Below are 72,089 nucleotides of genomic sequence, written 5' to 3' on the forward strand. Positions count from 1 at the left end.
TTGAAAATTACCCAAATAGCTCTGGGAAAATTAATAAGCAGAAACCTCAATTAAATAGAGTCTAGAGACCAGAGGAGAAGCTCTTCTGCCCCGCAGCAATAGCAGAATCCAACAGGAAGAAGACTCTTCTTCCTGGCAAGGACCCAGCCAGTGAAAAGCCATGGTCTCTTTGTTTACTATAACCCTCCCAACTTCCTCTTCCGCTCTATAAAAGCTTTCTCCTTCCTTGGCTGTGTGGGGACATGCATGTGGCTGGCAAGCTTACAGAACCCTAATTGCAGTTCTCTTCTGATCCTGCATAAACCTATCTTTGCTGGAGAAAACCTGGCAGTCTATTTGTTTCAGGTCAACATTTTCAAGCATGTTACAGAGGGAAGGAAAAGTGTCACTTAGGTGACATGGGTAAGTGAAATTTTTAAGGGCAGATTCCATTTCATTTAATTAGGAGAATGTCTGTCTTCACCTATATCTGCATGATTCCATTTTTATTTAAGCCTTCTTTTTGATTCTTACTAGAAATTAGTAGTAATCCTCAAGCAAGTTTTGTACATTTTGGATTAAGTTTCTTCCCAGTGTTTTTAGTTTATTTGTAAAAGTAAGTGGTATCTATGTTTCTATGACTCTTAATTATCTAGGCAAAATATATTTTTATTAAAGTTGATGTATCTTTTTTGAGATTCTCTTTTCCAATCTACCTTTTATACTTTTGTCAATTTAGTCCTTTAAAATACGATTCAGTCATTCCATTTTTAAAAAGTATTGAAGGTATGATAGAATAAAATAACCTGAACTCATGGAAAAACATCTCTACTGATAGTTAACTTCCCTTATTTTTAAATTATGGATTATTATTAAGTATTTCATAAAATAAATACTCTGCTACATTTCTATAGATTAAGAAGTTCATCAAAGCAAAGCTTTAATTTCTAATTATATCAGTTTGTTTTATTTCTTCTAAAATATGTATCGTAATAAAACCTTGACCTGATAGAGGAGCTGATGTATGTTAGATAAGAAAGTTAATGGTGATCTGATCCATCAGGTTGAAAATGAACAGGTGATGATGTTACAGTGACTAAATCCACTTGATTTGTAGAGTGTAATGTGGATAATTACAAAAATTTTAATGTAACTTTTTCCAAATAATGAAATTTATACATTTCTAATTTTTCATTGCTATTGTTGTAAATTCCTTTTTTTTTTCCTTCTTACCTGTTATATCTTTGGTTAGATAACTCCTTTTAATCTTTGATTACGGCCATATTGAGAGAGAGGTAAATTAATTAAATAAGTGGATAGGAAGATCATAATATTTTATTTGAAATTACAGTTTCTAAATTCCAAAATATTATCAATACAAAACAGTTTCATTCCCAGATAGTTGCTTTTTCCTAAACACTTAACCAAATAGTGAAGCAGTCTGATGAAAGACTAGGATGAGACTGGCTCCACATTTTTTTGTGATCCTTGAATCAGTTTTTCCTGCCTCAGATTTATATTTCAAATATAGAGATCCTCTTATTTGTCTCCTTCTTTACATTATGGTGCCAGTATTGTCCAAGTGTGCCCAAATGAGTGACTCTTTTCTTTTTCTCTCTCTCTCTCTCTCTCTCTCTTTTTTTTTTTTTTTTCTGAGAAATACTCTGTTATTTTTTGAGGATAAGCTACTCTTCTGGGCATTGGCAATCAGTGTAAAAGTAGTAAAGTTCTATCAAATCTCTGTACTCAATTAACAATGAAGTTTCAGCAAACTCTATTCGCATCCACATTCTACTTTATATACAGGAATAAGATTGTGATTCATTTTTTAATGCCACAATTGAAAACTAGTAAAAGCCAAGAATAGTAGGCAGAAAGATCATTTTGAATGTAAAAATAAATATTTTTATCTATAGGAAGCCATCCTATTTCTTGCTTGAGGGAATTGCATACACTGTACCATAATGTAATCTTTAAAAGCATAATGGCATAGACACAAATGTGAATATAGAGCACAAATTCTGACATTGACAAATTGTCCAAGAGTCAATGGAATATAAATGGGACTGACAAACTTTCCAATTTCATTGATTGTTAGGTGCTTTAGAAATCAAACTGCTCAAATCATTCTAATGCTTGTACTTGTGCAACACTTTTAAAACCTGTTTTTTGTTTTTTTTTTTTAAAGTCTGGAAACACAATATTGCATTGTGTATATATATATAAAATTACCAAGGTAGAGTCTAATATAAATACAATGTTATAAAAATCACTATTCCAAAAGAGAACAGAAATACTGATTCAGTAAGGAACATGACAGCTACATCTCCTCCTGCACTAAGAAAAATGTAGCCATCAGTCAAGAGCTTCCTCACATTTCTGCAACACCTACAAATTTATCTATAAAACATCTTTTGATTTTGTCTGTTCCTCTTTGTCCCTTCCAGAGAACTGTACCCTCTCCCTTTGCCCCATCTGTCTGCATTTTCTAGTGCCTTGTGTTATCTTAATTTATTAGTATATGTTGTTCTTCCTACCTCTCTACTGGCTCCTTTTCATGAACAATTAAACTTTTTAATTATTCTCTCCAACACTTCCCCCCACCCAAAAACCAACATCTTCCTCACTCCAGTACAGAAAGCGTCAGGACTTTATTTGCAAAATGCTTTTAGAATATGAAAATATGTAAGGATTCTACTAAAGGCTTTAAGTATCACAGGAATATGGAGTGCCTAGAATATTTACAAATATTAGTAGTTATATATCACAGCTTAATAAGATATAATGTATAGCTTTTAGATCTCTCCCAAGTAGAAAAATGTTGAGTGTGTGTGTGTGTGTGTGTGTGTGTGTGTGTGTGTAGAGCAATAAAAGTAATAGCACCTGCCACATACAAATTCATTTTTAGTAAGAGAGACAATTTCAGGTTTGGATAAATAGAAAAAATATATTTCTGAAAGGGAAAGCTTAAAGTTATGAAGATATCAATTATCCATAATTAAATTTACGGCTTTATTATATACAAAATCAGAATTCCTACAAATCTGTTATTGAACTTGTCAAAAACTTTCAAAAGTTTAGGGCCACACGTGTGACATACGGAAGTTCCTAAGATAGGGGTTGAACCAGAGCTGCAGCTGCCAGCCTGCGCCACAGCCACAACAATGCAGGATCTAAGTCACATCTGTGACGTACACCACAGCTTATGGCAGTGCCACATCCTATCCTTAACCCACCGAGCAAGGCCAGGGGTCAAACCCACGTACGTCCTCATGGATACTAGTCAGGTTGGTTACTACTGAGCCGTGAGGGGAATTTCCCAAAAGTTTATCTTTAATAAGATAATAACTAAGAATATTAAAGGAAGCTCAGGATGTAATTGGAGGAAAAGATCCCCACCTCATATTATTAATTTTAAATTATACTTTAGAGTTTAAAGAATACAAGCAATGGGATAATCATACAAGGATAAATTAATAGATTAAAATTGCAAAACAAAAATGTTTTATTTAACAAAAAAAGTCTTTATTAAATAAATTACACATCCTGAAAAACTGATGAATCAGTTAATTCCTGAAGATTCAATTACCTTTTTGGGTAGTGAGAGACTAACACTCAAATATGTATACCAAGAGGAAAGTTCTCAGTAACTTCTAGATATCTATCTTGATGACCATAAGGCAACTTAGTATTCACTTGTCAAAATCCCTCTTCTTTCTACACAAAGTATCTTTTTTATTATGTCCCTTATCAGAGGTAATATCACCATAATCTTTCAAGTTGCTAAAACCAAAATATATATTTTTTTGTGATTGACCAGTATAGTTTTTCTATGTAGATGTATTTTACTATAAAAGTTATTCTTTATATGTCTGCTGGTAAACATCTGCATATATAATACAGTTCAGAGAATAAGATGATCAAAATATTTTGTTGATTGACAGATGAAGTGATCTTTTGTGATTATACTTAAAGATGTCACTCACTTTCAGCTGTACACTTCTGGTAGATTCAAAACTGTTCACAGAAATTCATGAAGATGCTTACATGTTTTCTAGGGTAATTTCACTAGATAATATTAGAGTTGATGGTATGATACTACTTTATTACATAGTAAAGGATTTCATCAAATAAATCTGCTTGCATTCAACCTGTTTTATGACTTTTTCAAACATATTAGTCCATAGAAAAATGAACATTAACATCATTTGTGAACAGTTTTGTATATGTGTATCTTATTTCTTTCAATAATGTTAAGGAGTTCCCCTTCATGGCTCAGTGGTTAGCAAACTTGGCCAGCATCCATGAGGACATGGGTTCAATCCCAGGCCTCGCTCAGTGAGTTAAGGATGTGGCATTGTGGTGAGCTGTGGTGTAGGTTACAGGTGCAGCTCAGATGCCACATTGCTGTGGCTGTGGCATAGGCCTGCGGCTACAGTTCCGATTGAACCCCTAGCCTGGGAACTTCCATATGCCGCAGGTGTAGCTCTAAAAAGACAAAAAAAAACCCAAATAAATAAATAAATAATGTTAAAACATAAGATATTTCAATATTACCACTTAATCTCTCACATAGGTCAATGACTCAGAAATTCTTTGTTTTGAGAAAAAATTAAGAATATTGAATGCCTAATATATTTTAGGCTGACATAATTCATGTCATTTCAATTTCTTAACAGCTAAAAAGGTTTTTTTCATATCTATATAAAAGAATTTATTCAATGGAGTTAGGCTAAAATTTTAATTAGACTTCAAATATAAAGGTTGTTTCCCTTTTATAAAATAGTTAAAAAGAATAAGAGATTACTTTGCTATGCCATTTGTAATGATATTAAAAATATAACAGATTAAATATGTCATTCTTCAAATATACATGTTGAAAATGAAATGGAAGTTGCTACTAAAACTTTAATCCAAGAAATAAGAATATATAGTACATGTAAAGAACACAAGTTAGATGACAGCAACTTTGGCAAATGTTTATATCTGAAAATGACAATTCAGTGTTTTAAATAAAGCCATGCTAGAAGTTTCAGCAGTCACTATCCTAGGTGATGAATGTCTATGAATATAATTAAACAGTATTGTGAATTAATTATGAATGCAATTAAACAGTATTATGGAGTTTTTACCATTTTTGCGTAGAAACATTTTATAATTTTGATTTTGCTCCGAGATATATCTTGATGAAAGTAATGCTAAAATTTTATTATTGGGTAGTAACCTACCATGAGTAAAATTTTAAGAAGACGGTTCATAAGTTTTATCAGTAATTTTTTTGAGGTTGTTTTACAGAAAAAATTGGAAAGAGAAAAAATATAGAATTAAATAATAAATAGCGAAGAAGAATTGGAATACAGAAGGGAAATTAAGTACTTTGTTTTAGTCAGGACTAGTATTTTTATTATCTGTTCTTGATTTTGATACAAAGAACCATGTTAGATTAGTACTTATAAACATAAAATGTAAAGAATATCCAAGTCATAAACTCCACTGGGCTTTACTTTTCTGTGGATCTGTCCATCTTCTTTCCCTTAAAGTCAGTGTCTTTGTAGTTATGCCCACAGCCTTTGCAAGTGGAGGCCATTCTTTCTTCTACAAACCTGCTATCTCTAGTACATGTACATGGGTAGGAATCTTCCTGGTTCCCTACTGCCTTTTCCATCCACTGTTTCCTTTCCCGTCTTTTAAAATCTCAAGCAGTTGATTTTGAAGTGTATGTTGTCAGATTTCACAAACTTTTACCTTCCCCTTGAAGTCATCTAAAAATCTCCCAATTGAACTCCTTCACTCTGATAATTTTAAAACTCAGGTCACTGTCTTCTCCCTTTTTGCTCTTAACATTCTTGTCAGATTCAAGAAATAGTTGATAATTCTTCCAACACTAATCTTCTCACATACTTGACCATGCCACTTTTGAAGACAATGTCTTCTCCACTCCATCCATTTATACACAGAGGTATAGTCTATATGCTGTCATCACCAATGCAGACAGTCTATATTATAGTCTATATTCTGTCATCACCCAAATTCATATATAGTGCTTCTTTTTTTCTGATCTTGACCCCCTATAAATCAAGCTTATTTAATATCATATTCTGCTGCACTCATTACTACATTGTGTTGAGTAGAAGTAGGGAGAATGGGCAAGTTTGTCTTGTTACTAATCTGAGGGGTTAAACATTCCTTCTTTGAAAATTTAACAATTAAAATGTAATTTAGCAAAACTGATAGTTCTCTGAGAGATCTTTTTTTTTCTCTCAGAGATTTTGGATTTTAGCAAATGCTTTTTTTGTGTTTACTGGAATTTCATATATTTTTCCTGTTTTTTTGGTTGCTATAAATTCATTATACTATTATATCCAAATGTTGAAACAGCCTAGAAAGTATTTGGCTACTGTTTCTTCAAGTAATTTTTCTTTCTCTGTCTCTTTCTCCTATCTTTGGCAACTCTAATTATACAGATTAAGCTGTTTGAAGTTGCCACAGGTCACTGATACTCTATTTTTTTTTTAAACAATTCTCTTTTTCTCTGATTTTCACTGTGATTTTGTTTAGGATAGTTTCTACTATTACATCTTCAAGTCATGTCATGTTTAATCTGCTATTAATCCTATCTAATGGGGTTTTCATCTCTAGAAGTTTCATTCTTTTTTTTGTCTTATATATTACAACTTAATTTTTTAAATACATGAAATATTATTTTAAGCATTTGCTTTTGTTTTTATGTCTTAAATGCTAATTCTAACATCTATGTAAGTTCCAGGTTTATTTTGATTGACTTATCTTTTCATTATGGGTCCTATTTTCTTGGTTCTTTGCATGCTTGGTGATTTGTTATTGGGTGCCAGTCATAGTAAATTTTACTTTGTCGAGTGATGAATAATTTATATTCCTATAGACAGTTTTGAACTTTTTTTTAGTATACTAAGTGACTTGGAAGTAGTTTGAACCATCAAAGTCTTTAAAATTTTTTATTTGGAACCAAAGATATTTTCAGTCTAGTCTTGCCCCACTACTGATGTAAGGTCTTCATTAGTATTCTACCCACTGCCTTATGAATAATGAAGTTTTCCAGTCTGGCTAGTGGGAAAAGCCGCAGTTTTCACTTTTGTGTACACTGAGGAGGTTACCTCTATTCCCTTTGATGCTTTTTTCCTCTGTTTTGTGTAGATCCCTCGCATGTATTCACTGGTCATTATTCACCTAAATACTTGAGAGAGACTCAGTAAAGATCTCCAGAATTTACTCTTTGTTCCGCTCTTTTCTCTGCAGTACTCTGTCCTGCAAACGATTGGTCTTCTCAGACTCTTAGATTCAATCCTCCAGTAATAGAGTTCTCTGGGCTCCACCAGGATTTCCCCTTCAGGATCCATGGCCTGCGATCTCTTTTGGAGAAGAAAGTTGTAGTAATTATAACGCTTACCTAATTTGTTTATCATCTCACAAGGATCACTCTTCTTTGTTGTCTGCTATTTATGTTTTAAAACTTTTTCTTGTTGTTTGCCTGTGTTTTGTTTTTTTCAGACAGAAGAGTCAATCTAATACTTGTGATTACATTTTGGCCAGAAGTGAAGAACCTCAGGTTGACTTGTTTGAGTTTTATACAAAAAAGAAAGGTATGTCATACTTTATAAATCTATATCCACACACTGGCTTTCCTTTACACTGCAGTAAAAAAAAAAAAAAAATCCTGCTTCAACATGAAATCAACTCTTCCACTTACATGCTAAATCCAATTCTTTTCAACCCGTCTCCTGCAACTGTCCTCTTTCTCTTTTATGTTATTAATTTTGTCCTCTACTAAGGGGTAAGCAATTTGTTGTTGTTGTTGTTGTTGTCAAGAGACAGATAGTAAATACTTTTGCTTTCTAGTTCAAAAGGTTCTGTTGCAACTATTTAACTGTTACTGTAGCACAAAAGCAGCCATATGCAGTAAGTAAATGAATGGACAGGACTGTGCTCCAACACCTTTTATTTAGTAAATGCAAGTGGTGATCTTAATTTGGTCTTTGTGTCATAGTTTTCTAACCCTGGTTTTGTTGGATCATTCATATGATATAGTTATACTCAACTTAAACACAGCAGCAGCATGCATTCATTCTACTAGTCTTCTTTTTATCTGTTAGTTTTCCTATAGTGCACTCCAATTGATTTTTGACTTTCAAAACTCGATAGAGGTAGTTTTAATCAAAATCACCCATGATATTCAATTATCTTCATTTTATACTATCTGCATACCATGGCCTTGTTCTCGAACCATTTTTTAATGTTCCTGGTTTCAGCCATATCATTTGGCTTTCTTATTATCTGGTTAGCTTTTTTGTTACCAATTTCATTTCCTAACCCCTTTCTTTCTCACAAACCTGTAAATGTTGAGACATTCCTTAAATCATCTTTTCTTTTATATTATCTTTCCCTTTTCAGACTTTGTCTAGTTCTGTAACTTTAAAAATTATCTATGTTATAATTCCTCCTAAGTTTTAAAGCTCTACTGGAAATCTTAGAACTCAGGGCTATTCTAGTCAATCTTCTATTTGACCTCCCCACATTTGTGTTTAATAGGCATTTCGTAGCTAAACTTATAACCAAAACCTAACCTTGATATATCCTCTAATGAACTTATATATCCTATCTATGTTTTCACATCTGTAAATGGTTCATGTAGCACAATTGCTCAATGTAAATAATGACTATTTCAGATTATATTTTCCTTCACATCTAGCAGCCAATCCATTTATAAATCCTACTGATACTTCCCTCAACATACATTCTTTATCTGACCAACATTTACCCCTTTTACTGCCAAAGCTCTTGTTCAAGCAACTAACATTTCTCTTATGGAGTACAGCAACACAGTTCTTTCAACCTCCCCATTGCCCATCGCCATAGCAGCCAGGCAGATGTCTTAAAAGCATAAATCATATCATATGGCTCCTACATTCTAAACACACACGTGTCTTTCATTCGCAATTAATAGACAGCTCATCTCCGTCCTAAAACCAGAGAGATTATATGATCTCTTTCCTAGCACTCTCTTTGACCTCATTTATTACCAGTATCCATTTCATCACTGTTGTCCACAAATTTGTCCTCCTTACTAGTCTTTAAATGTGCCAAGCACATTCTAGCTTCAGGAAAATAATTCTTTCTGGTTTCAGTGCTTGTCACTTCTATCAGGTTCAAGGCTTAACTTCATTCAGGCGATTTGATATCCTTCTTGATAAAGGTAAAATATATTGAAAATTTCCCATAAATTTAGCTTGCCATTATGCATGGGAATTTTTAAATTCCCAATTAACCTCAAAACTCAACTAACTTTATGTAATATGCCTCATTTTTCCTGGCCCTGATTCTCTGAGAGGCCATAGTTTCTTCCAAAGATATTCTCTGTGCTAGTGTTCAGCTCTAATTTCTTCATAAAATATTTCAGAAGTATCTTTTTATGAATTTGATTTAATGCTTATCATTTCCACTATTGATGCTTCTGTACCCCTGGAATATAAGCTCCTTAAAGGTAAGAATTTAAGCTTTGTTCATTTCTCTATCACAAGAATCCATAAATTGCTTGGAATATATTAGACATTCAGTAAATATTTGTTGTGTAATCAGTGACAATCAAGTTTTTGTCAGTATCAGCATTTTAATGAGGTATCAAAAATAAAGTCATATATAATGTCCTCAAAAGGCAAAAGTTATAATCATATGTATCATAAATATATAAAGGAACTTAGAAGATGAAGGAGGTATGATTTTTTTAAAGATATGGATTAATTGTCAAGACAATAAATGTTTTTTACATGTGGGTTGAAAGAAAATTTAGGAAAAGTGAAATTCAAAAATTGATGGTCTCTAATAAAACATATTTTTATATGTGCTAGCTAATAATCACTAGTTGTATTATATATACGAATGATGAGGCAGATTCTTAAAGGATAAGTAAAGTTAATGAGGTAAAGAAAAATGCAAAGGCATATTATAGCTATCAAAAAAACAGCGTACTAGGGAAATATATGCCAAATTAGTTGAATCAGAAGAGCACACTTTAAAAAATAAAGCAACAAACATAAATAAATAAATAAAGCAGCAAAAAATCACTTAAAAATAGTTTATACACATTCTTAAAGAATTAATGCATGTTAGTGTTTGTACAGATATGACAATTTCTATGGGATTTTGTTTTTGGCTGCACCACAGCATGTAGAATTTCCTGGGCCAGGGATCAAACCTATGCCATAGCAATAACCCAAGCTGCTTCAGTGACAGTGTGCAATCCTTAACCTACTGTAGCACAAGGAACTCCTCTATGGGATTTTTCATGTTCATGTTTGTTCTTCCAAAATATAGTTCCTATGGTGGAAATTAATATTAATCTAAATTTTCTTCTTCCTTATGTCAATTAATGAAGAATAACTACTGTCACACAATCATCAAAAAATATTATGCTGGAGTTCCCGTCGTGGCTCAGTGGTTAACTAATCTGACTAGGAACCATGAGGTTGCGGGTTAGATCCCTGCCCTTGCTCAGTGGGTTAGGGATCCGGCGTTGCCATGAGCTGTGGTGTAGGTTGCAGATGCGGCTCGGATCTCGTGTTGCTGTGGCTCCTGGCATAGACCGGCAGCTACAGCTCCGATTGGACCCCTAGCCTGGGAACCTCCATATGCATCAGGAGCATCCTAAGAAATGGCAAAAAAAAAAAAAAAAAAAAAAAAAAAGACAAAAGAAAAAGAAAAAAAAATTATGTAACCAAAATAGGGATAAACTATAGACATCATAAATCTCTGTAAGACTTTATTGATAATTCATTTTCCACACACCTCTGAGTGCTACTGTACTTTTAAATAGACCCTCTAGTACATTCTCCGTAGTGTGTTTTGGACTAAAACACTGACACTGAGGAATAATTCTGTGGGGGAAAATAGGACAACTCAGCCTTTAGTGAATGATTCAAAGACTGATTGAATCATTTTTCTTTCTAGGATGGAAACAAGTTTTGTTTGTACTGTTCCACATTTTTATTATCTTAAATAAGGCTTAAATTTTCTGTGAAAGAGTTTGTCTTATCCTGACAAATACCCATTGAAAGTATATAGGAAGGCAGAGGACATGTAGTAATTTTATAGAGAAAAAATACGGTGAAAATGACATATATTCCCTTAGTAGATATTTGATCCCTGAGAGTATCATTCAAACCATTTGGTCCTGCAGAAAAACCATAATCTTCATACATCTTTCCTGTATAAAGGATTATTCAATTTCTTTTACCATGCTTAACAGAGTTGTTAAATTACTTCTCATCACTTCTTAGACCTTAGAGATAAAAATTATGTGAAGTTAGTGGATTTTATACAATTGCTTTTATTTTTTTCCAATTCAAGTCAAGAGAATATTTGTTTCTAGTCTCTGGTTCAGTGCCTCTGCATTTCCTTCTTGTCCTTTATCTGGGTTTCACATTGTCCTACTTTGAAATATTGATATTTGACTCTTTATAATCTAATATGCTGAATGACTGCAAAATACTTTAAAATATCAGGAAATATTAAAGTTTTATAAGCCAGTTTTGGATTTGGAAAAATAACAATGTGATACTTCAAAAGGGAAATAAATATATAAAAAAAAAAGAAGTAAAGAAATCCTTGCAGGATTGCCTGATAGAATGTGATATAAGCATAGTGAGGAATAGAACACTCAGTAATATTAGGGGAAGAGGAGGCAAAAAAATAAAATAAAAAACTTTACAGGGAGAGGGCAGGACTAGGAAAAATAAGTCATTTGAAAAATAAAGTAATTTGATTTTTGAGGTGACATTGATATTTTAAGAACTTTCAAGTAATCAGTATAAAGTGATGAAAAAAAATAAAGTGATGAAAATTTTGTGAGAAATTAGTTTTCCCTTCACAAAAAGGATGAAAATTTTGTTCTTTGGTTTATTTGAGGGAATAAACAATGCCAAGAAGAAAAAAATGGCAAAAAATAGTTGTCATTTTTTTTTGGAGAAAGTTAAATACATCAGGTTCAAGAAATCTCAGAGAACTTTTATGTCAAACAATAAAATGTTATGAGTTTTTACAGTCAAGTGGATCAAAAATAACTGCACACTCACTCTTTTATTCATCTGTTCACTCAGTGAACATGTACTAATTATTAGGCATTGATGATTACAAAGCATGATGATAGAAAGATGAATATAATCCCTGGACAAGTGAGTTATGATGGATCTGAGAGGAAATCATGTTGGTTATGAAAAGAGGGATGAATGTGGATATATATTGAAGATGGAGCAGATATGCTTTCCTGATGAATTTGGACATGGGAATTAAATGAATGGAGTCATGGATGACACCAATGATTTTGGACTACATAGCAAGAAAGATATAGTTGTCTTCAACTGAAGTCAGGAAGTTAGTTTCTGACATGTTAAGATGTATTTAGATGTATCTCCATATTGTAGGTGTATGTCCATATTGAGATATATTTGAGATATTTCATAAAATATGTTGAGTAGGCAGTGGGACCTAAAAGATTAGATTTAGGAAGAAAAACTCATATGGAGAGAGAAATTTGCAAGTCTTTAACATAGAGAGTATTTAAATATTTGGAAATAGATCTGATCAACAAGAGAAAATATAGGGAGATCCAAGGACTAATTCCTATGGCATTCCAAACTAAAAATTTGAAGAGGAGAAGAGATGAAAGTAAAGTAGATGGAGGAGGAGAAACTAGAGAGGTGGAAGGGAAAAAATAAAAGGAAATAACAGAAGGGTGTGTTACCTTGGAAACCTAGTGAAAGAATTTTATAAAGCAGGAGTGAGTGATCCATCGGCAATGTCAAATGCTGACTAGTTAGATGAAGTAAAGACTTGTAATTAATGTATTAAAAAGATGCATGTTGAGGGATAAAGAAGAGAAAGTAGGATAGATGAACCTGACATTTAAAATGGTTAAATTGTGCTATTCAAGCTATAATTTGCAAGTAGTAGCCAATTGTTTAATTTTCAGAAATTTTTAGAGGTTGTTGCAGAACCATTAGTACTTTAAAATCAGCCATGGTTGGACAATTTACATGATGGAAATAAGCAATTTCTACAAATCTGGCCTTTTTTCCCCCCAGAACAGGCCAACATGTAATGTAAATTTTCAAAGATTAATCATTGTACATCTATGATATAATTATTAGAATGAGTACCAAAATAAGTTTGAGAAATAAGCTAACAAGAAGAAATGAAATCAAATAATTGAGAATCCAATGTATTAGAAGTATTATCTGTATATTGTTCTTCATGTATGTATATCAACCTAATAAAAAGTCAAGACATAGTACTGGAGAGAGTAGCCATGAGTCAGAAGCTACAAATAAATAGAAATAATGGAGTATGATTACTCAGTTGTCAGATAATACCATTAGGAAATGGTGTGATATACCTACAAGATATTTGATACAAAGTTGGGAGTGTTGGGAGTGAGAAAAGGAGAATGGCCTAAAAGTAGCAATAGGAGAAAGGCATCTATGTGCCCCTCTCCAGCTCCATGGTATGAGAACTATGTGAGAAAAAAAAATAGCTCTGTGAGAAGCAAAGTTTGAGGAGGTAAGCCACATTTTTATTGGAGCATGAATGTGAAGGGAAAGTTCAGAGAAGATCAGGACATAGGAGGTCATCCTGGTAATGTTTATTTTAAAAAATATCATGAAAAGTTTTGACAAAATAGTGATGGCATTTAATCTGGGAATTTGAGGGTTCTAGTGCCAGCCAATATAAGAGGAATAAAAGACATAATAAGACTTTTTATAGTGAATTCAAGGCCGGCAGGAGTGGCAGCCTTCTGATTCATCCTGTTCATCTTTGATGATGACATTACAGGGTTTGGAAGGCATGGTCTTGGGCCAAGCGTGCTGGTCCACTCTGACTTCTGGGAGTTAAGATTTCTGTGTTATACTGTGAGCCTCCCACCCCTTCACCATTGGTCATGTGGGAAGAAGCCCAAAGGAAGTGTGACCATTAGTTACAGAGCCTAAGCCCATATTTGACCTCTGAGGCTGAGACTCTTGCAAACTAAATATTTTCTAAGTGTGGAAACTGGAATTCGTTTTTAAACTTGTAAAATTTTATTTTATTCTTCATAATTGCAGTAATGTAGACTTATTAATGTACACTGTCCAGATAGAGATCAAAGATAGCTATTGATGTGGAGGTAGCAGTGGTTCAAAATTTAAATTGCCCACATATCCTCATCCTGTGGATGAATTACATGAATTTGGGACAGTCAATTCAGTGCCTTTTTTTTTTTTTTTTGCTTGAGTGATATAAAGGTAAAATAAGAGATCATATATTGATCTGGGATCTGGGATTAAGATTTCAACATCCATGAAGTTACAAATCCGTAGGCAGTAAGAATTTTTCATAAGGAGCCTAAGATTCTTCTAGAAAGAGATGAACCTAATACCCTAGGTACTTCCTGATTTTCAAGTCAAGGAGAGAGGGTGGCATGGAGATTTCCCTATCCTAGATCTCATGACTGGGAAGAAAAAAATCAAATGACTTGGTGGGAAGAAAATTCTGGGTTAATGACAATGGCTTCAGGTAAATAAGGCATGAAGGTTCTTGGTAGGGGCTGACACCATCAGTTTATTGCTTATAGGTGGAAGTTCCTTGAGACTTAGACATCACGTTACAGTGTGATGTGCTGTGCTCTAGCAGAGCTGTAACTTAAGAGCCTGGGTATGTCACACCACTCAGGTGTGTCAGTACGTAGAACTGGATTTGGCATGGCTGCTGAATGGATGAGTACCCCTGGGATTATACAAGTCCATAATAGATGCATAGCACACAGAAGAGGGCTCATGTCTCTCTTGCTGGGAAATATTTCTCCTCTAGCTGACAGACCTTCCCTGTTCCCATACACTTTGGTGTAAATGAATCTAGATTTCCTGAACAATTCAAGAATGGTTTTTCAAATAATGACAAGATATTTTTCTGGACTATTGTGATAAAAATAAAAACATATTGAAAGAGATGTGACTATGCCATGTGTTGATTTCATAGAGCAGTTCGTATTTGAGTAAAGTTCTTATATATTCATCAATTTACTATTTTAAAATTTGTTTTCAATTACTAGTGTGTTTTATTCTTCTACTTGTGTGATATCCAAGATTTATTCAGCTTTGAGCCCTTACTGTTTAACAGAGTGGCAAATACCTATAAGGCCACTAGTTGAAATTTTTTTAATCGGTTCAAAGGTTACACCTCTCTTTATTCTCACTTACATTCAGCCACTGGTGTTTAGAATATAGCACTGTTAACAGAGAACTAAGGTATTTAAAGAAGCAACCACATGCTGAGTTAGAATTAGCCTCTTCAAGAAATTAATTCATAATTGAATTCATAAATTAATTAATAAATGGATTTTTAGTTTATAGAAACAAAAATAAACATTTTAATGTTGTTATAACTTATAACTTAGCACTCTGGCTTGAAAATAATTAATAGGAAGATTTATGCCCAACAGGTAGTAATATATATTTTACTAGAAATTTTATTAATATATTGCTTTTGAAGTTCTTCTAGTATTATGTCAATTGTTAAATGGATGATTTAAGTTTATAATAAAGTGGTGGGATTTATGGCTGTCCAAAGTGAATGAAGTGACTCTTAAAACTCAACAAGAAAACCAAAACCCAATTAAACATGAACAGACACCTCACCAAAGAAGATACACAGATGGCAAATAAGAATATAAAGAGATGCTTCCCATAAAATGTCATTAGGGAATTGCAGATTAAAACATTGAGATACCATTACATACCTATTAAAGTAGCTAAAATCTAAAACATGCCACATCTCTAAGTCCTAGTGAGGATGTGGAGCTATAGAAACTCTTATTCAATGCTAGTGTCCATACAAAACATGCATACAGATGTTTATTACAGCTTTATTCATAATTGCCAAAAGTTGGAAGCAAAAGCTGTCATTCAATAGAGTAGGTGAATGCTCAAACTATGGGTGTATATGTATACACAAGGGACTTTTTTCAGCATAAAAGAGAATTGAACTATTAAGCAACAAAAAAAGATCTTAAATTCATATAGCTATTTGACAGAAACTAATCTGAAAATACTATGTACTGTATAATACCAGCTATGTAATATTTGGGAGAATGAAGAACTATGGAGATAGTAAAAATAGCAGTGTTCCCAAGGACTCAGAAGTAGGATGAGAGGAAATTATAGGTGAATCACGAGGAATCTGTGGGGCAGTGAAACTATTCTGTATAATACTGTAATTGTAGATACATGCCATTATACATTTGTAAAAACCCACCGAATGAACAGCACAGAGTGAGCTCTAAGGTAAACTATGGACTTTAATTAGTAATAATGTGTCATGAACTGTTGCAGATGTGCACAGTAAATGCAAGATGTTAACACTAGGAGAAACTGTGTATATGTGAATGCTCATAGAATTAAAAAAAACTGAAGTCACTTTCTGCTCTTTAGAAATTAGTGCTAGTTGCAGTGAGTGGAAAATTACTGTTCTTATTCCAAAACTACAACCATGCACACATCAGAGGTCCATGTTGGCTTCATTGTGCTCCCATATAAGCTCTAAAACTGATGAGTTGAAAAATAACAACAACAACAACAAAAGTGGAGGATGGACATGCTCTGGATAATAGTCAACATTCCGTTGGCAATATGCACACTTTAGAAAGCACATTTTGGAGTTTCTGTTGTGGCTCAACGGGTTAAGAACCCAGGATAGTGTCCCTGAGGATGCAGGTTTGATTCCTGCCCTAGCTCAGAGGGTTAAGGATCCGGTGTTGCCTCAAGCTGTGGTGTACGTTGCAGATGCATTGCTGTGGTTGTGCTGTAGGCCAGCCGCTGCAGCTCTGATTTGACCCCTAGCCCAGAACTTCCATATGCCAAAGGTGAGGCCATAAAAAGAAAAGAAAAAAAAAAGCACATTTTTCTGTCCAGAGGTTTACTGTACCCCATATTGCCCAAGAATTGCTCTCTCCCTTAGTCTGATTTAAACAGTTTACCAAGTTGATGGCTGTTGAGTTTGTTTTTCTGGAACTAAAAGGTAGAACTGAATTAATTATCTCTTTACCAAAAGGAGAGACTATTTTTATGCAAAGAGTTTTGTAATTGTAAAGTGCAAAATGATTCTTTGGTTAAATTACCCAAGTGAGATTAGTATTTAAGTTCAGGCTCATTTTGCATGTTTAGTATTGTGTGTGTGGGTGCATATTTATGTGCTAGAGACCAAGGAGTTATACCCAAATCCAGGAGATCTTCCATAAATAATATTGATAATGGAATTGAACAGAATTTTAGAAATATAATCTTATAAATAGATAATTGAGCAAAAACAAAGATACAGAGGTCATCTGCAATTTGTGTAAGATATATTAATATGTAATATATAACATGTAGTGTGATATGTAGGATACAATATTCTATACAAATATAAAATATTATAAATTATTGTTTATAATAGCATATTCCTATTTTATATCATATCGATATATAAATGTTTGTATTAATATGTCATATGCTTCGTGTCCATTATATCTTTCTATCACTATAGGGATATATACTAGGAGAAAATCTAGATTTAGAATAATTGCTATTGGCCTCGACCATCCTATAGTCAAAGCTACAAACAGTTAATGTGCAAACATCATAGAGTTTGCAATTATTAGGCTCTCTTTTTAACATTCTATAATTTAATCCTTTATTGAATGATTCTTCCTGTCTTAATAGTTATAAACTTCGCTATTCATTTGGTTTAGAAGAATTCATTCCCTATCGCCATAGAATGACTTCTTATAAGTATCCCAAAAATTCTGAGTCACTGTTGAATATCAGTAAATTTCCCAGACCTTTTTGCATGAACTGTAATCTAGCTTTTTCCATGTTTCACTTTTGCAATTAACTACCTGTATCTATATTATAAATTCATGAAGCTATAAGTAAATTTTAATGCAGTATTTTATTAATCTTATCACTAGAATATAAAAATTTCTGATCATTATTTTTCTGTTACAAAAATTCCCTCAACTTCTTCTCTTATTGTGAACTTTTAATAAACTAAACTAAAACACTCTTAGTTTGATGATAACACAATCTTAGCTTTATGTACTATTCTGTCTGAATCTCATTCTCTTTTGCACACTATAGACTTCCAAGATGATTTTGTTAAATTATTAAAATATTAGTAAAATTAAAATATATTCATTTTTCTTTAAAAATAATTTGAATTTCAAGCAGTGAGGAAAAGTGTAGATATGGCTGTATGTAAGTTCATATATGTAATTATACATGCAAATAGAACAATCTATTTACCTAGTCAGAACCCTGCTGTGAAATACCATTAATGTTTAACAAATATTTTTTCTCTTCTTTTCTCTTTTTTTCTTTTCTTTTCTTTTCTTTTCTTTTCTTTTCTTTTCTTTTCTTTTCTTTTCTTTTCTTTTCTTTTCTTTTTCTGCTATACAGAGCCTAACTACTGGAGAAATGCTATTAATCATATTAACACTATTTATGATAAAACACTACTCATCTTTGATGAATGTTTAGAGTTTTTGACAGTCCCCAGGGTGTCATCTGATTACAGTCATCATCGCTCAAATCCAAAAGATATTGACATCTCTGTTTCAAGAATATACAGCTTCTACTCACTGACATATTCTTTATAACTTTAACAGAAACATGAGAGGAGACAATATCTTTTTTGTCATAGATGCCTCTGACAAAAAAAGTGATCAATTTAGAGATAGATCAGCAACATTTTTTTGTAAGACAGTGCTTTCTTATCTAAGTTAAGAAAAAGTCATTTGGTCTTCTTCTTTATAAATTGTTTCCATATGGAGAAACAAAAGCAAAAATTTTCTCTGAATTCATTAGAGCAGAAATCATGGAGAAATTCAAACAAGCACATGAATTCCTTTCTAAATGTTACCCAAAGAAATAATAATGTTAATTTAAGGGAAAATTTAGAGATTTTAGAAATTAGTTTATAGAATACAATCTATAATTGTGCTTCTGTTGGCAAGCTAGAATAAAAAGCCTAATTTTTTATAAAATACTTCAATGTAGAGAAAGGATTTTTTTTCAGCTTTATTGAAGTGTAACTGACAAATAAATTGTAAGAAATTTAAAGAATACATTGTGATGGGCATTCCCATTGTGGCTCAGTGGTTAACGAACCTGACTAGGAACCATGAGGTTGTGGGTTCGATCCCTGGCCTTGATCAGTGGGTTAAGGATCCGGCATTGCCGTGAACTGTGGTGTAGGTTGCAGATGCGGCTTGGATCCTGTGTTGCTGTGACCCTGGCATAGGCCTGCAGCTATAGATCCAATTGGATCCCTAGCCTGGGACCCTCCATATGCCGCAGGAGTGGCCCAAGAAAAGGCAAAAAGACAAAAAAAAAAAAAAAGAATACATTGTGATGATTTGATATATGTTACATATATTGTGGAAGAATTTCTCTCATTAGGTAATTAAAATATCCATCACTTTACCACTTCACATATTTATCCCTTTTTTTGGTGAAAAAAATGTAAGTTCTATTCTCTTGGCAAATGCGAATTATGTAATACAGCATTATCAACTATACTCACTATGTTCTACATTAGATCCTTAAACTTTATTCATCTTAAAGCAGAAAATTTATATTTAATATATGTGGTTTCTCCAGCGTTGAAGCAGAGAGTTACTAGTCCCAGAATAACTTCCATAGGTTACTCTTTAAAATGCAACTTTAAAGATTGCCCTGATTCACTTTAATTTGGTGCATACTTGGTAATAACCAATGTATCCATGACAATGTTTTATGTATTATGTGTTTGAATATAAAAAATGGAAGTCTTCATGACTTCCCCACTACAGGATGGATACACAAGTAATTGGTTACTAATGCTATGGATCAATGGTTGGCAAACACTTTTTTTTTGAAAAGTCCAGATAAAAAATGTTTGGCTTTTGTGAGCCATATTTTCTTTGTTACAACTATCCATTTCCACTGTTATAGTTTAAAAACAGTCTTAGAGTATACATAAAGGAATGTGTGTGGTTACATTCTAGTTTGAATTTCATAGATTTTTTTTTCTTTTGTCTTTTTAGGGCCGCTCCTGTGGCATGTGGAGGTTCCCAGGTCTAATCAGAGCTATAGCTGCTGGTCTATGCCAGAGCCACAGCAATGCCAAATCCGAGCTGCGTCTGTGACCTACACCACAGCTCATAGCAACTCCAGAACCTTAACCCACTGAGCGAGGTCAGGGATCTAACCCACAACCTCATGCTTCCTAGTCAGATTCATTTCAGCTGCACTACGACGGGAACTCCGAATTTCACAGAATTTTTTTTTTTATTACTCAATAGAATTTATCACATCTGTAGTTGTATAATGATCATCGCAATCTGATTTCACAGGATTTCCATCCTACAACCCAAGCACATCCACCATCCCCCAAACTGTCTCCTCCGAAGACCGTAAGTTTTTCAATGTCTATGAGTCAGCATCTGTTCTGCAAAGAAGTTCCGTCTGTCCTTTTTTCAGATTCCACATGTCAGTGAAAGCATTTGATGTTGGTGTCTCATTGTATGGCTGACATCACTTAGCGTGATAGTTTCTAGGTCCATCCATGTTGCTAAAAATGCTGGTGTTTCGTTCATTTTAATGGCTGAGTAATATGCCATTGTGTATATACCACATCTTCTTGATCCACTCCTCTGTCGATGGACGTTGAGGTTGTTTCCATGTTTTGGCTATTGCAAATAGTGCTGCAATGAACATCAGAGTACATGCGTCTTTGTGAGTCGTGGTTTTCTCTGGGTAGATGCCCAGGAGTGGGATTGCTGGATCAAATGGTAGTTCTATTTTTAGTTTTCTGAGGAATCTCCATCCTGCTTTCCACAGTGGTTGCACCAATTTACAATCCCACCAACAGTGTACTAGAGTTCCTTTTTCTCCACACCCTCTCCAGCACTTATTGTTTGTAGACTTTTGGATGATGGCCATTCTGGCTGGTGTAAGGTGGTACCTCATAGTGGTTTTGATTTGCATCTCTCTAATAATGAGTGATGTTGAACATCTTTTCATGTGTTTCTCGGCCACCTGTATGTCTTCTTTGGAGAAATGTCTGTTTAGATTTTCTGCCCATTTTTTGATAGGCTTGTTTGTTGTTTTGGTGTGGAGCTGCAGAAGGTGTTTATAGATTTTGGAGATGAATCCCTTGTCTGTTGATTCACTTGCAAAGATTTTCTCCCATTCTGTGGGTTGTCTTTTTGTTTTGTTGAGGGTTTCCTTTACTGTGCAGAAACTTTGAAGTTTGATTAGGTCCCATTTGTTTATCTTTGTTTTTGTTTTCAGTACTCTGAGAGGTGGATCTGAGAAGATGTTGCTGTCATTTATGTCAGAGAGTGTTTGGCCTATGTTTTTCTCTAAGAGTTTTATAGTGTCTGGTGTTATATCTAGGTCTTTAATCCATTTGGAGTTTATTTTTGTGTATGGTGTTAGGGAGTGTTCTAATTTCATTCTTTTCCATGTGGCTGTCCAATTTTCCCAGCACCACTTATTGAACAAGCTGTCCTTTCTCCATTGTATGTTCTTGCCTCCTTTGGAATAGATGAGTTGGCTGTAGGTGCATGGGTTTAATTCTGGGTTTTCTATCCTGTTCCACTGATCTACATTTCTGTCTTTATGCCACTACCATGCGGTTTTGATGACTGCTGCTTTGTGGTATAGTCTGAAGTCCAGGCTCCTGATTCCTCCAGCTCCATTTTTCTTTTTCAGGATTTCTTTGGCTATTCTAGGTCTTTTGTGCTTCCAAACAAACTTTAAAATATTTTGTTCGAGTTCTGTGAAAAAGTCCTTGGTAATTTGATAGGGATTGCATTGAATCTGTAGATTGCCTTGGGTAGTATAGTCATTTTGATGACATTGACTCTTCCAATCCATGAGCATGCTATATCTTTCCATCTATTTGTGTCATCTTTGATTTCTTTCATCAGTGGCTTATAGTTTTCAGAGTACAGGTCTTTTGTTTTTTTAGGTAGGTTTACTCCTAGGTATTTCATTCTTTTGAATGTGATGGTAAATGGAATTGCTTCCCTAATTTCTCTTTCTGATCTTTTGTTGTTAGTGTATAGAAATGCTATCGATTTCTGTGTATTAATTTTGTATCCTCTGACTTTGCCAAATTCATGGATGAGCTCTAACAGTTTTCTGGTAGAGTCTTTAGGATTCTCTAGGTATAGTATCATGTCATCTGCAAATAGTGATAGTTTTACTTCTTCTTTCCAATTTGGATTCCTTTTATTTCTTTTTCTTCTTTGATTGCTGTGGCTAGGACTTCCAGAACTATGTTGAAGACTAGTGGCGAGAGCGGACATCCTTGTCTTGTTCCTGATCTCAGTGGAAATTCAGCTTTTCACCATTGAGAATGATGTTAGCTGTGGGTTTGTCATATATGGCCTTTATCATGTTGAGGTAGGTTCCCTCTAGGCCCACTTTCTGAAGGGTGTTTATCAGAAATGGGTGTTGGATTTTGTCAAAGGTTTTTTCTGCGTCTATTGAGAGGATCATGTGGTTTTTATGCTTCAGTTTGTTAATGTGGTGTGTGAGAGTGATTGATTTGCAGATATGGAAGAACTCTTGCATCCCTGCTATAAATCCCACTTGATCATGACGTACAGTCCTTTTAATGTATTGTTGGATGTGGTTTGCTAGTATTTTGTTGAGGATTTTTGCGTCTATGTTCATCAGTGAAATTGACCTGTAGTTTTCCTTTTTAGGGGTATATTTGTCTTGTTTGGTACCAGGGTGATGGTGGCCTCTTACAATGAATTTGGGAGTATGCCTTCCTCTGCAATTTTTTGGAATAGTTTCAGAAGGATAGGTATTAGCTCTTCTCTAAATGTTTGATAGAATTCACCTGTGAAGCCATCTGGTCTTGGACTTTTGCTTGTTGGAAGTTTTTCAATCACAGTTTCAATTTCACTTCTCATGATTGGTCCATTCATCTTTTCTATTTCATCTTGGTTTAGTCTTGGAAGATTGTACTTTTCTAAGAATTTGTCCATTTCTTCTAGGTTTTCCATTTTATTGGCATATAGTTGCATATAGTAGTCTCTTATGGCCCTTTGTATTTCTGTGATGTCCATTGTTACTTCTCCTTTTCATTTCTAATTTTATTGATTTGAGTCCTCTCTCTTTTTTGCTTGATAAGTCTGGCTAGGGGTTTATCAATTTTGTTGATCTTTTCAAAGAACCAACTTTTCATTTCATTGATCTTGTCTGTGGTTTTCTTCATTTCTAGTTCATTGATTTCTGCTCTGACCTTTATGATTTCTTTTGTTCTACTAACTTTAGGTCTTGTTGGTTCTTCTCTCTCCAGCTGCTTTAGATGTAAAGTTAGCTTGTTTATTTGAGCTTTTTCTTGTTTCCTGAGGTGGGCTTGTATTGCTATAAACTTTCCTCTTTGAACAGCTTTTGCTGCATCCCATAGGGTTTGGAGTGTGGTGTCTTTGTTGTCATTTGCATCTAGGTATCTTTAAATTTCCTCTTTGATTTCTTCAGTGACCCATTGGTTGTTAAGTAGCATGTTGTTTAGTCTCCACGTGTTTGTGTTTTTTGCAGTCTTTTTCTTGTTGTTGATTTCCAGTCACGTAGCATTGTGGTCGGAAAAGCTGCTTGCTATGATTTCAATTTTCTTAAAGTTACTGAGGTTGGATTTGTAGCCCAGGATGTGATCAATCTTAGAGAATGTTCCATGTGCACTTGAGAAGAATGTGTATTCTGTTGCTTTTGGATGAAATGTCCTTTAAATATCTATGAAGTCCATCTGGTTTGATGCTTCATTCAGGGCCTGTGTTTCCTTATTGATTTTCTGTCTGGTTGGTCTGTCCATTGCTGTAAGTGGGGTGTTAAAGTCCCCCACTATGATTGTGTTCTTGTCAATTTGTCCTTTTAAGGTTGTCAGCAGTTGCCTTATGTATAATGGTGAAGCTGTGTTGGGTGTGTAGGTATTTAAAATTGTTATATCTTCCTCTTGGATTCATCCTTTGATCATTAGGTAGGGACCTTCCTTGTCCCTTAAAATATTCTTCATTTTAAAGTCTATTTTGTGTGTTATGAGTATTGTTACTCCAGCTTTCTTTTGATTCCCGTTTGCACGGAACATTTTCTTCGATCCTCTCACTTTCAGTTTGTATGTGTCCCTAGAAATGAGGTGGGTCTCTTGAAGACAGCATATATATGGGTCTTGTTTTTGTATCCATTCAGCCAGTCTGTGTCTTTTGGTTGGGGCGTTTAGTCCATTAACATTTAAGGTAATTGTTGATATGTATGTTCTTATTGCCATTTTATTAATTACTTTGGATTTATTTTTACTGCTCTTTTTTCTTTCCTTCTTCTATTGTTTTTTTCTGCCTAGAGAAGTTCCTTCAGTATTTGTTGTAAGGCTGATTTAGGGTTGCTGAATTCTCTCAGCTTTTGCTTATTTGTGAAGGTTTTGATTTCTCCTTCAAATCTGAATGAGAGCCATGCTGGGTAGATTAACCTTGGTTGGAGGTTTTTTCCTTTCATCACGGTAAGTATATCATTCCAATCCCTCTGGCCTGCAGAGTTTCTGTTGAAAAATATGCTGATAACGTTATTGGGGTTCCCTTGTATGTTTGTTTCTTTTTCATAGCTGATTTCAAGATTTTCTCTGTCTTTCATTTTGGTCGGTTTGATTAGTATGTGTCTCTGGGTGTTCCTCCTTTGGTATATTTTATATGGTACTCATTGCACTTCCTGGATTTGAGTGAGTGATTCCTTCCCCATGTTAGGGAAGTTTTTAGCTATCTTTTGGAATATTTTTTCTGTCCCCTTCTCTCTCTCTTCTCCTTCTGGTACCCCTATAATACGGATGTTGGTGCGTTTCACATTGTCCCAGAGTTCCCTGAGACTCTTGTTTTTTTTCAATCTTTTTTCTCTTTTCTGTTCTGCATCCATAATTTCTTCTAATCTGTCCTCCAACTTGCTTATTCGTTCTTCTGCCTCCTGAATTCTGCTGTTAGCTGCTTCTAGTGAATTTTTTATTTCAGTTATTGTATTTTGCATCTCTTCTTGTTTAAGTTTTATATCTTGTATCTCTTTGGTCAGTGTTTCCTGTAAGTTATCCATCTTTGCCTCCAGTTTATTCCCAATGTCTTGCATAATCTTCAGCATCAACAGTCTAAAGTCTTTTTCCCGGAGGCTAAGAATCTCCTCCTCACTTAGCAGTTTTTCTGGGGTTTTTTTCTTTCTCCCTCATCTGAGTTATAGTCCTCTGTCTTTTCATTTTTATAGGTTTTTGGTGTGGTGACCTTTTTACAGATAATAGAGTTGTAGCCTCTCTTACTTCTGATGTCTGCCCCCCTGTGGCTGAAGTCGGTATGGGGGGCTTGGTGTAGGCTCCTGATGGGAGGGGCTGATGCCTGCTCCCTGGTAGGTGGAGCCGATTCTAATCCCTCTGGTGGGTGGGGCTTAGTTTCTGGATGGGATTAGAGGCAGTTGTGTGCCTGAGGGGTCTTTAGGTAGCCTGTTTACTGAGGGGTGGGGCTGTGATCCCACTTGGGTTGTTGTTTGCCCTGGGGCTTCTCAACAGCTGATGGTTGGGGCCAGATTTTCCCAAAATGGCCACTTCCAGAGAAAGGCATGCTGCTGAATATTCCCGAGAGCTTTGCCCTTAATTTCCTTCCCTCACAACAAGCCACGTTCACCCATTTTCCCAGGATGTCCTCCAAGAACTGCAGTCAGGTTTGACCCAGATTCCCATGGAGACTTTACTTTACCCTGGGACCCAGTGCACGTGAAATTCTGTGTGCGCCTTTTAAGAATGAGGTCACCATTTCCCCCAGTCCTGTGGAGCTCCTGCGCACAAGTCCCACTAGCCTTCAATGCCAAATGCTCCAGGGGCTCTTTCTCCCCATGCCAGATACCCATACACGGGAGTTTGATGTGTGGCTCAGAACTCTCACTCCTGTAGGTGAGTCTCTGTGAACCAGTTTCCAGTCTTTGGAGCTTCCCACCCAAGAGGTATGGGGTTGTTTATATCGTGAAATTGCCCCTCCTACCTCTTGATATGTCCTCCTCTATTTCTTCTGGAGTAGGAAATCTTTTTTAGGGTTTCTAGTCCATTTGGGTGAAGAGTGCTCAGTCTTTAGTTGTGAATTTTGTTGTTTTCAGGAGAGAAGTTGAGCTCCAGTCCTTCTATTCTGCCATCTTAATCCCGTTTCATAGCAAAAAGATTTGTTTTGGGAATCATGTTGGAAGGGCAGGAACAATTGTGAAGATCTTAGAGGATCCAGTGATGGACACTCTGCTTTAGTGACATAGACATTCATCTGTGATCCAAAGGGGCAGAAAGAAAGCTCACAGAATTTTTATCAGTTATAAATATCAATCTCCTTTAAGAGTGGAATTTTATTTTATTTTTTTTGTTTTGTTAAATGTGTAATTATTTTACTGTTTACCTTTTAAAAATTACAGTATAGTTGTTTTACAGTGTTTTTTCAAGTTCTGTTGTATATCTAAGTGACCCAATCACACATATAACCCTGTGGTGTACAGTAGGGCCCAATTGCCCATCCGTTCCAAATGAAACAGTTTGCATCCACAAAAACCCCAAAATCCCCGTCCATCCCACTCCATTCCCCTTCCACCGTGGAAACCCCAAGTTTGCTCTCCTTGGCCATGATCTGTTTCTGTTTTTTTAGTTTGGATCATCTGTTCCATATTTTAGATTCCACAAATAAGTGACATTATATGGTTTTGTCTTTTTCTTTCTGCCTTAATTATTTCATTTAGTATGAGAATCTCTGATTCCATCCATGTTACTGCAAATGGCATTAGTTTGTCTTTTTATGGCTGAGTAATACTCCATTGCATATATGTACCACATCTTCTTAATCCATTCATCTGTTGATGGACATTTAGGTTGTTCCCATGTCTTGACTATTGTAAATAGCACTGCAATGAACATAGGGGTGCATATATCTTTTTCAATGAAAGTTATCTCTGGATATATCCCCAGGAGTGGGATTGCTGGATCATATGTTAGTTCTATATTTAGTTTTCTGAGGTAAGTCCATACTGTTTTTAATGGTGGTTGTACCAATTTACATTCCCACCAACAGTGAAGGAAGGTGCCTTTTTCTCCACACCCTCTCCAGCATTTGTTATTTGTTGACTTGTTAATGATGTCTCTTCTGAGTGGTATGAGGTGGTACCTCATTGTTGTTTTGATTTGCATTTCTCTAATAATTAGTGATGTTGAACATTTTTTCATATGCCTGTTGGCCATCTGTATGTCTTCTTTGGAGAAATGTCTGTTTAGATCTTCTGCCCATTTTTCAATTGTTTTGTTTGTTTTTTTGTTGTTGAGTTGCATGAATTGTTTGCATATTTTGGAGATTAGGCCCAGATTCATTCTATGAGGCCACCATCACCCTGATACCAAAACCAGGCAAGCATACCACCAAAAATAAATAAATAAATAAATAAATAAATAAATAAATAAATAAAAGATATACATATATATGTCTCACTGATGAATGTAGATGCAAAAATCCTCAAGAAATTCTAGCAAACCAAATTCAAATATAAATTAAAAGGATCATTCACCATGATCAAGTGGGATTTATCCCAGGAATGGAAGGATTCTTTAGTATCCATAAATCTATTGATATGATACACTACATCAACAAACTAATGAATAAAAACCATATGATCATCTCAATAGATGCAGAAAAGGCTTTTGACAAAATTCAATGCCTGTTTTTGATTAAAAACTCTCCAGAAAGTGGGAATAGAGGGGATCTACCTCAACATAACAAAAATCATATATGAAAAGCCCACAGCTAACATTCTCAATGGTGAGAAAATTAAAACATTTCCACTAATATCAGGAACAAGACAGGATTTCCACTTTCACCACTACTATTCAACATAGTTTGGAAGTCCAAGCCATAGCAATCAGAGAAGAAAAAGAAATAAAAGGAATCCATGGCAAAGAAGAATTAAAACTATCACTCTTTGCAGATGACATGATACTGTACCTAGAAAAACCTTAAAGACAGCACCAGAAAACTGTTCGAACTAATCAATAAATTCAGCAAAGTTGCAGCCTACAAAATTAATACATGGAAACCAATTGCATTTCTATATACTAACAATGAAACATCAGAAAGAGAAATCAGAGAAACCATCCCATTTACAATCACATCAAAACTATAAAATACCTAGGAATAAACCTACCTAAAGAAAGAAAAGATCTATACTCTGAAAACCGTAGATGTTGATGAAAGAAATCAAAAACAGATGCTAATGGATGGAAAGATATACCATGTTCTTTGATTGGAAGAATCAAATTGTCAAAATGACTATGCTACCCAAGGCAATCTACAGATTCAGTGCAATCCCTATTAAATTTCCAAGGACATTCCTCACATAACTAGAATAGAGTATTTTAAAATTTTTATGTAAACACAAGAGACCCTGCATAGCCAAAGCAATATTGAAAAAGAAAAATGAAAATGGAGGAGTCAAGCTTCCTGACATTAGACAGTACTACAAAGTTACAGTCTTCAAAAGAGTATGGTACTGCCACAAAACAGAAATATAAATCAATGGAACAGGATAGAAAGCCCAGAAATAAACCCAAGCACCTATGGTCAACTAATCTATGTGTGACAGAGGAGGCAACCACATGCAGTGGAATATAGTCTCTTCAATAAATGGTGCTGGGAAAACTGGAAAGCTGCATGTGAAAGAATGCAAATAGGACACTGTCTGACACCATACACAAAAATAAACTCAAAATGAATTAAAGACCTAAATATAAGACCAGATACTATAAAACTCCTAGATGAAAACATAGGCAGAACAAGTCTTTGAAATAAATCACAGCAATATCTTATTTGATCTACCTACTAGAATAATGACAATAAAGACACAAATAAATCAATGGGACCTAATTAAACTCAAAAGCTTTTTCACAGCAGAAGAAACCATTATAAAAACAAAAAACCCACAGAATGGGAGAAAATCTTTGAAAGTGATGCAATCTCTTTTTGGTGCAGCATTGTCACTGTAGAGGCTCAGGTCATTATGGTGGCATGGGTTTGATGCTGGCCTGAGAACTTCTGCATGCTATAGGTGTGGCCAAAAACAAAAGACAAAACTAAAATTAGTATGAGATTTGTGCTCACAAATTTTACCCTGATAGATTTGGCCTATTGTTCTGGGCTGTTTCTTTCTAGATCCTGATTTAGTCATTTAAGGAATTTACTCTACCTTTTAATAATTATTTATCAAACACTTACATGATGTGCCTTATATACATTGTCTAAGTTTATTTTTTATAACTATATCAGGTAGCTATTAATACCATTTAACTGATGAGAAAACTGAGGTTCAGAGAAGTTAAATGACATGCCTGAGATCTCACAGCTAGAAAAAAAAATGTCAGTCACCTTTTTCATCATTTTCAACTATTTAAAATGTCAAAAGTGGAAACTATATCCAACCACTTGTAATAGAACATGATAGAAGATAATATGAGAAAAAGAATGTGTATGATATACATATATGTATAATATATAAATGTATGACTGGGTCAATTTGCTGTAGAGCAGAAATGAACAAAACATTGCAAATCATCTATAATACAAATTTTAAAAATATATCAAATGTGAAAAGCAATCTTGGCTTGTGAGCTCTATATACAGGTGCTGGTCTGTATTTAATCTTCAAATTGTAGTTTGCTGGCAATATAGACATATAGTATTAGTTATAGAGAGATAAATACAGTTATGTAATTTAAAATACACATGGGATGATATTGTGAAATGCATCAAATTTTCACCATTTTTTGAGTTAGCAGAGAAGGATTATTGGAGAAAATGAGATGATCTGACACTTCAAGTATAATTAGGTATAGAGGACAAGGGATTGGAAGGCAATAGAGAGAGAAACAAGTTCTTAAGTAAAGGTTCAAAAACAGAAACGAATGAAATGTGTCTTGATTTATTTGGAACTTTTCACTGGTTTGGATTATGAAAGTGCTTTCCAATAATATTTCAGTTGTTATTCTAAAAATTTCTATTTTTTAAGCTTATGCTAAGTGATAAAATGCTCATTTTAATGATTTAATGCTAAATAAAAATGCAATGCTTCCAATATCTGATGTAACAATTTTCCAAACTATCAAATCTCAGTATTCATATTAAATATTAACATTTCATTTCATTTATAGCAATCCTGGTAGAAAATTCAGTCTTTTAAAACCATTATTTTATCACATCAATCTTTTTTTCTGGTTCTTTTTTGCCTCAGAAATTAAAAGAAAAATGTTTAAATGAAACATACAATAAACAGTATGAAAGTATTACCTCTTCTGAGGTAGAATTCTAGGACAAACAATCCCCATTTGGCACTGGCTTCAAAGATACTGCATTTCTATTATAACTTCTGAGATAAGAACACAACTTACCAAACAGAAATCCCTCCTTTAGTATCATACATCCTGCATAAAAGCTATATGTTTAAGCCTCTGAACCAAGCAGTTTCACTGAAAGAAAAATACATAACAGTTGTGTGGCAAGGATAAAATTAGTTAACCAATTAAGAGAAGTATTTTCTTTTCAAAAACTGATTATAGCATCATGCAAGCAAATTAAATCATGAATCCCCTTAAGATACCAGCATTTAAATGTGTATCTTCCAAATAGTTATGATGTATCCCAAACAGGTCAAATTTCTTGGTGTAGAATGTGGAAAATGTTTTCTTAGGGCCTAATATTAAAAACTAACGTCAGTGTTATAAAAAAGATTTGGTGGCATCATACTTGAACAAATGTCCCCAGACTAATATTGAAGGCAGAAGGAAAGCAAATTATTCATATTTTGAATGTTAACACTAAAGAGTAATAATGGGTTAAATTCCTGCTCTCAAAGAGCATTTCGTTTAAGTCACAGCTGTGCACAAGCCATTAAATTGTCATGCTAGGTTTCAAAGCCATACAACCTGATCCATGAGTTCACAGTCTTCACCACTGTGTAAAATATTCATTACTCCAGAGGTAAGTTACACCAAGTTGTTCACCATTGTAATAAATTTTTCTATTGAAATATTTGCATAGCAGACATTCTGGGAGTTTGCTACAAAGAGTACTGAATCTGATTAATTTCTGCTTCATTTACATTTTGAATTTTATTTACATTAAGGTAGAAATGTTTTGAAGTTGAATTAACATGGTAAAAGTGTTAAAGCTGAGGGCTTAGCAAAAAGAGCAAATAATATGTTGAGAAATGAAGAGAGACACAGTCTTGTCAGAACATTTTAGTCATTCAAGTATTTTATTAGGGAGTAGGACACATTCAAAATTCTATGATGGTTTAGTTATCTTAGTGGTTTCAAGAAGCTCTCTACAATACTGGGGTTCTGAAACACAGAATGCTGAGATAGCCTCCATTGTCACTGATGCTGCTTATGAGACTATTACTAACTGGTGGTTATGCATGTTTACTGGCTTATAAAAATAAGCCCAACTTGAGGCAAAGAATACAAACATTTTTAGATTTTGTTTTTTAATAGTAATGTAACTATCAATGTACTATCCTAAAGATTTTTCTTATTTACCTTTCTTATACCAATATATTACTTTCTTGAGAAAATTTATAAATATCCTAAAATATTAATTTTGTTTTGGTTGCAGGATCCATATGTAATAAGTAGTCATTCATTCAAGCATACATTAATGATTCATTCCTTAAACAAAGGATGGCTTCAGTCATGTCTATGAAAATAGCTGACTGATATATCTGAATACATTTAGATTACAGAAAATAACCCCATATAATTATGACCGACAATTTCAAACCATTCTTGGATTATTTTTCAAGTCGTCTAGATTTCTGGGTAGGGCTTCAGGGAGGTGCCTACACTTTAGATGAGTCCTATACTCTACCATATTCAATGCTGCATAATCCTTTTTTTAATTTTAGTTTTATTGAAATATATATAGTTGATATATAACATTGTGTTAAGTTTAAGGTATACAAGGTATTGATTTGATACATGTAGATCTTGCAGTATGATTAACTGGTCGCATTAGCTAATAACTCTATCATGTCACATAATTATCCTTTCTTTTGTGTCTATGTGTGTTGGGAACAATTAAGATCTACTCTCTTGGCAACTTCGAGGTTTATAATCTAGTATTGCTGAGTGTAATCACTATGTTGTCCATTAGATCTCCAGGGCTTATTTATCTGCAAGTTGTGCCCTTAAGCAACATCTCCCCAATTCCCCTACCCTCTAGCCTCTGGTAAACAACCATTCCACTCTTTGTTTTTAAGAGTTCGGGCTTTTTAGATTCCACCTATAAGTGATATCATATAGTGCTTGTCTTTCACTTTCTGACTTAAATCGCTTCATAATGTCTGCCTTCAGTATTTACTTTTCTTAATATATGCTATATTAAAAATAAATAAAATATTACATTATATGTTAATGGTTATATATTTTTGAAAAATACAGTACATAATTATACCATAATATAAAAATTATTTCATACTGAATTACTAGATTTTTCATCTACTGTTTTTAAGTACATTTTAGAAAATTTTATAATAGCAAGCCTTTTCTGAAAGTGCCCTAAATATGGAGTTTTCATTGGGTACCCTGAAGAGACTCTCTGATGTGTCTAATTGAGTGCCAAATGGGCATGAACTGGGTCTAATTTTTCTTTATAGCATTTAGTGCATTGTTGATGCTCAAAGCATCTTTAGATGATGACAATGGTAACAATGTTCCCTGGCCTCCTGATAGAATGTTCCTTCCTCTTGCTATTTTCTCTCTGTTGGGTACATTACAAGACTCAGTCTCACAGTCCAAATTGCTTGGATTATGCTCTTTGATTCCATGCTTTGGCATTGTTCTTCCACTATATTTATTGGTATTTTGGCATTTATTCCACTCAGGATATATGAGAATTGGCTTGTTAATCTGTGAAAAATAACCTCATAGGAAATTCATTCAAAAGTTCTTAATTTTTATTACTTTGATCAGGAAATTCATAATTTGAAGTTAAAATGTACATTTTTCTTTTCTCAAAGGAGAAAGAAAAGTCACCAGATGAAACCTGGAGGTTTTATTCAGCTCTAGTCTCTTGAAATGTTATTCAGTTTCTATGCCCAGCATTATAAATCATAAAGACATTTATCTTTGTATTCCAATAGATCAGCAGAAAGCTGAAGGAAACTTTTACATTATTGCAGATTCCCAATAGTTTCACCATAATAAACCTTTGTCCACTAAAAATCTCTGTAGCTTTCTTCCATGATTTAACATGGTTGTATTATCTGATTTATACTGTGGCTCTTGAGATGTGGCAGTGGCACTAATTATTTTATTTTATACTTAAGAATAATATAATAGCTAGTATTCCTAGAAGGCTCATTTTTATTTCAAAATTAAATTTTTTTCATTTTATATATTTTAAATATATAAATGTATTTTTTAGAAAACATAAAAATAATATATTTGTATATATGTATTATAAATAATACATACACACCCCTCTCATCAAAGTTCTAGTAATAAGCTAAAAATTTGCAAATACTTCCATACTTTTGTCATGCAATTCAGTCTTCCAGTCGTATTAAAACAGAAATTTACTCCACAAAGTCAACTTGTAGATTTTTTACAAATCCCGTATATGGATTAAGAAAAATGAGGCCCTGTCATATTCTGTGTGGATGGTTGAATAATATTTTTTATACTACATAAAGTATTTTTAGAGTTACTGGTATTTAGTTCATTCCCAGGATTCATAAGCGTAGATATTGTCCTCAATCTCCTGATTTCTTTTTTTTTTTTCTTTTTTAGGCAAATGCATTATTTAGAAGTTCCTAGGCTAGGGGTCCAGTCGGAGCTGCTTACAGCGGTTTACACCACAGCCACAGCAACACAGGATTCAAGCCATGTCTTGATGTACACCATAGCTCATGGCAATGCCAGATCCTTAAACAGCTGAGCAAAGCCAGGGATCAAACCCACATCCTCATGGATACTAGTCAGGTTCATTACCTCTGAGCTACAATGGGAACTCCTCCTCCTGATATCTTTTTAGGTATGGAGAAAATATATTAGCAGAGAATACATTTAGTGAAATGAAGCTATTATTTCTGGCAAGTACTTAAACCTCAAGCACTGTTGTTGTCCTCTGGAAAATTAAGTTAGATTAATTGTAATAAACATAACTAACACTTATTGAGTGTTATGCTATAGACGCATTGCTTGGTCATTTTATATCTCATCTAATCTTTGCAGCAGCTATAGGAAGTGTTACTGTTACCATTTTACAGATAAAGAAATTAAGCATAGAGAGATTTGTTGACTGGGGCAAGGTCGTTTTGCCAACAGGAAATAAATACAGGATTCTAATTCAGGTGGTCAGACTCAATGGTCCATGCTGAGAATTCATAGAAATGGTTTAGGTGATTTCTAATACCTAAAAAGACAGTGATTTCCTTTGATTTTTTTTTTTCCTCCATCAAGTCCATACCAGTATTGGATTCAACTGTATCTTACTCCTCTGATGTTAGGGTAAGAGCCAGGTACTCAGGGTAATAGCAAGCTAAAAGGCATTTACTCCAATAAAAGATAGTTGGTTCTTATTATGCTATTACTCTTTTACAAAGTCCTGGTGTCCAAATATGTATTTGCATGTGATACATACTTTTCTGCATTCTTTTGTGGTGAATGTGGAGTTAGAAAAGGAAAATGCCAGATAATGGGCAGGAACAGAAAAAGAAGGGGTGTTTTAAGCTGTTCTAAGTAACCAAGAACTATTACATATATCATGCATTAATTAATTGACTAAGGCAATAAATATTTATTGAATTTCAACTAAGAATTGAAGTCGAGGGTAGATATTATAGCACATAAGTAAGAAATATATAGGTGAAATAACTGATCAAAAATATGAGCAGGTTATGCTGCAGAGTGTTGCCCAACACATCAATTTTATCACACATTCCTTTTTGAGATATTGTAAAAAAACAAAAACAAAAAACTAAATAAATTTAAGTTCTGGTTCCCCAAAGCATCAGAACACTTTTAAGTTGTTTTTCTTAGTATTCTTGTCATATTATTATTTAAACTATTTATTTGATCATGGGGAATAGATATGGTCCATTTATTCTAATTTTCAATACGACATTTTATAGAGTATTTCTCACATCAATTCAGAGATTATTTCCCTTGATCCAGTGTTAAAAACTTATGACTGGGTCACTTTGCTGTACAGCAGAAATTGACAGAACATTGTAAATCAACTATAATAGAAAAAATAAAAATCTTAAAAAAAACTAAATTAGGGCACTCTGGTATATATAACAGAGCTTTTTTTGCTCTCTCTACAGGCGTATTGTACTGTATTCTTCCTGAAATATTCCGTCTGAATTACATAGAAAAAAATATTTGTGGGGTCTGGGAAGAATCCAGTTAAACATAGGTTATCAGATTTGTCTTTTTATGAGAGCAACACATATTAAACCTGATTGTAAAGGAGAAAATTAGAAGTGGTCAGAGGAACATCATAGAACAGATATATAGATGAGTCAGTCTTGACTCCAATGAAAATCATGATCTAATTTGAAAAATAGGAAACCACAAATAAAAAAGACATACTTTTTTTTTTATTTCTGGAGGAATCAAGTATACATTGATTTCATTCAATCACTGCCCTTATGCTATCCTCCTTTTATATTATAAGTCTGCCTGAGAAATAGGGCTGGAGGAGGATTTTCTTTTTCTTTTTTTCTTTTTCTTTTTTTGTTATTTTTGTGTTTTTTTTTTAGGGCCGCCCCCATGGCATATGGAGGTTCCCAGGCTAGGGGTCCAATCAGAGCGGTAGCCGCCAGCCTATACCACAACCACAGCAACACAGGATCTGAGCCGCATCTGCGACCTACACCACAGCTCACAGCAACACTGGATCCTTAACCCATTGAGTGAAGCCAGGAATCAAATCCACGTTCTCATGGGTGCTAGTCAGGTTTGCTAACTGCTAAGCCATGACAGGAACTCCCAGGAGGAGAATTTTCTGATATGCAATATTATTTTAATATTTTGCATCCAAAAATAAAGTCACAAACCACAATTCTGAGAATGACTGCTATAGTACCTTTATCTCTTAGATCCTTTATCTCTCCCAAAACAAATTTGTCAAGGCTTATTTGTGTTAGGAGTTGAATAAGATTTGAGACAGTTGGAAGTAACAGATAAAAAGTGCTAGACTTAAGAAATCTCATTGCTTGGAATGATTTTCTCTTCCACACTTACTTGAGAAGAAAATCAAGTCCTTATTTCTGGGATAGGGTCTGAGGGAAAGTATAGTTTCTTTCATAATTTTTATTTATTAAACATAATATCTTATTAGAATATTTAATGTAAGCGAAGTTGCCTAAGTTTAATTTGAGGTCTGAAAGAAACCATTAACAGCAGTATAGCATTCAGAGTCAGTAGGAAACATAAAAATTGATTAGAAGTTAAATGAAATAACACAGTTGGAATTTCCTATGGAAAGATTAGGCGATTTGCTCTAAGGTCAGTGCTCTTAGCAAAGGATCAGTAATTATTCTCAGATAGGAAAGTGGAGACAGAAGAGAATGAGGGTAAATACCTCATGATTTAACTCACAATGAAGGAATTAAGTGAAACAGTTTCAATAGTAATCATGCAATATTTTCTATGTGAAACTAACCTAATCCAATAGTATTCTTTGGTGACATCATCTTCAAAGGATAACAGTATGTGGCAAATTTTACCTTCAGGAATGATCTCAAAACACTCCTTACCAAATAAATTATAGAATATACAAGTAAATGCAAAAGTAGTTCGTGTTCATGGATTGGAAGATTTAATATTGTTAAAATGCCCACAAAACTCAAAGCTATCTTGGAATTATAACAGGGATTGTGTTGAATTTACTTTTAAAAAAAGAAAAGAAAAAAACAATTCTAAAATTTTTGTAGAATCACAAAAGACCCTGAATAGGCAAAGTCATCTTGAAAAATAAGAACAAAACTTAAAGTGTCACACTTCCTGATTTCAGATTATAGTACAGAGATACAATAATCAAAACAGTGTGATACTTCACAAAAGTATGCATATAGACCAACAGAACAGAATTTCAAGCCCAGCTATAAACCCCACACACATGATCAACTGATTTTCTTCAGGGGAGACAAGGTTACTCAATGGTAAAAAGATAATCTCTTCAGTAAACGATATGGGGAAAACTGGATATCCACGTGAAAAAGAATGAATTGGTACCTTTATCTTATACCACTCATAAAACTTAACTTGAATTGGATTAAAAACTTAAACCTGAAACCATAAGACTGCTAGAAGAGAACATAAGGAAAAAGCTCTTGGGAACAATTGTTCAGATATCACATCAAAAATACAAGCAATAAAAGTGAAAATTAGTAAATAAGAGTCTGTCAAACTAAAAGTTTCTGCATAGCAAGAGAAAGAATCAACAGAATGAAAGGCAACTGACAGAATGGAAGAAAATAATTGCAAATCATGTATCTGATAAAGGATCACTATCCAAAATATGTAAGAAATGTCTACAATTCAGGGGGGAAAATCCATTTTAAAAATGAGCAAATGAGTAGGTATTTTTCTAAAGAAGATATAAAAATAGCTAACAGATACATGAATAAGTTCTCAACATCAGTAATAATCAGGGAAATGCAAATCAAAACCACAAGGAGATACTACCTCACATTGTAGAATGTTATTATCAAAAACACAAGCAATAACAAATACTAGCAAGGATGTATTAAAAAAGGAATCCTTATACACTGTTAGTAGAAATGTAAATTGGGGCAGCTATTTTGGAAAACAGTATGGAGGTTCCTCCAAAAATGAAAAGTAGAACTACTATGTGATTCAGAAATCCACTTCTGGGTAGATAACCAAAAGAAATCAAATCACTATCTTGAAGAGCTCTCTGCTCACCCCATGTTCATTGCAGCATTATTGACAATAGCCAAAACAGGGAAACAACCTAAGCGTCCATGGTTATATGAATGGATAAAGAAACTGTGAGATACATGCAAGGTACACACACATTGTAATATTATTCAGCCATTAAAAAGAAGGGAATCTTGCTATTTGCAACAATGTAGATGGATCTTGAGGACATTGTGCCAAGTGGATTGAGTCAGACAGAGAAAGACAGACTCTGCATGACCGTGTCACTTATATGTGTAATCTAAACTATCAAACAAAAAATAAACTCATAGAAACCATAGGTTACTGGTTGGTAGAGGTGGAGAATAAGTGAATGTAGTCAGTGGGTACAAATTCTTGTTATAAGATAAATAAGTTCTGGGAATGTAATGTACAACATGGTAACCATAGTTGCAGTACAGTATTGTATCTGTGAAAGTTGTTAAGAGAGTAGACCTTAAAAGTTCTCAGCATTAAAAAAACAAAAAAACCATTGTAACTGTATAAGTTGATGAATCTGTTTTTAACTAACCTTTTTGTGGTAATCATTTCATGATATCAAGTCATCATATTATACACCTTAAACTTAACACAATCTTATATGTCAGTAATATCTTAAGCTGGAAAAAAACACTTCATATTATCAAAAGTGCATATTACTGTTACAGTGTAATTATTTACATGAAAATTCATGTCATGACACTAGTTTGTTATACTATACAAATATTGACAATAAATAAATGCATTTCTGGATAGTTTGGTGCAAATAATTCAAAGCTGTAAGGAAAACCTAAAAGCTATTTCTAATGATAGTGGCTTTTCCTGAAAAGTATTCTATTTAAGTTCTATAAGTAATGCCAGAAAAATGACCAAAAAAAGAGCTGTCTAGCTATTCCTAAATGCCATGATGGGGAATAGCTGCAAATGTTCAGAACATCTCCTTTCAAGGTTTTCACAGACTGTGTAGGCTTTCTGTTTAACAATTCACAGGAACATAAAGGGTAAAAGGACTGGTTTCTCCCTGTCGGAGGGGGTTAATCATCTCCGATTTTAGTTTGGTATGTACCACCTGGAAGAAGATGAATCTCCCACAAGGTCTAAAGAAAATATTCTCGGGCCATTCTTTACATATCCTTTCACATGTCTGCTTATCTGTCCTTTTTTTTTTGTTGTTGTTATGTGAAAAGTATTTATTTACAAGAATAACAAAAAAAGGAAACAGCATAAGGTTGTTCTGTCACCTATGTACCTCTGCCTAGAGTTTATTGCTGAATGTATTTTGGTGAAGAACTTGGATTTGAGAGGCTAGCCAGCTCTAGACTTTTTTATTCTTTCTTCACTGACATTTTAAAGTATAACTGGAAAGATGATATAACCTCCATATTGCTCGGTTTACTTACATGTAAGACATGTGGAATACTAAGAACAATTATGTGTAATATCTGCCTCATAAGGTGTATTAAGTAAAATAACATATCCAAAGTGAATTATACAAATGCTAGTATATAGTAGGCACTCAAAAACATAAGCTTTTATTTTATTTATTATTGCTGTAGCTTCATTATAATAATTTTATTATATTCAGCATGAAATAATATCATTAAAAAAGGTGAGTACCACACATCTCATGTCATTATATATTCATTTCAAAGATCTATAAAATTTTATTCTGTGGCCAATCGTTTTACCACAATTTTATGGAAAAATGGATCGTTTCTTTTTGTTATTGTTTCAATTAAAATATCACTGTTGAGATAGAAGTGCATAACAAAACAAGTGCATTAATATTCTACCAAGACTATTTGCCTAATGTACAAATTCAGAAATCAGATGACAGTTAAAAATGTAAACAGAGTATTGTGAAATACTTCCAAACTTCCCTGCATAAAGTTTGTAACTATTAGGCTTTCACTAATGGCCCTTGATTATGCCTGATTTCCTGGTACCTTATATAAGAGGAAGCTGTGCTTTCTCCTTCCATCATTTTCTCTTAGTAGGAAGGACATGAAATCTTCTCATATATATGCATTTCTGAAGGTGGTGTCTACCAGTTTGGCCATTGAAAGTATACATATTTTCCCTTTTAATTATTTATCAGAGATGTTTTTGACTGCATAAATATGCTCTTCTTCAACAAACTTTCAATTTATTCTATATAATTATTTAAATTCGAAAGCATTGTTCCCTATTTTATTGAATGAGTTAAAACTCATTGCAATCATCATTTTACTTTGACACAAAAAATTTCCAAATTCGGACAGTAGATGCGTCTTTAAAATGAGTTCTTTTTTTCTTTTCACATTTTCCTATTATTCCTTGGCACTCCCTTAACTTTTGGCATGCCAGGATATTTTATATCTTGTATTTAACTATTACCAAGGAGCTCTAGTTCCTAATGGTGGTATATAGTATTTAAAAACTCAGATGTGCACCTTGGTTGTGCGTATTTCTGTTATGGTGATGCTTCTCCCAGCGCCTCTCAATGCACAAACCTCATGAGAGAGAAAGAGAGAGAGAGAGAGAGAGACTATATAAGTGCAAATATTACATTGCTTATTCTAGTTCTGCCCTTTTCCATACTTGTAATTCCCCTATCCATCAGTGACAAATCTGGTTTCTATTATTCTTAATACATTTACAAATTGACTGATTTTATTGTAGAGAACTCATCTTCCAACCGTCAACACAACTGCCCCTTCCCCTGGGCTATTGCCCTTCTCACCCTATTTAGGATTTAATATCCTATGCCAAGCCACTGCCACTCCCCATGACATAAATGCCCTTCTCACCTCATTCAAATTCTGGTATTTTGCAACATGTTGCCCCCTGAACAGAAAACCCTCTCAGCCTTCTTAATTTCTGATTTTTTTCTCACTAGAGTGGGTGCCCTTCTTTACTCAGCTTCAGTCCTACAGTGGTCTGTCTGGAAACCCTCTATTCCAGTTGGGGTCCAGCACACTTGACGAGAGCTCCATTTTGTGGATGCTCTCTCAGACTCCCAATCCATGTGGCATGCTGTTTCCTACATATCCCCAAATGGATGCCTTCCCTAGTCTGTGGGGCTTTGACACCTTGTGCGAGGCTTTTGGTGTGACTGTATGGATGAAATCCTTACCCCTCCCAGGCTCTCACAGTCTTCATCAGGTGGTTTCTCCCTGAAGTAATCCTTTATCAAGCTACCTTTTTTTTTTTTTTTAAAGAGTCTTTACTCACTTATGTTAGGCTTCAGTATCTCACAATGCATAGATAATGTCCTTACATTGATTAGGCTCCCTATAATTCATCAGATCATCCTCCTGTGGAGACACCATTCTTACTTAGCTTGAGTCCAACACCTCACACCTGGCAGCCTTTCTATACAGGTTCCTTCCTCACCTTACTTGGGCACCACTTCAGATATCTGTACAAACCACTTTCCCATTTCTATTTTAATTTTTTTCTTTAAAAAAAATTTTTTTTAAATCTGATTTGAGTATAGTTGACTTAAGATGTTGTATTAATTTCAGGTGTACAGCAAAGTGAATCAGTAATACCTATAAATATATCCATTATTTTTCCCATATAGATTATTACAAACTATTGAGTAGATTTTCCTGTGCTATAAAGTACATTCTCATTAATCATTGACTTTATACAGTGGTGTGTATATGTTGTTCCCACCCTTCTAATTCTTCCCTCTTCCCAATGGTTTCTCCTATGGTATCCACAGAATTGGTTTTGAAATCTGAGTTTGCTTCTGCTTTATAAATAAGATCATTTTTATTAGATTCCAATGTAAGTGATATTATATGATATTTGTCTTTCTCTGTCTTATTTCACTCAGTGTGATAATCTCTAGATCCATCCATATTTGCTGCAAATGGCATTATTTCATTCTATTTTTACAGCTGAATACTATTCCATTGTGTATATGTAGCGCGTCTTCTTTATCCATCCCTCTGTTGATGGACATTTAGATTGCTTCCATGTCTTCATTATTGTAAATAGTGTTGCAATGATATTGGGGTGTATGTATCTTTTTTAATTATGATTTTCTCCAGATAAATGCCCAGGAGTGGGATTGCTTAAATATATGGTAGTTCTATCTTTAATTTTTAAACTAACCTTCATACTGTCCTCCACAGTGGTTGTAACAATGTACATTCCCACCAACAGTGTAGGAGGGGTCCCTTTTCTCCCTACCATCTCCAACATTTATTGTTTGTAGGCTTTTTTTTTTGTCTTTTTTCTATTTCATGGGCTGCTCCTGCGGCATATGGAGGTTCCCAGGCTAGAGGTCCAATCAGAGCTGTGGCTGCCGGCCTGCGCCAGAGCCACAGCAATGCAGGATCCGAGCCGCTTCTGCAACCTGTTTGTGGGCTTTTTAATGATGACCATTGTTACTGGTGTAAGGCGATACCTCATTGTAGTTTTGACTTGTATTTCTCTAAATATTAGTGATGTTGAGCATTTTTTTTTCATGTGCTAGTTGGCCATTTGTACGTCTTCTTTGGAGAAATGTCTGTTTAGATCTTCTGCCCATTATGTGATTGGATTGTATTTGTTTTGGAGAGTAAGCCTTTGTTAGTCACCTCATTTGCAAAGATTTTCTCCCATTCTGTGGGTTGTATTTTCATTATTTTTATGGTTTCCTTTGCTGTGCAAAGGCTTTTAAGTTTAAATAGCTCACATTGTTGTTGTTGTTGTTGTTGTTTTTACTTTCATTACTCTAGGAGGTGGATCCAAAAAGATTGCTGTGATTTATGCCAAAGACTATTCTGCCTATATTTTCCTCTATGAGTTTTATAGTGTCTGGTCTTAGATTTAAGTACTTAATCCATTTTGATTTTATTTTTGTGTATGGTGTTAGAGAATGTTTTAATTTATTTATTTTTTACATGTAGCTCTCCAGTTTTCCCAGCACTACTTATTGAAGAGACTGTTCTTGCCTCCTTAGTCATAGATTAGTTGACCATAGTGCTAGAGTTTATCTGTGGACATTCTGTCCTGTTCACTTATCTATATTTCTGTTTTTATGCCAGTACCATACTGTTTTGAGACTGTAGCTTTGTAGTATAGACTGAAGCCTGGGAGCCTGATTCCTTCAGTTCCATTTTTCTTTTTCAATATCACTTTGGCTATTTGGAGTCCTTTGTGTTTCCATACAAATTTTAAAATATTTTATGCTAATTCCATGAAGAATGTCATTGGTAACTTGATAAGGATTGCATTGAATGTGTAGATGGCTGTGGGTAGTATAGTCATTTTGACAATATTGATTCTTCTAATCTGAGAGCAAAGTGTATCTTTCCATCTGTTTATGTCATCTTTGATTTTTTTCATTACTGTCTTATAATTTTTGGAGTACAGGTCTTTTGTCTCTTTAGGTAGGTTTATTCCTAGGTATTTTATTATTTTTGATGCAATGGTAAATGGGATTGTTTTCTTAATTTCACCTTCTGATATTTCATAGCTAGTATGTAGAAATGCAGTTGATCTCTGTATATTAATTTTGTATGCTGAAACTTTACAGAATTCATTGATGAGCTCTAACAGTTTTCTGGTAGCATTTTTAGGATTCCCTATTTATAGTATCATGTCATCTGTAAATAGTGATAGTTTTTCTTTTCCAATTTGGATTCCTTTTATTTCTTTTTCTTCTCCAGTAGCTATGGCTAGGACTTCCAAAACTTATGTTGAATAAAAGTGGTGAGAGTGGACCCTTTCCAACTTTTAAAATAGGTTATTTGACTTTCTGTTATTGATTTATAGGAGTTATAACTTCTGGTTATGAATCCTTCTTAAGATACATGTACTACAGGTATTTTCTTCAATCTGTAGCTTGCCTTTTTTCATTTCTTAATGTTTTCTTTAATGAATACAAGTTTGCAGTTTGATGAAATTTAATTTATCAATGTTTCTTGTTTCCTGAAGTCTCTAAGAAACATTTGCCTAACCCAGGTATATTAGTTTTTTAGAGTTGGATAACAAATTAGCACAAAGCAGTTGATTTAAAATAATAGAAATTTATTCTCTCACAGTTCCAGAGACTCTAGGCTCTATTCTTTACATCTTCCAGTTTTTGGTAGCTGTTGGCATTCTTTAGGACACCACACTATTATATTTGCCCCTTTGGTCACATTACCTCTTTTGTATGTGCCAAATCTCCCTCTCACTCTTATAAGGACACTCGTCATTGGATTTAGGATCTATACCCTAACCCTAAGTTCCTTAATTTAATTACGTCTGAAAAAAAAATTTTCAACTAAGGGTACTTTCACAGTCTCTAGAGATTAAAGATGTGAACACTTACAAAACTCAGTCAGCAGAAAGATGGAAATAATAAAAATCAGAGACAAAATAAATTAAAAAATAAAGATAAGTTATAGAAAATATCAAGGAAATCAAGAGGGTTTTTTTAATATAAACAATGTTGATAAACCTTTAGTCAAGCTCAGCAACAAAAGAGGACCAAAATAAACAAAATATGAAATGAAAAAGGAGAAATAACAATAAAACCACACCATAGAGACAGAAAAATTACAAGGGAATACAAAGAAGAGATATATTCTAACAAATTGGACAACCTGTAGAAATGGATACATTTCAAGAAACATGCAGCCTGCCAAGATTGAGTCAAGGACAAACAGATAGATTAAACAGACTGAACACTAGGAGTGAAATTGAAATTGTAATGAAAAGACTTCCAGAGAATTAAAGTCCAGGACTTCACAGATTTTCACAGGAATTCTACCAGGCTATAAAGAGGAGTTTATACCTATCCTTCTGAAACTATTCCAAAAAATGGAAGAAGTTGAAGCAATTCATTCTACAAGACCATGGTTGCCCTGATACCAAAACATTAGACACTATAAAAAAGAGAGAAAATTTCAGTAACTTTAATGAAGGTAGAGGTACAAATCCTCAGACCATATTAGCAAATTGAATCCAACAATAAATGAAAGGGATTTTTACATCATGATTACATTGCTTTTATTATAGGGTCACAATGATGGTTCAACATGCATAAATCAATCAAAGTGGTATACCACATTAACAAAAGGAAAGAGAAAAAGAACATGATCATCTCATTAGAGGCAGAAAAAGTATTCAACATCCATTCATGATAAAAATTTTCACCAATGTGAGTATTGAGGGACCATATTTCAATGTAATAAAGGTCATTTGTGATAATCCTATAGCCAACATAATACTTAGTGAAAATACTGGTGAAAAGCTGAAAGCCATTCCATTAAATTCAGGAGCAAGAATGCCACTCTTGCTTCTATTTAACATAATGTTGAAAGTCATAGCCACAGTAGTCAGGAAGAAAAAGAAATAAAAGCTATAAAAATTGGACAGAAAGAGGCAAAACTCATTATTTGCAGAGAACATGATACTCTATATGGAAAACTGTAAAGTCCCCACCCAAACACTATTAGAACTAGTAAATTAATTCAGCAAATTTGCAGGATACAAGATTAATATACATAAATCTATGATGTTTCTATATACTAATAATGAAATATCAGAAAGAGAAAGTTAAATTAATTTAAAACTCCAGAAAAAAAGAAAATAACTGGGAGTAAACTTAACCAAGGAGATGAAAGACCTATATTATGAAACTGTAAAACATTGGTGAAGGAAATTGAAGGTGATTTAAAGAAATGGAAAGATATTCCATGCTCTTAAGTTGGAATCATTGATATTATTAATTATGCCATGCAACCCAAAGCAATCTACCAATTTAATGCATTCCCTATCAAAATACCCATGACATTTTTCACAGAACTAGGACAAATAATCCTTAAATTTATATGGAACCACAAAAGAACCTGAATTGTCATAGCAGTCTTGAGAAAAAAGAATAAAGCTGGAAGTATAACTCTCTCAGACTTCAGAGTATTCTACAAAGCTACAACAGTCAAACAGTGTTGTATTGGCACAAAAATAGACACAAAAATCAGGGGAACATAATAGAGAGCACAGACTAAATCCATATACCTCTGGTCATTTAATCTATAACAAAGGAGGTGAGAATATACAATGGGGAAAAGGCAGTCTCTTCAATAAGTGGTGCTGGGAAAACTGGACAGTCACATGTGAGATTGGAATCTTTCCTCATACTACATACAAAAATAAACTCAACATGGTTCAAAGACCTAAATATAAGACCTGAAACTATAAAATGTCTAGAAGAAAACATAGGTGGAAAACTTTCACATAAATCATATTTACTTATTTGGATCTGTTTCCTAAGGCAAAAGAAGTAGAAGTAAACAAATGAGACCTAAGTAAACCTTATAGTTTTGGCACAGTATAGGAAACAAACCATGAACAATTTGAAAAACAACCTATAGAATGTTAGAAAATAGTTGAAAATCATATGAATAACAAGGTATTAATATCCAAAATATATAAACAGCTCCTACAACTCAATTAAAGAAAAAAAAAGCAATTCAATCAAAAAAGTGGGCAGAGAGCTTGAACAGACATTTTTTTCCAAAGCATATATACAGATGGCTAACAGGCACATGAAAAGAGCTCATCATCACTAATCATTAGAGAAATGTAAATCAAAATCACAATGAGGTATCACACCTGTTGGAATGGATATCACCTAAAAGTTTACAAAAAAATATTGACAAAGATGTTGAGAAAAGGTAACTCTTCTATACTTGGTGCAAATATAAATTTTTGTGGTCACTATGGAAACAGTATGAAGCCTCCTTTGAAAATTAAAAATAGTACTACCTTATGATCCAGAACTCCATACCTGGGTATATGTCCTGAAAAAGAAACACTAACTCAAAAACCTACTTGCACCCCAGTATTCATAGCAGCACTATTTACAATAGGCAAGAAATGGAAGCAATCCAAGGGCCCATTAATAGACCATTGGTTTAAGAGGGTACACACACACACACTCTCATGCTCACACACACAATGGAATATTCCTCAACCGTAGAAAAAGAATAAAATGCTGCCATTTATAGCCACATGTATGGACTTAGTATTATGTTAGTAAAATAAGTCAAGCAGAGAAAGTTAAATACCATATGATATTACTTACATGTGGAATCTCAATACAAAATTGTGTACATACAAAACAGAGACAGACTCACAAATAGAGAAAACAAAATCACTCATGGTTACCAAAGGGGAAAGGGGAGAGTAAAGGGACAAATTAGGGGTATGAGATTCTCACAAAGAGAGAAAGCAAACTTGTGGTTATTAAAGGTGAAAGGGGAAAGTAGAGGGACAAATCAGGAGTTTGAGATTAACAGTTGCCACTACGTGTGTAAAACAGATACTAAAAATTTTAATCTATTCCTCCAGCAAAATAGCTAAAAAAATTCATTAAATGCTAGGAAAACTTGAGTTTTTATGTTGCACAGAGGTTTTCCTCGTATATTGGCCATGTCCTAAGCTTGCAACCAGCAGGGCAAGAATCCCAAAAATACAGCAGAGAACAGCTGCTTGGGGCCTATCAGCTGAATAGATATTTCAGAAATCACATAATGCTGAGATATTATTATTTTTTATTTGGTTACTTCTATTGACTTTTAAAACCATATTTGTCATATTATTTTTAGTGGATATTTTAGATAACCATGTTCACCCTTAACCTATCACATCCCACATTATCATACTGTTCATTAACTGCGCAAGAAACTTGCAGTAGTGTAATTATATTTATAAACCTTCCACTCTTTGTGCTGTGTGGTCATATATATTTATTTTTACATATCTTAAAACTACTGTACATTGTAATTATATTTGCTTTAAGCAGCCAATAGTCTTTGAATAAAGTTAAATGTGATCTTGTATATTTGTTCACCATTTTCTCGTAATATTTTACACTTTGTGGTGTTATCTTTCCTTATTGCATGTAACATAGAGTATTATTATTAACTGTAAAACAGATACAGTATTATTTTTATCAGTGTTTTCTTTAGTATTTCTTTTATCAATTTCCAACAATTAATTATTTCAGTTCTTGTTTGTCTGAAAATGTTTTCATATTGCCTTTATAGTTGATGATACTTTCTCTGGGTATAGAATTCAAGGTTTACTTCAATTCCACTTTCCCAATTTAAGTATATTATTCCATAATTTTCTGGTTTTGTTGTTTCTGGAGAAAAGCCTTTTTATTATTATGATTTCTCTGAAATGTCTGATATTAAATGTCTCTGAGTTTTCTCAGTCTGACTCTAATGTGTCTAGAAAGTGTTTTTGAGTGTGTGTTTATGTTTCTTTTTTATTAAGCATTCTTGGTATTTATTGTGACTTTAACATTGCATGTAGAAAACTTACATCAGCTGTATAGTTTTCATCCATTATATCCTTGCGTATTTCTTTTGCCCATTTTCACACTCTCCTTATTTCATTCCAGTTATTCAATTTCATAGCTTGTTTTTTTTAAGTCCATAATACTTTACTCTTTCTTTTTTCCTCTGTACTTTAGTTTGTGTTATTTCTTCCAGCCTGCTATCATATTTACTAGTATTTTCTCTAGTTTTCAGTATTTTAAACTCAAATAAGAAAACCTTTTTATTTTTCTTTTCAGAAAGTAAATTCTAGAATTTCAGAAACTTAAATTCTAGAAGTTTATTTTTATAGTTTTTTTACTACTATGCCAAAATCCTCCATCTTTTGCCATATTTTTTTCTAAATTCTTTAGCATATTTAGTGTAATTATTTTAAAGCCCGGTGTCTCCTCATTCTAACATTTACTAGATACTTGTGTATCTGCTTCAAGTGGCAACTTTTATTCTGTTGATTATGAATTACACAGGCCTCCTTCTTAACATGTCTAATAAATTATGATGACTGATGAACATTCTGAAAGACACTTTGAGTAACAGTAAATTACATTACTTAGATTATATTATTTTTCTCTGTAAAATATTGTCTTGTTCTGGAATGAAATTAAAGAAATTTTTTCCTGCCAAGTCTTGATTTTTACTTCATTAAGGTGTATCAATTTTAGTTTTGCCATTATTTCTACAATAAACATTAAGTCTAGCTGTCATTCATACTGCAAGTACAAGAAATTTATGAATTATTGAAAAAATACTAATCTACAAAAGAAAACCACACATAAAAAAGATACCTTCCATAAGAAGCTCCTCTCCTTCTAGCTATCATTTAATATCTCAGTATTATGTGATCTCTGAAATATCTGTTCAGCTGATAGGCCCCAAGCAGCTGTTCTCTGCTGTATTTTCGGGATTCTTGCTCTGCTGGTTGCAAGCTTAGGACATGGCCAATATATGAGGGAAACCTCTGTGCAACATAAAAACTCAAGTTTTCCTAGCATTTAATGAATTTTTTTAGCTATTTTGCTGGAGGAATAGATTAAAATTTTTAGTCAATGTTGTTTACATTTCACATAAAATTAAATTCTATTTTTAAAAGCTATTAAAAGAGGAATATCATAATATTTGCAATAATATAAAATAATTTGAATTTAAGAAAATAAAATAGAATGTTTTTGAGAGCATGTTAAAGGCAAAAAGGTATATACAATTTGATGAACAATGGAGTATTAATGAAAAATCCAAGGCTATGGTTTTAATATTGGAAGAAATACAGTCTTTGATCTTTGACTTCAGAATAAATGTATTTAACATTGCATAAATTTGATCTAAAAAATTCTCTCTATATACTAATGACTCTTAGCTAAGATTTTTTTTTTTTGTTATTGTTGTTGTTGTTGTTGTTGCTATTTCTTGGGCCGCTCCCGTGGCATATGGAGGTTCCCAGGCTAGGGGTTGAATCGGAGCTGTAGCCACCGGCCTAGCCAGAGCCACAGCAACGCGGGATCCGAGCCACGTCTGCAACCTACACCACAGCTCATGGCAACGCCGGATCGTCAACCCACTGAGCAAGGGCAGGGACCGAACCCGCAACCTCATGGTTCCTAGTCGGATTCGTTAGCCACTGTGCCACGACGGGAACTCCAGCTAAGATTTTTTTTATCTCATGAGAATATGTATAATGAAACTAGATCATTGCTGTTGAGAGGTCTTGAAGTTGCTTTGTGAGAAGACAAGTAAAAATTGTTGAATAAAATAAAATATTAGCTAGGAAGCTTAGGTTTCTATTTCTCACTCAGAAAGTTATATATCAACACCTTCTCTATTTTAAAATATACAAAGTGAAATTGACCTGTACAGATTTTTTTTTTTTTGGCTGTTATAAGAATAACAGTGCTAAGAGTGAAAAGAAGAATAACAGATAGAAACATTTCCTGAGGCATACATTATATTAAGAATTTTCTTTGGTATTTTTTGAATGTTCTTGTATTCTTTATGTGTTAAGACTGTGTTATACTAAAATCTTTGTGAGAAATTAAAATTACATAAAAATTATAAAATACTTGTTTTGATTCATTTCTGTTACATTATCTACTTTTTCTTTTTCTTTTTTTGGCATTCTGGCTAGGTTTAAAAAATATATTTTTGGGGAGTTCCCATTGTGGCTCAGTGGTTAACGAACCTGACTAGTATCCATGAAGAAGAGGGTTCATTCCCCAGCCTCACTCAGTGGGTTAAGGATCCAGTGTTGCTATGAGCTGTGGTTTATAGGCTGGTGGCTACAGCTGTGATTCGACCCCTAGCCTGGGAACTTCCATATGCCACATATGCAGCCCTAAAAAGACAAAAGACAAATATATATAGATATATATATATGTGTGTGTGTATATAAATATATATATATATATATAGATATAGATATAGATATTGATTTGGGAAGAATCTCTACTTTCCGAAGTGAACTACTTTGCCAAAGTGAACTTCAAGGAGTTTGCACATGGGTGTGTCCAAAAATTGCAATATGATGTAAAACTACAACATTTTAATTTCAGTCTTTATAATTTAGTATAATTTGTGGTACCCAAAAGCATTGTCTAAACCTTAATAGAAAGTAAGTTTTTATGACTCATTTAAATTGAATGCTTCTAAGCAGACAAAATGAGGAATCATTATATGCACTGGTGGAAGCATACTTTTAAGCCATAGTTTTGTTTAATTCCTGTCACCTTACTCATGACAGCTATAACAAATAAAGAAACTGAGGATAAATTCATAGGGATAATTAAGCAGTGTTGATCTTAGGACAGTTGTCTTTTCAATGAAACACTGATTGCATTGTTCATAACAAAACTATCTCTGCATGACAGATCTAATTAGTGACCATCTGAACTTACTTAGCCAAACGAAAAAAGCAATTAAAAACACCATCATCACTCGATCTACCATTGAACAGCTGGTTATTTGGTAAGCAATCCAGCAAGTTAAATTTACTTTAGAACACAATAGAACATAATCTGCTTTCTTGGTAGTAATTAGAGAGCAATAAGAAAATATGAGATTACTGTTGAGAAATTGTAATTGTGATGCAAACAATTTTTAAAATGTCTCCCCTCCCCCGCCTGAATTGGCATAAGAATAATAGTGAAAATTTTTATATTCTTTGAAACATTTTATATTCCTATGGGATTTACAGATCATATTGCAGGGTTTATCAACGATTAGCCATCTCCCTAAGACAGGATAGATTTGTATGATATTGCGGTTTGACTTCCAGAGCAAGTGAAGATGGTCTTTACATAGGAATCATTGTGACATTTAAAAAATCAGAGAAGAGTTCCAGTCATGGCACAGCGGAAATGAAGCCGACTAGGAACCATGAGGTTGACGGTTTGATCCCTGGCCTTGCTCAGTGGGTTAAGGATCTGCGTTGTTGAGAGCTGTGGTGTAGGTCCCACACACAGCTTGGATCTGGCATTGCTGTGGCTGTGGCCTAGGACGGCAGCTACAGCTCCAATTAGACCCCTAGCCTAGGAAGCTCCATATGCCATAGGTGCGGCACTAAAAAGACAAAAAATAAATAAATAAATAAATAAAATTCAAATACTGAAGAGATACTTAAAGAAAATGAAGGAGAAATAAAAACTTTCAAAGAGAAGCAAAATTGAAGGAGTTTGTTGCCTATAGACCTGCCTTGCAAGAAATATTAAAATAAATTCTTAGAAACAATGAAAATGAGATAGATTTGAAACTCAGATCAATATAAAGAAGACAAAAAATTAGAGAAGGAATAAATGAAGGTAAAAGTAAAATATTTATTTCCTTTATTCTTAACTGATCTACACAGCAGTGTGCTCAAAATAACAATAGATGCATTAGGTTTAGCTATTAGGTGACTGTAGTGTAAGGGTAAGTGAAGCAACTGATGGCAATATTATAAGTATAGGGCAAGAGAGAAAAATTGGTCTACTCTATTATAAGGTACTTGCACTGCCTATGAAGTGATGGTATAATCTTATTTGAAAAAGCACTTGAATTAGTTGTAAATGTATACTGAAAACTAAAGGGCAACCATGAATAAAAAAAATTAAATAGATATGGTAAGATAGGAAAAAAATAGAAGTATATAAAAATGCTCAGTTAAAACCAGAGAAGGCAGAACAAGACTGGGAGGAAAATTAATTAATCAATTAATTAGAAATACTGAAGTTAAAGACAATGAATTGAAGAGTAAGAAATAGGAGTTCCCACTCTGGTGCAACAGCTTAGGAATTTGACATTGTTTCTGTGGTGGCACAGGTTCAATCCCCAGCCTGGGGCAGGGGGTTAAGAATCCAGCATTGCCACAGCTGTGGCATAGGTCATGGCTACTGCTCAGATTCCGTTTCTGGCCAGGAACTTCTTTATGCTTGGGTGTAGTTGGGGGAAAAAATAAAATATAATAAAATCTAACAAATATGGTAGATCTTAATCCAATTAATAAGAAGCAAAACTATGGAGACAGTAAGATCAGTGGTTGATAAGGGGTTAGGGGGAGGGTGGGTATGAAGAGATGGACCTGTTCCAACACAGGAAAGAATGGGTTCACTGAGAGAAGGGAGATGTCTCTGTTAGGAAAATGAATTGGCACAACATTGTAAATCAACTATAATTTTTTTTAAATATATTTTTTAAAAGGAAAACACATGTAATTGCAAAAATTAGAGCATACTAAAAAATCTATGGCATTTTCTCTTATCTAGATCTTTCATACTTTTTTGAATCCACCACACTCATCAAGAAGAAAAGTTGCTGAAAGCATTTAAAAGAGCACAGTTGGGGGAATTTTTTACAGAAACCCAAGTAGCTATCTCTTACTTATTAATCTTTAAACACCTTTTGTAAATTGTTATGTTTTACTTTAATAATGTCATGTTCTTAGGAAATCTTTATAGAACTTTCTTTTTCTTTCTGATGTCATTCTGCATTAATAGAAAAAACGATCAGAAATTATCATTTTACCTGATGTGACAAATGAGTCTATTTTAATAAATGCTGTATTTAAACTAGTATGTTGAATGTTAATATTAGTGAATATATATGCAAAGATGTGGTTTATATTGTACAGCTTTATTTGTTTTGCTTTCTTAGACCTAGGAAATGAAATTAGGAAGTAATTTTAAGGTTATCTAGTTTAAAAATTTTACCTAGAGCAGAAATTTCTATGATCTCTTGAAAAACCTTTAACTAAAAACCTCTAAGTAACTACTTCTATGGCGAGGTGATCTAGACTTTTCAAAAATAGTATTTGTTGGGTGCCTTTACCAATTCTTCACTTATTTAATCAATTATTACTGAGTCGGATACTCACTAGACAACTGGGGATACAGAGGTAAATGAAAATAGGTCCTGCCTTCTAGTAGAATATACTCTAGTAGGCAAGACAAATATTAAACAAAGATAAAAGAACTAATTATGGAAATCAAAATGAGCAGGGGATGCTGAAAATATATAACGAGAGACATTACCCTAGGATAGGAGGCCTTCCATGAGACAATGACATTAAAGATGCACTGCATCCAGTGAGTAGAATCAGGGTCACGTTAAATGGGTTTGGGCAAAGAAAGAAAGGAGATGCCATTCAAAAAAGTGAGTGTATCCTCTTATTTATGTACAATGGCTGATTGTTGGGGTAGGAGCCTGACAAGAAACCTTTGGCCAATATAATTTTCTTGAACATAGTAAAATCTTTGAGGACAGAAGGCACAAATTAATCATGCCAAGTTAAATATCCCAAATAATGCCTACTGTAGACCCAAATGGTAAATATTCATAAATATTGTTGAATTGAATAAAGTTGCCTACTTCTAATTTTAATCATAAAGAGCATTTACCGCTGTATCCCCAGTCATCTAGTGAATATCTGACTCAGTGATAATTGATTAAATGAGCGAAGAATTGGTAAAGGCACCTAACAAATACTATTTGTGTGAACTCTTTATTTAAAAAAAAATTGAAAATTAAAGAAAAATTATACTTTATCCTTTTACTAGATTTAATGTATTATTAACATTTGCCGCATATACTTTTTTCTCCCTCCCCCATCTTTTTCATATGTAATTTCAGCATATATCTTCAATAAACAAGGAGACCCTTCTGTAACCAAGCAGGGCCCTGTGGGGCTCCTGGGCACAAAAGCCTTTCTGTGTCCCCCATTTCTTGTTTTTAGGAAATGGGCCTCATTCAGCCTCCATGACCTTCCCTGAGTTCCCAGGGGCAGATTCAGCAGTTCCTAATCAGAGAAGGAAGGGGATGCAAAGACAAGGGAGGAAAGGACAAGAAATAATAGTATAGTGTTTTGTCAAGATCCCAGTTCCCTCTACATCCCATGAGGATGTAGGTACCTTATACACCTAAGAGAAAAGTTATATTCCTTATGCTTCTTTTAGAAAGGAATACTTTAAAACTGAACATGTTGGAGTCCTTCCTTGTCCTTCTGCCTGGCTTAATTGCATCCTAAACACAACCACCACCAGTAAGCTGAAGATTAGGCATCCTGAGCACAATTGCCTGTGGGTTAAGATTATTAACACATGATGTTTTTCAGGAATTTTCCTAGTTTGTTCTAATCTCTGATCAACATGCCCTTTTCAACTACTGTTATTCTAAACAGTAACCCAGGAAACCACTGTATGATCATGCTGAGATCTTCTGACACCAGCTTCAGTGACTGAGTCCCCCAAAGAAAGAAGAATGCATGTTTTCCCCAATCCTGATTTCTACCTGAAAACCTGTTTTTCTCCTTTTCACTGTAAAACTTCCTGCAGTTCTTCCCAATGCAGAGCACAGTCTTCAGGGCATTAGCCTGCTGTGACCCCCCTTTGCCTGGCAAAGTAATTAAGCTTTTTTTTTTTTTCTCCTTCACGCAAAACTCTGTCTAGGGGTTTCTATTTGGCACTGGTGGACAGAGGTCAAGTTTTGGCAACACTTCTACCAAACCACAATATGATGATTTCCCCAAGGAACCGAATACTGATAAAAATAGAATTATCTTTCTTAGATCCATATTCAGATTTATCCCATTTGTTCCTATAACCCTTGATCCAATCAAAAATCATGATGCTTTAAGATTTCAAGCTGTATTTATTAAAATTATTATTACTTAATATAATAAATACTTTTACTTGGTTTTTGAGACAAAACACAGCATACTTTTACTTTCAAAAATATGGCTTACTTAAAACCTTTGAACTATTTCATGTTGTCTGGTATACAAATTACCAAATAAATGAGTGGCCTGAGGGCAAAATTTGCATATCTTTATTTATCCTACATGAGTAGGAGTATTTTAAATCTAGGCTTTTAAAAAGCCTGTACTAATAGTGCAGCATGTCAATATTAAAATAGGATTTCAGCAAACATGACTTTCAATGCTGAACATTTACATAGTTCTCAAGACGGAGTAGAAAATTTTTCAGTCTTTAATTTTCTCCTTGAATTACTTGCTTCATGAATCTAAGTTTACCCAGAGGGCCTTAAAGAAAATGGGAAAAAAAAAAACTGCCAGAAACATATTCAATATAAAAAAGTATTACTTTTTAGGTTTTATTTTCAATACCATGGAGCTTTCTGAGAGAAGTCAATAGTCTATGTAGAGAAGAGATATAACAGGGACTGTCCAAAGAACTGCTTTTTAAACTCAGCACCATCTTTTTAAAAGCTAGGAGAATAAACATTGTTGCATTGAAGAAGTGTCTGTAGGAAATGTGAATAGATGTTTCAATCTGGGCCCATTTCACATTCACTGTGAGCGGTTGGATATTATTGAACAGGCTTTGCCCTTTACCAGTAAATCCTGCAGCTAATCTTATTAAGAACCAGTGGAAACTGAAGTTATATAGAAACCAGAAGTCAGTTCCACAGTAGAAGGTTGAAAGAGGTTTTCCTTTTTGTTATTTTTTTTTGTATTTGTTTATGGAAGTTATCTCATTGAATTATTTAAATTTTTAACATTTTCAGATGTAATCAGATGGATTATACAGTGCAGTTTCCCCTTAGGAACACATTCGAAGTAGTTTTGTTAAACACAGACCAGTTTGCCTTGAAACATGCTTTAGATAATAGCAAGGCACTTTGGAAATTCTTTGAAGAACCATTTCTTTAAAAGACTTCTCTTTGCCTCTTAAATAGCTCTGATAGAGGAGGAATGAGAGATGACTCTATAGATTTTGATTAAGCTCAAAGTCCTCTAAAATATAAAATCTGATAGACATGACCATTGTCTATTTGTCACTGAGTGATTTATTTATGCCAAATTCCTAATAGTTGGGAGATAACAGATTGTAGACTATTGTTTTGTTTGGAGGCAAATTATGCTCAGACACTGATATCGCTTTTGCCAAGTAGTTTATTTAATTTAGACAGGTTCACTGTGGGATTTATAATAATTTTCACAAGCAAATAGTATACAGGGTAATGTCTCTTAATAAGCCAATAAAAAGTAACATGCTCACAGCAATTAATAGATTAACCATACTATTGTTTCAGGCAAGAGGAGAGGACAGAAATAAAGCTCAGACTTAGTTTGAGGTATACCTTTTCAACAAGTTTTGGTTTCTTGGAGAGATGGCTTTATCAACTGAGAGCTGATTTTTAGTAAAAAAATAATAGTTCCTTGTTGCTACAACATATTGCTGGGAAATGATGGTGCCAATGTTGGTGGGCAGGCTAGGATGCTCCAAGGGGCATGACTCCAGAAACCTGTGCATGGTTTGTGCCACTGCCTATAAGGAGTGCCTCACCCAGATAGGAACAGGTAGATGTCCCTTCACTTCCTGAGACCATTACATAGTCTAACACAACTGCTAACCAAGAGTAGCATGGAGCAAATGTCTTGAGATGTTTGGAGAGCCAGATCAGCAAAGGGTAGCTTTAGCCTGACTGAAACTTGGATATTCCTCACAGACTCTCAGTATTTATAGTCTAAACTCCCCCTTGCCGTGGTTGCTTCTCCATATGTTCTTATTGATAAGGCTCAGGGGGGTCCCTCAGAGGCTGAGCTACAAGTACTTATCAAGAACAACAAATAAGATGATGACATCCTAACATATCTTACTTTATTTTATATCTAAACTTTACTTCTAAAAACAATGTTTTGTTTGTCTTTGTCATAAACAAGTGGAATAAAACAACTTTACTTCTCATACACAAATGGATTTGAAATATCAAACCAAAACACAAATATATTCTGCTTATGACTCTGCCACTGATCATCCTTGTGACTTGTGCCCATTAGTTATTTAAGCCTTGTTTATAGGTTAAGAATAGGCTAGGAAGATTTAGTAAAATCTAAAGGATTGCATTATACTATATAGGATTACATCAAATTCTCTTTTTGCTCCTGACCCTTTAAGGTTTTCCCATTTTACTCAAAATGTACTCAAAATGAAATAAAATGTTCTTTAAACAGCTCTCAGGACCCGTTGTGATAGGTCCCTATTTACTTGTCAACACTTATTTCCATCTATTACCCCCATCTAGCTACTGCCACTTCTGTGTTTAGCCTCCTGCACTTTTCCAAATCTTTTCTTTAAATGCTACATTCTCACTGAGGGTTACCTATATAAGCATTCTTTAACTTACAGTCGCTGCCATAGTTTTCCTCATAGTGTTAAGTAAGGCAGCTTCCAGCAGAGTGTATCAGCTCTGGTGGCAGCCCTACAGCTCCAGTGTACCAGCTCCAGCAGCTCATTTACCCAGCAAGAAACCAAGCGAGCACTCAGAGTTGGAGAACTCAGGTTTATTATGCCAGTGGGCTCCGAGGAACTCGATCTCCAGAGTTTGAGCCCCGAAAAAGGGTTTTACAAGGCTTTTATGGGCTAGTTCTTCCGGGTCCATGCTTGGTGTACCAGAGTGAGAAATGGCGAAGTAGTAGATGCAGAAACAAGTTTACAGAAGCAGATGTGTGGGGGAGGGGTGGTTAGGGGCAGTTGGCCGGATTTTGCTTAGTCATCATGGCCGGGGTGTCTCCTTTCTCCCTTTTTATTGGGACATTTTCTCCTGCAATGGTATGCATTGTATTGTCTGTAACAAATGACCAAGAGTAAAGTAAGATAAATATGATGACTTAAGTAATTAATTTAATTATCATTTCTGCAAGATTTTTAAATGCATCACACATATTGGAAATGGTTGGAAAAGCAGTAATTTGATCACCATCAAAAAGATAATTTGAGAAAGAAATATTAGTAAAGAGGTAGATTGGCAAACTGAATATAATATAGAAAAAAATCACAGAATTTTCAATACCTTAAATTTAATTAGGGTTTAACATAAGAGTGAAAGTTAGGTTTATATAATGTTCTTGAAATCTGCACATGCATATCGTTAACAAAGCTACTTAGATTAACTTTGAGTGAACATTTCTCAGTAAATTGGATATGATATCTTGAAACACAAAGTCTCACTCAGCATTTGGATGAACTGTTCTCCTTACCCTAAAGTAACTATTTATATCTGAAGGTGCTAGTAATTCCCTTAGCAAACATATTTATTGAATAAATGGGCTTACAGATAAATCATTTAAAAGTTAGCTATAAAAATGAAACTGGCCTATCAGGAAACAAATTTTATTGATATTGCAAATTGGTCCTTAGTAACAATTTTCAAAAAGAATGAATATAATAGTAGGCATTATCATTAAAATAATTTAAATTAAAATTAGAGGTATACTTTGACATAATGTGGAAATATAAAATATGTGTCCCTATAATATGCTATACATTGTATTATAAACAGAAATATACCCAATATTATTTAAATTTGGGGAGGTAAAAGTCTGATTTCTAATAACTGGTTTTTTTTGGGGGGGAAGGTGAGCTAAGATGAATTTATAAAACCATTACAACTACTGATTCTAATGGAAGAGGTACAGAATTAAAAAGCTAAACTATACTTAATGGCCAAATATAGAAATTCTGGAAATATTAAACAGCCTTCATATATAATTAAGGATGAATTTTAAAATGCTTGTTCATTAATTTCTTGATTTCTACAATGTTTGTGAATGAAAGTCCATAAATACCAATTAAGAAGAGCAATTTGGGGACTGCATGTGTGTGTGTGTGTCTCTGTGTGTGTGTGTGTGAATAGAAATTTGAAATGGAAAAGAGAGGATTCTACAGTGAGGGAAGACTAAGATTTTCTAAAAGACTTACGATTTGTCTTATAAACACACCTAAAGCTGAACCTATAAATACAGTCTAAAAATGTCTCAAGAAGCATTATAATTTTCTAAAAGACTTAAGATGAAATGATATCCCAGAATATTTTCAAATTTTCTATTTCTGGAGTTCCCGTCGTGGCTAGGAACCATGACTGTTGCAGGTTCAATCCCTGGCCTGGCTCAGTGGGTTAAGGATCCCGTGTTGCGGTGAGCTGTGGTGTAGGTTGCAGATGAGGCTCAGATCCCATGTTGCTGTGGCTGTGGTGTAGGCTGGTGGCTACAGCTCCAATTAGACCTCTAGTCTGGGAACCTCCATACACGATGGGTGCGGCCCTAAAAAGACGAAAAGACAATTTCTATTTCTACTTTGAGTACGTCCCACTTTATTATTATTATTATTATTTTATTTTATTTTTTTTGTCTTTTGTCTTTTTTTAAGGGCTACACCTGCGGCATCTGGAGGTTCCCAGGCTAGGGGTCTAATCGGAGCTAGAGCTGCTGGCCTGCGCTAGAGCCAGCAATGCCAGATCTGAGCCACATTGGTGACTTACACCATAGTTCACTGCAACGCTGGATACTTAACCCCTGAGAGAGGCCAGGGATCGAACCCTCAACCTCATGGTTCCTGGTCGGATTTGTTTCTGCTGCACCACAACAGGAACTCCCCCACTATATTTAAATGAAAACTGTAATAGTTCTCCATTTATGAACAGAAAATCTAAGCACATTCTCCCTTATTGAGTTTTAGGTAAGAACCTTGATGTTTTGCTATACTTTCAATAATATATTCTGCCCCGCCACACACACACACTTTCTATGAGGTCTCTGAGTGAATTGGGTGCTTACATTTGTCTATTTGTTCTTTCAGTCACAGCCTTCTTATTGTACTTTCATAACAAACTGCCAAAAAGTCCTGACCCCAAGCAATGAATCACAAAGAGCAGCCTCCATCTGGTTCGCAACAAGAATTTACTAAAGGTTTAGTTAAAGCAGATGGCAAATATGAGAAAATATCTACAACTCTCTGTATATAGTTTTGCCTCAAGGGGCCTCCTTGACTTCCTCAAATTGCTTCTTTCAATCTGAGTCAACCCACCATCTTCTAATGTAGGTGCTGTGAACACATCCTTCCTTGACTTGGTGTTCAGGTTCAATAGCCCTAAAAGGAAAAGAATATTTACCCTACATGAAATGTTTGTTTCCATCTTCATTTTCTTCCTCAAAATGGGATTCCTTAAAGATAGTATACAGTAGGAATACAAGTTGCTTCATGGAAAATTGATTCTCCTAATGAAAAATTTTTAATATTTTCTTACAGCTAAAAACAAGACAATTATATCACAACATATAGTTCAACAATACTCTAAGTCAAGACACCCATAGGTCAGTAAGAGTCCAGTCCAAGTTTGAAATGTGAAACATCTAATTTCACCAGTTTGAGCTGAGACCCTCTCAATTTGAAATTATTATTGGTATACAGGTTCATTCTGTAATCTTTTATTTCTACTCACCTCCCTTGAGCAGCTATACAAATAGGAAAACATCCACATCCACAAGTATACCCATGGTTTTATAGCCATAGGAAAGACTAAATGCAGAGAGATAAAATAAACTTCCTTTTTCCAGTACATTGCTCTACAATGACTCAGAAGCAACTACTACTCAAGTAAAAAGGGTTAAAAGGTGATCAAATTGTAATTTAACTTTATCTAAATCTCTGTTGATTACTTATCTCTTCAAATAAGGAAAAAAACAAATGTTTACTTTGGAAATAATGACCTTACTTAGAATTTCTCAAAAAAAGAAAAGAAATAAAAAATCTGTCTCCAAAGCAAAAAGACAATCTCTTGTAATACTAGGGGAAAAAAAAAAAAAAAAAGAAGAAGAAGGAAGGGAAGGAGAGAGGGAGGGAAAAGAAAAGATTTTAGGTTAGCTGTGATAAATTTTAAAGTTTCAGAAATCTTAAGGCACACTTGTGGATTCTTATGTTCATGGTGTACTAGTAAGATTTCAACCTCTTCTCTAAATATTCTCTTATTTTTATAGGTCTTATTATTTATTTGATTCAGAATTTATAATTATTCTGGGGAAATCATATCTAGTTTATATATGTGTGTATTTACCTATGAAGAAAAATTGTAAGAAAAATAAAAATTAAAATCCTTATCACTAAGAGAGATTAAAATTTTAGTGTGTGCAATATTCTTTTTTCATAATACAAAAATTTGTTTCTATAACCATAAGTATATAATAGCCACAACAGGCAGAGTAACCTGGTGTTTTTCACTTAACAAATGATGAGCAGTTTTAATAATACATCATAAACAATTTATGTATATATTATTTAGGGGATATTTTGAATATTACACAAAATTTTATAATTTCGATTTTGTTTAGTATTGGTTGCTGTTATGAATTACTATTGTACATAAAACTTTTTGTAAATTTTCATAATTTCCACTAGTTAAGTTACTAAAAGAGAATGGACTAGATTAAAGGGTACACATAGAAATAAAGTTTCAACTCTCTTAACATTCTGTACAGGTCCATCAGAAGTACATGGCAATGCCTATTTTCCCATAATTAGTATTTTCTCTGGAAATTTTTTTTTTTTTGCCTTTTTGCCTTTTCTGGGGCTGCTCCTGTGGCATATGGAGATTCCCAGGCTGGGGGTCTAATCAGAGCTGTAGCTGCCGGCCTATGCCAGAACCACAGAAACATGCAACCTACACCACAGCTCACGGCAGCACCAGATCCTTAACCTACTGAGCAAGGCCAGGGATTGAACACGCAACCTCATGGTTCCTAGTCAGATTCATTAACCACTGCGCCACAACAGGAACTCCAGTATTTTCTATGGAAAATTATGTATATATTTATAACATGTTACCATAATGAAAACAAAGAAAAACTGTCACATTTTGGCCTGAGTACTGAACCTTGTCTTATGTGAAACTGAGTTAATTTAATGAAGAAATCTATTTAAATAAAGCTGTGTTTCCACACTTTCCTCAACCCTCTTTTCCTACCATCAGTCTTCTGCTCCTTCACTTGTGTGTATGTGTATGTGCACACAAGCACCACACACACGTGCACACATACACACACACTCATGTGAAAATGATTGCTTCTAGTAGATATTTCTCTTGAATTTATTGTACAGGTAATGGGGACAAAACTGCAAAACTCCTTGATAATTTGCCTAGGAAGAGTGAGTTCTATATTCTTCTGTTTTTGTTTTCTATTTCTTTTTAAAATATGACTATGAAAGGTTTCTATTAAGCCTTTTCATATTTGTGGAGTGCTATGTAATTTATCTTATTGTGTATTCTTTACCATATTTGAAGTCTAGCTTTTAATTCCAGCTTTAAGTTTGAAAAATGAATATTCACAGAGATGAAGTGCCCTCAGTAACACCAAAAAGAATAAAAATGGCCAAACTCAGAATTCATCAGAGATTTAAATATATGTGTGCATGCCTAGGATTATTAGCTTGATGATGAACATGGGTTTTTAGGTGGTAGTTAAAATCCCTACAGGTCCAAAAGATATCCTTCAATGTGCTTATGAAGAGGTAAAAAAACAATAGAACAAAGCAACACTGAATATCAAAACTAGAAAAGAAACTTGGCTATCTGCAAGTCTTGCATTTTTATTTTGAAGAGGAAGAAAAAAAGATGTTAAGAATTTAATCATACTGACCTATACAACCCAGAGGGAAACTGGCCCTTAAATCTAATTTTCTTGACTTGAGTCCAAATACCCTATTGTATACCACATACAATGTACTAGCATATAGAAAAAATAAGCATGTACGGTATTAAACTCTAAACCCCTATGAATCTCTACAGATGAGCCACAAATTAATCCAGGTAGCATTTTAGATTTTTTTTTTTTCAAAAAAACAAAAATTAAATAATAATCTCAGAAAAGCTTTTCATTTGAGTGTTTTTGAGGATTTCCATTTGGCTTGAAACTATAATGATAAATTTTTTATTTTACTTTATTTTGTTACTCAATGAATTTATCACATCTGTAGTTGATAATGATCATCACAATCCAGTTTCAGAGGATTTCCATCCCACAACCCAAGCACATCCATCATCCCCCAAACTGTCTCCTCCGAAGACCATAAGTTTTTCAATGTCTGTGAATCAGCATCTGTTCAGTCTGTCCTTTTTTCAGATTCCACATGTCAGTGAAAGCATTGGATGTTGGTGTCTCATTGTACGGCTGACTTCACTTAGCATGATAGTTTCTAGGTCCATCCATGTTGCAAAAAATGCTGGTATTTCATTCTTTTTAATGGCTATTAAAAAGAACGGCCTTCATTTTTTTAAATTACTCAGTGAATTTATTACATTTATACTTGTACAATTTCACCACAATCCAATTTTATAGGATTTCCATCCCATAACTCCAGGGTACCCCCCACCCCCCCAAACTGACTCCTTTGGAAACCATAAGTTTTTCAAAGTCTGTGAGTCAGTATCTATTCTGCAAAGAAGTTCATTGTGTCCTTTTTTCAGATTCCACATGTCAGTGAAAGCATTTGATGTTGGTGTCTCATTGTATGGCTGACATCACTTAGCATGATAATTTCTAGGTCCATCCATGTTGCTAAAAATGCTGGTATTTCATTCATTTTAATGGCTGAATAATATTCCATTGTATGTACTACATCTTCCTGAGCCACTCCTCTGTTGAGGGACATTTAGGTTGTTTCCATGTCTTGGCTATTGAAAATAGTGCTGCAATGAACATTGGAGTACGTGTGTCTTTGTGAGGAGTCATGGCTTTCTCTGGGTAGATGCCCAGGAGTGGGATTGCTGGATCAAATGGTAGTTCTATTTTTAGTTTTCTGAGGAATCTCCATACTGTTTTCCACAGTGGTTGCACCCATTTACAATCCCACCAACAATGTACTAGGGTTCCTTTTTCTCCACACCCTCTCCAGCACTTATTGTTTGTAGACTTTTTGATGATGGCCATTCTGGCTAGTGTAAAGTGGTACCTAATGATACTATTTTTAAAAAATTATAGCATGCATTTAAACTTTGCTGCCAGAAAGATAGTATATCATTGCCTGGGTAATTATGTCAGTTACCAAAATTTAATATGCTAATATATTTTAGTGCTGTAATGAAAGCTACTTGATCCTAAGTGTTTTCAGCTGAGTTTTCTGTCTCAGCTTTTCTCCTCTGATGACTAATGAGCAGGAATTTGTTACTAGGAAATAAGAAATCTAGGAAAGATTTGTAAGAATGGAAGTGTCATGTTCAGAATTATTCTCCATCTTCTGCTTATTTTTAGTTTCTGTTTTTATTCTGAGCATCCTATGGTAACTTTCTTTTTCTCCTTTCTCTGCTTCATAACCAGCAGTCAAAGCCAAATGGGAATAAGAATAATGAATCCTGGGTGTAAATTCTGCCCTAACCCAAAATCAAATGAATCTCTTTGGAGGAATCATTTACCAAATCAGGATGTGTGTGTCATCTAGATGTAAGTTGCGGTCATGGTCACACTGACTATTCTATAGGAAATAGGCTAATAGTTTTAAATGATTATTGTTTTAATCCACTGTTAGCTTTTTGAAAACAAGTCCTTTGAACCAGATGGCCATAGGCATTCATCTTTCTGGAGGTATGGCAGACTGGGATTTATCGAGAATGAATTTTAAAAAGTGACATTCAGTTTTTGACATATCTAATTAATGCATCAAGACTATAATGTGAGAATTAGGCAATGTTAGAGAATTTTTTTTCAAATTAACTTATTTATATTATCTTCTTCAAACTGGATGATACCCTTTATACAATGGCATTGAGATCTTGAGGCTGTGTTACTGTATAGAGTAGAAAATTTTAACATGAGAAAAACTTTTTGAAATGCACTTAACTTTTCCTTCCCTTGAGAAGTGATGCCAAAAAAGAAAGATGTAAACAATCAGAAATCATTACCTATTTTCTCTTTTAAGACTTTTGTTTGGTAAGCAGAATGTGTATCGCATATTGGAGGTAAGAGGAAGTGCAGAGGGAACATATCTCTTTTATTCAGGTGGTGGAAAATAAACTCTTGAGTCATTCCTGAATGAAGCTGAAATGCAACGAAAATAACATGAAATTCTTTGGGATTGAGTTACCCTCAGTTTTCATCATGCATGGATATCCAATTGCCTTGCAGTTACCTTGCATGGGGACCTTTTGTAAGAGCATGTCATCTTCCAAAGTTGGGAGAAAACTGCTCAATGGGAATGGATGGAGTATAGGGAAGATACTCCCCAACCTGAGTCAGTAGAAGCCAAAATGGAACAAAATCAGCCAGAGGAAGTCATTGAGCTCTGTCTGAGTTATGAGTCAAGTCTGCTGCAGAGCTCAGCCGTGCCTAGGGCAGCTAAGATGGCAGGTGCATGAAGGGAATTAAAATCAGTTAAATCATAGATCATGGTATAAATCTCTGTGGCTTCCATCCAATTAAGAATTTAAAAAAAAGGAGGAGGCAAACTTCCCTTTTATAATCCATCTAGGATTTAGCAAGAAATAGGCCACTGTTTAGCCAAACCTAGGTTTTGTCCCTTTCCACAGTGCTTCAATAATTATAAAAACCTGTATGACTCTGATCAAACTCATATCTCTTACATTTTTGTTTTACTTTAAATTTACATAAAATATTTTATTCAAAGGTGTTAGAGATGAAATGTTAGACATAACTCTTATCCTTGTCAGTCTACAGATTATTTAGGAAAAAGTTAAAGGCAAATATTAAATGAAAAGTTAAGTATCCATCAACACAGTAATGAAATAAAGTTAAAACATAATAAAATATTATTAACATGAAACACAAAATGGGTATTAATATTTTGATATAGAAATATTCTAGTAATATTTGAAGTTACTAATATAAGGTATTTTGGGGAGAATAGCCTTAAGATATACCTTGATATATTTGTTCATTTATGCAACCAAATACTGTATATTAGAAAATCTGTTGTGTACAGAGTGAACAGAAGTAAATAAAACAAAAGTCTGGTCCTCATGAAGCTTACAGTGTAGGTTTAAGAGAGAATAAATGTAATAAATAGGCCTGCAGTAGGTAGGATTAGTATGTTTGAGGAGAATTCATTACAAGCAAAATATTTAATCATAAATAAATATGGAAATGTTGGAGACTAATAATGAACACTAGGACAAAAGAGAGTTTTTGAAGGAGAAAGTTGTGAGAGATTAGACAACAAATATTAGCAATTGGCCAGACTTTGCTGTGTGTTGATTATTGTGCTCTGTAGTTTGGATTTCATTTAATAGGTAGTGTGGAACCACTGAAAAAATCCATTCATAGGACTGACATATTTAAAGATTTTTTTAAGAAAGAAAAATCTTGTAGTTCCCATCATGGCTCAGTGGTTAACGAATCCGACTAGGAACCATGAGGTTGCGGGTTCGATCCCTGGCCTCGCTTAGTGGGTTAAGGATCCAGCGTTGCCATGAGCTGTACTGTAGGCCGCAGTCTCGGCTCAAATCCCGAGTTGCTGTGGCTCTGGTGTAGGCCGGTGGCTACAGTTCCGATTCGACCCCTAGCCTGGGAATCTCCATATGCCACAGGAATGGCCCAAGAAATGTCAGAAAGACAGAAAAAAAAAAAAGAAAGAAAGGAAGACCAATAGAGGGGAGGTGGAACCTTGTACAATTTACTGGAGTCCTGTGACTTAGATGAAGTTGCATAGGATGAAAGGTTTGTATAAAGATCTTTTGGTGCTTAACATTACCAGGATGCCCCTAAAAATGCGGTTGCAGAAGAGGAACTTGCCCTAATTGACTTCAGTTCTTATTGGAGTACCTACAGTTTGGGGAGCAGAGTGAAAATAAGGTAGATGATGAACCTTCTATTTCCCCTATTTATTATATCATTTTATTCACTCATTCATTGACCATCACAATCCTTTTTGAATACTCATAATGTACTAGGGATATGACGTATAGTAATTATTCATAATTAATTGTGGATGTGATGTCCTGTCCCACAGGCACAGAACTCATACAACATTCCCTTAGTGAGATAAGGAAAAGGGAGAAGAAGGTATTGAAGCAAAAGAAGTAGAGAAAAGATAATCACATCTAGGAGGGAAAGAAGAGCAAGAACCTTATCCTCTGGTAATTAATGATAAAACTGAGCTTTTTAAAAAAAGAGTAAAAAAATGTAGAAAAGGCAGGAGGGATAAAAAGAGCCCCTAGGGGAAAGAGATCAGGTAGGTAGAGAACCAAAAGTTTAGGAAAGGATGTTACAGGTAAAGGGAACCATGAGGGCAAAAGTGTGTAAACCTTGGTATGAGAGGATAATGGATTTGTCTAGGACAGCAGTTGAGGGAATCGAAAAATAAGGCCTTTCTAAGGAAGTATTGATAATGTATGACAACTGACTCCTCTGTAACAAACACAAACATAATGAAGTAAAATTTTTGTTAGTCTATTTGAATGAAGGCCTTCAACTTACACTTCAAGTACAAAAACCTAATCATGGAAGAGGAATTAGGCATAGATCTTTAAATGTGTGAGTCAATCATGCAAGGAAGAAAAATGTTTTATGTTTAGATTTAAGTATTTTTAAATTATTTAATTCCTCCCACTGTCAAAAGGACTGAAATAAAATTGTGTGAAACTCCTAACTAGACTTGGTGGTGGTATAAATAAGCTGTATCTCATTTTACATTGTTATATTTTCTTTTAGTTTTTATATCTCAGAAAAAATATGGAGATTATTACTATTTTTTTCTAATTCTACCTCCAGATGTCTTTTAAATATATTACTGTCTTTTAGATTATAAATGTATCCTTTTAAAATCAATACTTCAGCCCAGAGCTTCCACAAGAGGGCAAAGAAGGAAGACTCTGAACTTACCTCCTCCCATGTGCACATCAAAATTACAACTACTTATAGAACAACAATCTATGAGAGGAACTTGAAGATTTGTAGAAAAGATTTTTCACAACTGAAGATATAAACAAAGAACTGAAACATAACAAGTAGGATGGGTGGACATGCAGTATAGTTTGGACACATACCCCTGGGTTAATAACCCACAAATGGGAGGAGTATTACAAGCACAGATCCTCCTAAAGGCGTGAGCAGTACAGACCCCGTATTGGGCTCCCTGACATGAATGTCCTGCATCAAGAAGACAAGCCTCCAGAATGCCTGGCTTTGAAAGCCATTGGGGCTTATGTTCAGAACAGCTGGACAGCTGTAGGAAATATACTGCTTTTAAGGGCGTGCACAGAATATCACATGATCTGAATTCCATTGTGAAGGCATTAGTCTGAAAGAAGCCTGGGCCAGACCAACTTGATCTTAGAAAGCATTCTATAAAGGCAGAAGTCAACTAGAACTCCCATTGGGCACAAAGATTTTGGTGGTAACAATGTTGGGGTTCTTGTTCTATTGCAGTAATTCTGATATAGGCAAATTTCATTTGAGAATCCTCCCTCTAGTCTGTTAGTGCTAGGAACTGGCACCATCCATAATGGACTCAAAGCAGTCACACAAGGCAGAGCCTTGCAACCAACAAACATGCTCACAGTAGTAAGCCCCACTACAACAGATGGGTGCACAAAACCTAAATAGCATCCCTAGAGTATATAGGGGGACAGGCTGCTGGGCCCCATAAGATGTTCTCTTCATGAGTCATTTCTCTAAGATCAGGAAATATAACCTACCAACTTAATATATAGCAATAAACAAAGAGAATTAGGCAAAATAAGGAGACAGGCACATTCTTTTCAAGTACACATGAAACATTCTCCAAGATTTACAAGCTAGGTCACAAAACAAGTCTCAGTAAATTTAAGAAAATTTTAATCATAGCATGCATCTTTTCCAACTATGGCACTATGACACTAGAAATCAATTATAAAAAAAAAACAACAACCTCAAAAAGCCCCAAAACATGTAGAGGCTAAACAGTATACTAATAAATAATCAATGAGTTGTTGAGGAAATCAAAAGAGGAAATTAAAAAGTCCTAAAATCAAATGAAAATGGAAACACACTGAATAAAAAATATATGTATATTGGAAATAATAAAAGTAGTTCTAAGAGGGAAGTTTACACAGTTAAGTATATAGAAGCTTAACTCAGGAAACAAAAAATCTCAAATAAACAATTTAACCTTATACCTATAGGAACTAGAAAAAGAACAAATGAAATCCCAAGTCAGTAGAAGGAAATAAATAATAATGACCAAAGAAGAATTTGAAACAAACAAAAAAAACAACAGAAAAGATCAGTGAAACTTGTTCTTCAAAAATTTTTTAAGAGTTTGTTCTTTTAAAAAATATAAATAAAATTGATAAAGCTTTATCTAGTCTCATCAAGAAAAAAAGGAATGAGATTCTAAAAAATAAAATCAGAAAACAGGTGAACTTACAGTAGACACCACAGAAATACACAAGCATTAGAGATAAGAGATAACTATACACAGTTAATATGCAAATAGAATGGACAACATGGAAGAAATGGACAAATTCCTAGAAACATATAATCTCCTATGACTGAACCAGAAAGAAATAGAAAAACATGAAGAGACCAATGATGAATGAAATGAGATTGAACCAGTAATGAAATAACTTTCAATAAACAAAGGTCCAGAAACAGGTTTCACATGTGAATTCTACCAAACATTTAGAGAAAAGTTAACACCTATCTTTAACAAACTATTCTAATAAGTCACAGAAGTAACACATCCAAACTGATTCCACAAGGCTAGCGTCACCCTGATACCAAAACCAAAGACACCAAAAAAAAAAGTTGTAGACTTTTATCACTGATGAATATAGATGTAAAAATTCTCAACAAAATATTAGTAAACTTAGTTCAGCAGTTTCTTAAAAGGATCATACATACCATGATCTAGTGGAATTTATCTCAAAGATGCAAGGATGGTTCAATATCTGCAAATTAATCACTGTGTAACCACTTTAATAAATTAATGAATAAAAAGCATATAATCACCTCAATAGATGCAAATAAAGCTTTTGAGAAAACTCAACATTCATTGATGATAAAAACTCTCAACAAAGTGGGTCTAAAGGGAACATATTGGAACATAATAAAGACAATATATGGCAAATTCATAAGCAATATCATACCTAATGATAAAAAGTTGAAAGCATTTCTCTAAGATCAGGAACCAGACAAGGATGACCACCTTTGCTACTTTTATTTAACATAGTATTGGAAGTTCTATCCAGTAATCAGAGAAGATAAAGAAATAAGAGTAATATGAATTGGAACAGAAGAAGTAAAACTGTCATAGTCTACAGATGACATAATGTAATATATAGAAAATCCTGAAGTCCCCTCAAAAAAAACTATCAGAACTGTCAAATTCAATAAAATTGCACAATATAAAATTAATATACAGAAACCTGTTGTGTTTCTATACACTAATAATGAACTCTCAGAAAAAAATTTTTTTTTGTCTTTTGTCTTTTTAGGGCCAAACCCACGGCATATGGAGGTTCCCAGCTAGGGGTCTAATCCGAGCTGTAGCTGCTGGTCTACACCACAGCCACAGCAACACAGGATCTGAGCCACGTCCACGACCTACACCACAGCTCACGGCAACTCCGGATCCATAACCCAGTGAGCAATGCCAGGGATCGAACCCACAACCTCATGGTTCCCAGTCGGATTCATTTCCACTGTGCCACGATGGGAATTCTAGAAAAAGATTTTTTTAAATCCCATTTACAATTTCAGAAAAAAGGTTAAAGTACCTAGGAATAAATCTAACCAAGGATATAAAAGACTTATACTCTGAAAACTATAGACATTAATGCAAGAAACTAAAGATGACATAAACAAATGGAAAGATATATTGTGTTCATGGATTGAGAAAATTAATATTATTAAAATAATCCCTATCAAAATACCAAAGCATTTTTCACAGAACTAGAACAAGTAATCCTAAAATTTGCATAGAATCACAAAAGACCATGAATAGCCCAAACAATCCTTAAAAAGAACAAAGCTGGAGGTATCATGCTCTGTGACCTCAAACTATACTTATACAGATGACCAAGAGGCACATGCAGAGTTACTCCACATCATTCATCTGGGAAATATGAATCAAAACCATATTGAGATACCACCTTACATCCGTCATTATGGCTATAATCAAAACAATGATGACAACAACAAAAAATACAATAAATATCAAGTGTTGACAAGGATGTGGAGAAAAGGCGACCCTTGTACATTGTTGGCGAGATTGTAAGTTGGTGCAGTTATAATGGAAAATAGTATGGAGCTATCATATTATCCAGAATTTTCACTCCTGGGTTTTTATCTGAATGAAACAAAAACACTAATTTGAAAAGACATAAACACCCCAATGTTTATTGCAGTATTATTTATGATAGCCAAGATATAGAAGCAACCCAAATGTTCAGTGATAAATGAGTGGATAAAGTGTGTGTGTATGTATACAAACCTCTATACCGTTATACACACAAACATGTGTATGTACATAATAACATATTATTCGGTCATAA

This window comes from Phacochoerus africanus, chromosome 10, assembly GCF_016906955.1.
Source record: "Phacochoerus africanus isolate WHEZ1 chromosome 10, ROS_Pafr_v1, whole genome shotgun sequence".
In the NCBI taxonomy this organism is placed as follows: Eukaryota; Metazoa; Chordata; class Mammalia; order Artiodactyla; family Suidae; genus Phacochoerus; species Phacochoerus africanus.